This window comes from Dama dama, chromosome 20 (assembly GCF_033118175.1).
Source record: "Dama dama isolate Ldn47 chromosome 20, ASM3311817v1, whole genome shotgun sequence".
Lineage (NCBI taxonomy): Eukaryota > Metazoa > Chordata > Mammalia > Artiodactyla > Cervidae > Dama > Dama dama.
Window position 1 is genome coordinate 24618916 of NC_083700.1, and position 72089 is coordinate 24691004.

General features: G+C 41.9%; 2 protein-coding genes and 1 pseudogene across 2 annotated transcripts in view; 2 read left to right on the plus strand and 1 right to left on the minus strand.

The window, feature by feature from the left end:
• The first annotated feature begins 1660 nt into the window (after nt 1–1660).
• Nucleotides 1661–22758, plus strand: REG4 (regenerating family member 4). Its single transcript, XM_061121028.1, has 6 exons — nt 1661–1767; nt 5863–6022; nt 10931–11028; nt 14543–14680; nt 16208–16313; nt 22583–22758. Exons 2-6 carry the CDS (start codon nt 5956–5958, stop codon nt 22648–22650), a joined length of 477 nt encoding a protein of 158 aa, XP_060977011.1. The 5' UTR covers nt 1661–1767; nt 5863–5955; the 3' UTR covers nt 22651–22758.
• Nucleotides 22759–29899: 7141 nt separating this feature from the next.
• Nucleotides 29900–30068, minus strand: LOC133041901 (U2 spliceosomal RNA; annotated as a pseudogene).
• Nucleotides 30069–48694: 18626 nt separating this feature from the next.
• Nucleotides 48695–72089, plus strand: part of HMGCS2 (3-hydroxy-3-methylglutaryl-CoA synthase 2) — a 25301-nt gene continuing 1906 nt past the window's right edge. The window contains exons 1-9 of the mRNA XM_061119925.1: nt 48695–48826; nt 55999–56453; nt 59909–60034; nt 60617–60781; nt 62537–62702; nt 65162–65332; nt 66537–66643; nt 67262–67387; nt 68634–68745. Of these exons, the coding sequence (XP_060975908.1) occupies nt 48723–48826; nt 55999–56453; nt 59909–60034; nt 60617–60781; nt 62537–62702; nt 65162–65332; nt 66537–66643; nt 67262–67387; nt 68634–68740 (1527 nt within the window). The 5' untranslated portion in view covers nt 48695–48722 and the 3' untranslated portion in view covers nt 68741–68745. The remainder of the gene's footprint in view (nt 48827–55998; nt 56454–59908; nt 60035–60616; nt 60782–62536; nt 62703–65161; nt 65333–66536; nt 66644–67261; nt 67388–68633; nt 68746–72089) is intronic.

A 72089-nucleotide genomic window follows, 5' to 3' on the forward strand; every position in this document is an offset into this window, starting at 1 on the left:
ATTTTACCACTGCAAGTTATTCTGACATGGCTGCCCTGTGTTAGAACGAAATTTTAGTGACTTGTTCCTCAGGAACAAGGAGGAGCTCCAGGAGGTAGTGGGGGAACCAGGGACACACCGAGGGTGATTTGTACTTTAGAGAGTAAAGTACTCCTTAAGCAGAGCACAGGGAACATAACCTATGTCCAGCCCCGATGACAAATCCTTCCAGCAAGGACAGAAACATCATGATTCTCCAGAGTAGAAGCAAGCCATCTTTATAGAAAAAAGGAAAACTAAAAGAAACCAACAATCTGAAGAGATAAAAAGAGAGATAAGAAAAGAAAAGGAAAGGAAGATGGGCTTATAACAGGTATCAATGGAAATAATCAATAAACAATCTATAATAAGAGTAGAAAGAGTTTTGTTTGAGCCACAGTGAGGGCTATAGCCCAGGAGACACAGATTCAGGAAGCCCTTGAACTGTATTCTGCTAGATCACAAATGGGGGGAGGTTTATAAAGGCAAAAATTGCAAAATTACGTAAGTTGTTTGTCAAGAATTGTAATAGGAGCTGGCAAGACGTAAGGGTGTTTGTTAAGCAAGGATTGGTTGGGGCACTAAATAGTTGCACAGTTACAAGGGGAGATCTTGAGGTCACGAGGTTGCAGTGGCAGCTGCCAGCAGATATTTTGAAAGCAGCTAGTGGTGTCCTTGGTTCTGCTACAGTTCAGAAAATTCAAGTTCTTAGGGACACAGGAACATGTCTGAAACCACATTCACAATGCCCCCCCCCCACCCCGCCCCCAGCTCCATTTTGGATGCCTGAACCACAGTTTTTCCATTTTGATTATTAAATGCATTCTTTCTTTAATGGTTAAGGCAGATGTACATTTGCAGGTTTAATAGGCCACAAACAGGCTGGATTTTTTTAATTTTCAGAAAAAAAAATTTATTAGAGTATAGTTGATTTACAATGTTATGTTAGCTTCAGGTGTAACAGCAAAGTGAATTAGTTATACACATACATATACCCACCCTGGGTTGCAAAGACCCGCCAGAGAAGGGAATGACAACCCACTCCAGTATTCCTGCCTAGAGAATTCCAAGGACAGAGGAGCCTAGCAGGTTACAGTCACAAAGAGTCAGATACAACTGAACCACTAACACTTTCCCTTCTTTCACTCCTTTTTAGATTCTATTCCCATATAGGTCATGACAGAGTATTGAATAGAGTTCCTGTAGAACATCTTATATGGTAAGACCTTATTAGTTTATTTCACATATAATAGTGTGTCTATGTCAATCCCAGTCTCCCAATTAATCCCTTCCCGGCTTATCCCCTGGTATCTGTGTTTGTTTTCTACATCTGTAACTCTATTTCTACAAATAAGCTATTCTAGTTAGCATACATTTCAAGTTAAATCATAATATAAGCCAAAATTACTTTCCTATCCTTCAATACGTATAATTTTCTTCCATCACAAATTACAGGATATTGCTAAGATGGGTTGTAAAGAAAAGACTCTATTTGCAATTAGGGAGAGGTTCTCTTAAATAATTAAAACACAACTTGGATATGTTCTCAATTCATATCTCATACAGTTCACTTTGACTGTAGATAAGACTTTTATGGATGGCTATTATTTGTAAACATCACTGCTGTATGATTAAAGCAAACGTCATATAATTCCTGAGGCAAGAAGATATAAAAACTTCAGAAACTGCCGGGGATCTCTAAGGACACTGAAGAAGGCAAGGGTCCTCAGAGCTTTGAATGCCAACCAGGTAATTAATCCTCCATGCCGTTGAGGGCACAGGGCTTCCTTTGAGTATCTGTTTTTCTTTGCCAGCTTTTAACTGGGCCAGAAAGGACAAGGTATAGTTCAAACCATGTTAATCGTGCTTGTGTTGCTGTTTTGTTTAATTTAAATGACTTATTTCCTTTTTTGTCTTATAGAGTGTTGCCTTTGGTCTCAAATAGTGTTGGTCTCAAATAGTGTTGAGTTAAATCCTGGCTCAGCCATCTAGAAGCTGTGAAACTGTAGGATAGATACTTAATCTAATAGTAATCTAGATACTAATACTAATCTAGATACTTAATTTAGATACTAACCTAGATATTAATCTTAATCTAGATACTTAAACCTCAGGGTCTTCATGTGCAAAATAAGCTAATGATATCTGGAAGGCAGCCTAGTTATGGTGATTAAACTGGATGATATGGGAGCAGTCAATGAATGTCAATTTGTTAAAATTCAGTTATAGGTAACAGTAGTGCCCCTGCCTTATCTTGGTGGCACTCTCCGAAGTTTGCTATCCTCAGTCAGCTGGGGTCAGAAAATATTAAATGGTAAACTCCAAAAATAAAAAAGTCATAAATTATAGATTGTGCTATGCTCTGTTCTGAGCAGCCTGATGAAATCTAGCATGATCCTGCTTATTCCCACTCAGGAGGTGGGTCATCCCTTTGTCCAGCGTACTGCTTCCCTTCATCCCCACCCCCCACCCCGATTAGCATAGGAAAAACAGTATATATAGGGTTCTGTAATATCTGTGGTTTCAGGGGGTCTTAGAATGTATTCCCTGCAGATAAGTGGTGAGGACCATATTTAAAAAGATGCTGAATCTCCTTTCCCCAGATTGCTGACCTGAGAGTGAAGATTTTGCCATTTGTGTCTTGAAGAGGGTACTGGACAGCCAAAATACCTCTGTCACTTTGGGAATGGAGGCTCCTCAGAGGAATTAATTGCAGGGTTAATACCATAGTTAGAGAGAGAGAGGTCATCACAGCCACACACTCTTCACTCTTCTGTTTCCCTCCTTATCAACGCTGTGTCAAAGTGTTCATATGGACCTTAATATGGACCTCATCTTTGGATTTTCTGGGAAAGTTTCCAATTCAAATACTCTGTTCCACCATTTCGCTTAAGCCATCTATTATTTGAGAGTTAGAATATGTATGCTGATTTGGGGATCATAAAGTATGCTCAAATTAAAATGCAATGAATTACTCACGTTAATAATGATTTGGGGGGAAAATCTTTTTCCCAACCCCATGCTTACACTAAAGTGGTTGCCTAATGGATAAAAATAGAATAGAGGTTGATATTTTAATCTTACGTGGATGGCAATGGCCAGTTTTTCAAATATAAATTCCAAAAGTTATAAGGGAGATGATAACTAGGACAATTTTTGAAATTTTCAGTAGGCAAAAAAAATATATTGTAAACAAGAGAAAATACAAACTGGGAAATATTTTTGGTAAGATACAAAAGACAATAAATATACAAAGAAAGCCCTCCAAATTCCTGAGGAGAAAGAGAAAAAATCCCACAATAAGCTGTGCAAAGCTGTAAACCAAAAATTCATAAAAGAAATTTTAAAAGCTAATCATTATATAAAAAGACATTCAAGTTTATCAGTATTTTTAAAATGAAGTTTTTCTTTAATATACCAAAATTAGCAAGAAAAAAAAATGGACAAATCAGCTGTTCATTAAGGGCTGGGGAAAGCAGCATTCCTGCCCACTAGTGTTAGAATGAACACACAGTGCAGCCCATTCAGAGGGCATTTTAAAAATTCTTTGAAATTTATTTTTTAATTGGATTATAATTGCTTTACAATGTTGTCTTGGCTTTCTGCTGTACAACAACCTGAATTAGCTATAAGTGTGTGTATATCCCCTCCTTCTTGAGCCTCCCTCCTACTCCTCTAGGTTCAGAGGGTGTTTTAGCCAAGAATATCAATGTGACACTTTGTGTGTTCTGTGAAGTTACAGCCCTGTGTATGTGAATTCGGACGCCCCAGGTGGCGCTAGTGGTAAAGAACCCACCTGCTAATGCAGGAGACATAAGAGACAAGAGTTCGATTCCTGGATCCAACAGATCCCCTGGAGGAGGGCATGGCAGCCTACTCCGGTATTCTTGCCTAGAGAATCCCATGGACAGAGAATCCTATAGACAGATTAGCCTAGCAGGCTTCGGTCCATAGGGTTGCAGAGTCAGACTCAACTGAAGCAACTTAACAGGCTCTCACATATGTGAATTTATACTAAAGAGAGAAGCAAAACTTCATAAAAGTTATGTGAGTGGAAGGTTTATTACAATCTGTTTCTGAGAGAGAAAACCAGGTTACAGAATTATATGACTATACAAAATTATATAAACAACACATGTTGCTATATAATGTCGAGAAAATGTTAATAAGCTCTTCACTCAATTGTTTCTCTGGAAGATTACTTCGTATTCTCTAGTTTTTCAATGATCTTTTAATAATTTGTGTACTATTTTGTCACAGGAAAAGATAAAATTATTTTCTTTAAAGTGTGGTATCATGTAAACGCAAGAAAGTTGAACTAAAGACAGGAATTCTTGTAACTGTGTGACAATGAGAAAATGACTTCATACCTCAGGTTTTCTAAACTGTAAAGTGGAGATATTAGATAACATATTCAGTTTTAATTCTAACATTAAAAACTCACGGTTGGGATTGACTTGATTGACTTAAACTGCTGCTGCTGCTAAGTCGCTTCATTGGTGTCCGACTCTCTATTAAAGCGCAAATACTAGGGAAAAAAGAAAAAAAAAAAATAAAAAATAAATAAAGCGCAAATACTGCCTCATCTGAGAGAAAGCTTGCTTTGGACGCCCTCTCTTGGTTCTCCTGAGAATAGCAAGGGCGGGCTCTCCAGACTATACCAAATGCTTTCAGACTTGAAACCATTCAGCCCAGCAGAGTTAGATCTTTGGCATTGGCTCAGAGGTCTGGCATAAGATAAATTTTCCTAATCTTTATATTTAGCTTGAGGTTCCTATTTATTATTGAAGTATGTTGTTGTTCAGTTGCTCAGTCGTGTCCGACTCTTGGCCACCCCATGGACTGCAGCATACCAGGCTTCCCTGTCCATCTCCTGGAGCTTGCTCAAACTCATGTCAGTTGAGTCTGTGATGCCATCCAACCATCTCGTCCTCTGTCGTCCCCTTCCCCTCTGCCTTCAGTCTTTCCCAGCAGCAGGGTATAGTTGATTTATAATGCTGTTAGTTTCTGGTGTACAACAAAGTGATTCAGTTATACATACATATGTACGTTCTTTTTCAAATTCTTTTCCCATTTGGGTTATTACAGAAAAGCAGAGTTATTATTAGTAGTAAAGTGGAGTTCCCTGTGCTATACAGTAGATGCTTGTTGATTATCTATTTTAAAGATACTCTGTATATATCAATCCCAAACTCTCAATTTACCCTTTCCCTATACCTTGCCCCTTTGGTAACCATAAGTTTCTTTCCTAAGTCTGTGAATCTGTTCCTGTTTTGTAAGTTCCTTTGTTTCCTATTTTAGATTCCACCTAAGTGATATCAGATGGCATTTGTCTTTCTCTTTCTGACTCACTTCACTTAGTATGATAATCTCTAGGTCCATCACATCTTCTTTATCCATTCATCTGTTGATGGACATTTAGGTTGCTTCTATGTCTTGTCTATTGTAAACAGTGCTGAAACGAACATTGGGGTGCATATATCTTTTCAAATTCCCTTTGTTGTATAATTTGGGTTTAGCCAGAGAGATATTTTTTCCTTCATTTATGATTTGGGCTTCCTACGTGGCACAGAGGTAAAGAATCTGTCTGCCAATGCAGGCAATGCAGGAGACACATATTTGATCCCTGGGTTGGGAACATCCCCTGGAGGAGGAAACGGCAGTCCACTCCACTGTTCTTACCTGAAAAATCCCATGGACAGTGGAGCCTGGCAGGCTACAGTCCATGGAATCACAAAGAATTGGGCACAACTGAGTGACGGAGAAGAATGCATTTACTAATATGATTTGGCTTTTATAAACTCCTGGGTCCACTTCACTAGTGCAAATGTGTTGAAATTTCAGATCTGGGTGAATCCAGGAGTATCAAGGAAAAACTAACAAGGACTCTGAGATCCGTGCTTCCTGAAGCACTTCTGTCCCTGGAGGAAGAGGAAGATGGCTCCGAAAAGCATGTGGCTGGTTTTTCTGATGAGCTGTGTAGCCAGCACTCAAGTCCTGGATGGTGAGTATCAGTCACTAAGCTGGAATTGAGCCCGCAGTCAACGTTCTTTGTATGGATGTGAGCCATAGTGAAGCCATCATCAATCAAATGTAGATTATAATAATTATTTTGCAAGTTTATTGTGAAGGGTGGAGATAATGTATTTAAAGTACCTGTCACCTGGCAGTCAAGAAATGATAACCATAATTAGAACTACCCAATGTTTTGTGCACTGTTTTCCTACTTGAACATATTGGGGAATTCCAGTTTGCAACGAACATAAGACTAGTTGGAGAGATGGCTCCAACACACACGTAGGCCCAACATCAAGTATAAAGTCACACGTCAGGATTTCCCTTGTGGTCTAGTGGCTAAGAATCTGTGCTCCCAATGCAGGCGGCCAGGTTCAATCCCTGGTCAGGGAACTAAGATCCCACATACTGCAACTAAGACCTGGCACAGACAAATAAATAAATAAACAAAAATGGGGCTTCCCTGATAGCTCGGTTGGTAAAGAATCCACCTGCAATGCAGGATACCCTGGTTCAATTTTTGGGTTGGGAAGATCTGCTGAAGAAGGGATAGGTTACCCACTCTAGTGTTCTTGGGATTCCTGTGTGGCTCAGCTGGTAAAGAATCTGCCTGCAATACGAGAAACCTGGGTTCAATCCCTAGGGAGCATCAAGTATAAAGTCCCATGTCAGGACTTCCCTGCTGGCCCAATGGCTAAGACTGCGCTCCCAGTGCAGGCGGCTGGCTTCAATCCCTGGTCAGGGAACTAAGATCCCACATGCTGCAACTAAGACCAGGCACAGACAAATACACAAATAAACAAAAATAAAATATTTTATAAATAAAATATTGAAGTAACACATCTGTGAGGTAGTAAGCAATATCCTAGAATCTACCAGTGGAGAAAGCAGGGGAAGAAAGCTGCATATATGGGCTAAGAATAAGTATCCAGGCTGCTTTGACAGTCTGCAGAGGCCCTGCTGGTGTCGTGTGTGGTACGGGGAGTGAAGAAACTCGCCTGAGCAGCACTTCTATTGAGAAGAGGCCTCTTGAGAGGGCCCAGGGCTGCACATGACCCAGCACTTCAGCCAGCGGGGATGCCCAGGCCTGGGGAGAGAGTGACTGGAAGGAGATACAAAGAGAAGCAGGGTTCTTAGGGCCTCATGTTGGTGCTTGTGGCTGAAGTCTGTGGGTCCAGCTACCAGCTCTCTTGACCACCTACGGCCATTCAGGACCTGGGAACTCAACCACTTTCTCTGGAACGTGCTAGCGTGTGAAAGACCGGGAGAGGCTGCCCTCAAGCTCCCCCAGCGGGCCACATTCCATGGCCATTTCTAATCAACAGCCTGGGTAGTTAGTGCCTTGCTGCTCTGGTCCTGGCTTCCCTGAGGGGGCTTGAAATTTGCCCAAACTGTGCTGTGGAGAGTGAGCTGTCCAAGAAGCCGGGGTGGGGGGAGGAGAGACAGTGAGGGAGCTGGGGATGGACATGTACACACTGCTACACTGAAAATGGATTTGCAACAAGGACCTACTGTATAGCACAGGGAACTCTGTGTCAGCCTGGACGAGAGGGGAGTTTGGGGGAGAATGGATACACACACACACACACACACACACACACACATGTGGCTGAATTCCTTTACTGCTCACCTGAAACTATCACAATATTGTTAATCGGCTATACTCCAATAGAACATAAAAAGTTAGAAAAACAAAACAAAAAACATCCTAACTAGTTACTATTTTCACAACATATTACATGGGTTATAATGATAATGTGATTATTTTGATAGCTACAATTTATTAAGTAGTTACTATTTTTTTTAACAATTACTGATACATTTGAGGTACCCCTTTGTTACCCAATTTGACTGCTTGTTACTTAGAAAGGAAAGGTGCTTGACTCAGAAAAGCTGGAAATCTAGGGAGAAGGTGAACTTGTGTCCAGAGACCAACTCCAAAGATTCTTCTCAGCCTTGATGATTTTTAAAGGGGAGAAAGAGAGAGGACTCTTAATGAATTATTGATGCAGGAAATTGGATTCTGCATTATTCCCCAGTGTGTGCAGACTGGTTGACCATTCCAATGTCATCTTGCCTGCATGATCTGCCTGCAGGATTGAGAAGGGGACTATTAAGGATAGAGCCTCTTGATGACTGTGAAAGAGGAGAGTGAAAAAACTGGCTTAAAACTCAACATTGAAAAAACTAAGATCATGGCATCCAGTCCCATCGCTTCATGACAAATAGATGCGGAAAAAAGTGGAAACAGTGGCAGATTTTATTTTCTTGGGCTCCAAAATCACTGCAGACGGTGACTGTAGCCATGAAATTAAAATATTCTTGCTCCTTAGAAGAAAAGCTAAGAAAACCTAGACAGCGTATGAAAAAGCAGGTACATCACTTTGTCGACAAAGGTCTATATGGTCTAAGCTATGGTTTTTCCAGTAATCACATATGAATGTGAGGGTTGGACCATAAGGAAGGCTAAGCACTGAAGAACTGATGCTTTCGAACTGTGGTGCTGGAGAAGACTCTAGAGTCTCTTGGGCTGCAAGGAGATCAAACCAGTTAATCTCAAAGGAAATCAACCCTGAATACTCATTGAAATGACTGATGCTGAAGCTGAAGCTCCAATACTTTTCATCCTCATTGAAAAGACCCTGATGCTGGGAAAGATTGAAGGCAAGAGGAGAAGGGGACGACAGAGGATGAGATGGTTGGATGGCATCAGCGATTCGATGGACATAAGTATGAGCAAGCTCCAGGAGATGGTGAAGGACAGGGAAGCCTGGTGTGGTGCAGTCCATGGGGTCACAAAGAGTCAGACATGAGTTAGTGACTAAACAACAACAACATTTTTTAACTGCCGAATTCTTCATTTTTACTTCTATTTATCTAGGAAAACAATCAGCATTTTAGATAAGGCATAGTATGCATTCAGGAGAGCATAATTCAGGAGTTAGGTTAAATTGCCTAGTGATTTCATGCCTATAATTAGGCTCTTTCAAGATTAAACAGAGGGCTTCCCAGGTGGTGTTAGTGGTAAAAAAGCTGCCTGCCAATGCAGGAGACATAAGAGATGTGGGTTCGGTCCCTGGGTTGGGAAGATCCACTGCAGGAGGGCATGGTAATCCACTCCAGTGTTCTTGCCTGGAGAATCCCATGGACAGAGGAGCCTGATGGACTACAGTTCATAGGGTCACTGGAGAATCCCATGGACAGAGGAGCCTGGTGGACTACAGTCCATAGGGTCCCAAAGAGAGTCAGACACGACTGAAGTGACTTAGCACACAGGCAAGGTTAAAGGCAAACAAAATGGGAAAACAGGAAAGGGCAAAGAGATGCTTTGACATTGAAACTTGTCTTGCTGTGCCTCCACTAGTTAGTCATTGTCCATCATTCACAGGTACAAAGCAGAGCACAAACAAAGAATTTATGTCAACAATGAGCGTCATGTTCCAGGATGGAGCTGGGGCTGCTGCACTGGAAGCTGGGTTTCACTAGGGCCATGTGACCAGGCTCTGAACACCCTTGAATGCCCAACTGAGTGGAGAGCTTATCTGAAAGCAACAGGAGATTTGTAGGAGAGGAGATTTGTAGGCAACGAATGAAGTAGATCAGGGCTTCCCTGGTGGCTCAGAAGTAAAGAATCTGCCTGCAATGCAGGATACAGGGGTTCGATCCATGGACTGGGAAGATCCCTTGGATCAGGGAATGGCAACCCACCCCAGTATTCTTGCCTGGAGAATCCCATGGACAGAGGAGCCTGGCAGACTTCAGTCGATAGGGTCTCAAAGAGTTGGACACGACTGTGGGGCTAACACACACAATGAAGTGGAACAGAAGCGTCAGGCAAGCAAGTGATGGCTGTGTCATCTGCCTGAGGAGAGAGGGGATGCTATGTGACCACAACAGTCCATGGACATTCACTGGGGGTGGAAAGACTCCTGCACCCATCTACAGCATTACCACGTGGCCACACTGGCACAAAGTCCAAACTTACTAGCTCAGCATCCCGTTCATTATCTGGGTCCTCTGCATTTCCAGCAGTTTCAGTGACATGGCCCATTCATCAGTCCACTAGCTGGAAGAGTTTTCTCTCTGAGTCATGGTTTCCCTGGCTTCTGGGCCCTGGCTCTCTCCTTCTGTTTTCTGTAGTGGTTGCCTGACAGATCCTCTACACGTAAGGCAAACCTAAGTGCTTGCTCTTCCTGCTGCCATTTCTCTGCTCACCCACCCCCTTAGCCTAAAATGTTCCCCTCCCCTGGCTACTGACTTACAGCCCCCCATTTTCAAGTTCCTGCCAAGTTGCCATCTAACCGGTCATGTATTCCCCTAGATAAAAAAAGGAAAAACCCATTTGTCCCCTATGATGCCTAAAACTCCCAATTTATGCCCCTCATCCACTCTTGTGATCTCTTGAATTACATCTGTTTGATTTTGCTACCAGCGTGGGGATTCTGCCAGTTGCTGAGGATATTTATTCCAATTACATAATCCTTAAGGAGATTAGCACGGGGATGGGCTTGGGGGACCACTGGGTCCATGGAAAATAGTCCTGAGCTAAAACATCATTGATCGCTTGACCTCTATAAACCCTACTTGACTGGCAGACCTCAGTGATGTTTGGGGTCTCCTGGAATCGGTGTCAGTTCAGAGCCAGTGTCCAGTAGCCTCAAAGATCTGATTATCTCCTTTTCCCCAATGCTGAAGTACTCTGGTAAGAGACCACAGCCCCCTCCGGAGATGCCAGGAGAAAGGTGAACAGTATAAAGATGTGGCAGCAGAGCGCGATCCTGCCTCCAGGACGCTCAGCCTCTCCTCCTTCAAGGGGACCTAGGTCTTAAACTAGCTAGGGTGTTGAATTGCTTTTTCTTTCCTTTGTAACTTGTATTTGCCTTTTGTTTGTGCACAGCCTTTATCCTGAGACCTAGCTGTCCTACTGGGTGGTTTTACCACATGTCATATTGCTATGGATACTTCCGGAAGCTGAGGAACTGGTCTGAGGCTGAGGTAAGAAATCTGGCTCATGCTCAGAGAGGTGTCTCTAGAGCAAGGGAACACCCAAAGCTCCAGGTATCATTCAACTCAGAGCCAAGGGTCCTTCCCTGGAGTTCTGAGAAGTCACCTGGCAGGTGAAGTGGAGAGAAGAGGGTTACCCCTTCAACCCCTTTAATGTTGTAAGCATCAATGCAGCACATAGAGGGGGAAAGGTGGAAAGTGACATATTTCCTCTCTGGGGCTCTGATATCACTGCAGTGGTGACTGTAGCCATGAAATCAGAAGACATTTGCTTCTTGGCAGGAAAACTATGACAAACTTAGTGCGTTGAAAAGCAGAGACATTACTCTGCCAATAAAGGTCCATATAATCAAGGCTATGTTCTTCCCAGTGGTCATGTACAGTTGTGATTGTCAGAGTTGGACCATAAAGAAGGTGAAGCACCAAAGAATTGATGCCTTCGACCTGTGATGCTGGAGAAGACTCCTGAGAGTCCCCTGGACAGCAGAGAGATCAAACCAGTCAATCTTAAGGGAAATCAGCCCTGAGTACTCATTGGAAAGACTGATGCTGAAACTCCAGTATTTTGGTCATCTGATGCTAACAGCTGACTCATTGAAAAAGTCCCTGATGCTGGGAAAGATTGAAGTCAGGAGAAGAGGGCATCAGAGGATGAAATGGCTGGATGGCATCACTGATGCAGTGGACATGAACTTGGGAAAACTTTGGGAGATGGTGAGGGACAGGGAGGCCTGGCGTGCTGCAGTCCATGGGGTCACAAAGAATTGGACATGACTGGGCAACTGAACAACAACAAAGCAATGGAGTGTGTACTACAGGCCCAGACACTGGAGGGGCTGCAAAGGCATGAGAATGAACCAGAGACAGCCTCCCCTCGGGGAGTCCATTATCAGGGAGAAAGACAGAAGCACATTAAGCCAAAGAGGATGAGATGAGGAACTTACAGAAAGAACAACTTGAATTTCTGTACAAGATTTACCTGCCTCAGAGCCACCTGACAGATAGTGAAGCATTCTGAACACATGGAAGGCCTTAGTGTCCCCATAACTCAACAAATGCATTGGTTTTATTTCACTGAGGCTTTCCTAAGAGATACCCATGTAGCCAGTCAGAGTAAGTTACCTCGGAATATGAGGAGTCAGGGCTGCTGTGTCTCTGAATTATGGTAGTTTTACTGGAGTGACCAACTGTGGAGACCAGTGGGGATGTGGGGTACAATCTGGGCCCACAGTGGCCTCAGACATTTGTATTGCCTGTCCCCGGAGAGCCCAATGCTAATTCTACCAAAGCAAAGAGGAAGATATCCGGGGAGCTTTGGAATAATACGTTTGCTCAGTCGCTTCAGAAATGTCTGACTCTTTGCAACCCCATGGACTGTAACCGGCAGGCTCCTTTGTCCGTGGGATTCTCCAGGCAAGAATACTAGAGTGGGTTGCCCTGCCCTTCTCCAGGGTGTCTTCCCAACCCGGGGACTGAACCTTCGTCTCCTGTGTCTCCTGCATTGCAGGCAGATTCTTTACCCACTGAGCCACCCGGAAAGCCCACCTGTGAAGTGCAAGTCTATTCTGGAATAAAATAGGTGTGCATTTAAATTATGTTTTGCCAGGCATTAGTTAGAGCTATACCTCACTTTACCAGCTTTCTTCTATAACATGGGGACAATACTTTCATCCCATGGGGTTGTTGGGGTTGTTGCAAAAAAACCTCTGGTGCGTGGTAGATGCTCAATTCAGATTTTTAAGGCAAAAACATTCCATAAAATTGCTACCAAACCTTAGCAGAGTTAACCACTCCTGAACCAGAGTGCAGAGAAGGTGTCAGGAAGGACTGGAGAAATTGACCTCACAGCGCTGTGCTTCTTGATTCCTAGCTGCTATCTTAGTTCACAAAACTCCTGGAGGCAATGGGGCTGGCATGAAAACGACAGGTAAACCCAATCTCAGACTGAAGAAGCAGAGCTCTGGGTTCTAGCCACGTGAATTTACAGGGAAAATATCACTTAAACCAACGAGCCTGTTTGCTCTTCTGTCCCAGGAATCTTTGTGATTGGTACACTCCCTAAACGTGGACTGGTAATCCAGCTTCCACACCTCACAAATTTGAAAGGCAAATGAAATTATGGATGTAAAAACATTTGGGTTTTGTAAAGTGGCTGGCACTTAGTGTGAGGACTGCTAAGTCGCTTCAGTCGTGTCCACCTCTTTGTGACCCTATGGGCTATAGCCCACCAGGCTCCTCTGTCCATGGGATTCTCCAGGCAAGAATACTAGAGTGAGCTGCCATGCCCTCCTCCAGGACAAGATTATCATCAAACAGTAACCACATCTAATACTGAGCAAGTTCAAAGGCAAGCATTAGGGTAGCAACCACAGTCAAACCATGCTTTTATTAAATTAAGTTTTATCATGTAGGCAGATCCTATAACAAAGCCCAGGAGAGCTTAAAGTATGTATCTCTGTCTGTCTGTAAAGTGTGTGTATATACAATGATTTTTTCAATTGGGCAGTAAGTTTCTAGTTAGAGAATTGCACATTTTACAATCAGTGGGCTTTGATTTGTTGAAGTGTATTACTATAACGCATCATTACGGCAGTTCCATGCTCGTAACTGCTCCCTTGTGTAGCCATAATTATGTCTTGCATTTTACAGACGAGGAAGAGAGGTACAGAGACTTGTCAGGGTCACAGACACAAATGAAAGGCAAGTCCAGGACCCCAGGCACTTCCACTGGCCCTAAAGCGTGTGACCGGGCCTCGAGGAGGCCTGACACCTGTGTGTTATGCTTTCTCCCATGATGACAGGAAGTCTTCTGTGGGGTTTAGATCCTCAGAGGAGGTGGGGGCTGTGTGTGCGCATGCTGCTTGGTGAGCTAGGGTTCTGAGGTGATGGCTGTGCTTTTCTTTCTTTTTTTTCTAATTTTTCTTGAAATACAGTTGATTTACAATATCCTATTAGTTTCAGGTGTACAAGTGATTCAGTTATACACATACCTCTACCAATATATTCTTCTTTAGATTCTTTTCCCTTGTAGGTCTTTACAAGATATTGAGTAGAATCCCCTGTGCCATACAGTAGATCCTTGTTTACCTGTTTCATATATTGTAGTATGTATATTTTAACCCCAACCTTCTAATTTACCCCTCCACCTCTGACCGCTTTGGTAAGCAGAAGTTTGTTTTTTATGACTGTGAGTCTGTTTCTGTTTTGTAAATAAGTTCATTTGCATCATTTTTTAGATTCCACATATAAGTGATATCATATGGTATTTGTCTTTGTCTGACTTACTATACTTAGTATGATAGTCTCTAGGTCCTTCCACATTGCCACAAATGTTATTATTTCATTCTTTTTTGTGACTGAGTAATAGTCACAATAGTCAGCCCATAATGGACTATTACTCAGCCATCAAAGAGATATACCGTATCGTCTTCATCCGTTTGTCTGTAGATGGACATTTAGGTTGTGGGCCATGTTTTTAAACCTCATATCTCCTCCTTGCCCTCAGCTCGAGTGTCAGTCATATGGAAACGGAGCCCATTTGGCATCTGTCCTGAGTTCGAAGGAAGCCAGCACCATAGCAAAGTACATAGGTGCCTACCAAAGAAACAAGCCGGTGTGGATTGGCCTGCAGGACCCGCAGAAGGTAACCTCAGACCTGGCCCACTGATGGCCCCTTGGGAGAAGCAGATAGAAGGCGCCTGTCTGGGAAACGGCCCCAGGCCCACTGACAAGGGCACACACAACAGATCTTCAGTCACCTGCCTCCAGCTGATGGAGGCCAAGGCTTCCAGGTTAGGGACAAAGCCATGTCCTCCGCTTACAGACCTATCCATTTAGAGCCCTCCCAAGTCTTTTTAAACACAAAATTACTAGCTCCTCAGAGCCTTTCAAAAAAAAGTTTCTGTAAGTATATAGGGGCATATACATATACAAATAAACACAGACACACACAGAGAGCCTCATTATGGGATCCCGCTTAATTAAATTCCAGTTAGATCTTGAGTTAAAGTGGAAAGCTTTCAGTTAAGCTTTTCACTAGATGCCATCACGTGTTTTATGCCATCCTTAACTTTCTTCACTGGCCTTTCATTTTACCCCTCTCAGTATCTCTTTGTAAGAAATGACATGTGAGGTTGCTGAAGTCTCTGTGTGGGACCTGCAATTTATAGATTCTTTGTGGGGCTTCTACATTAACCAAAAAGCACAAAGAATACAAGGAGAAAAATCCTAGACTTTGTGTTTCTTAATAAACTTTGCTATAGATGTTACAAATAATTTATACTGTTAATTCTACATTGTTAGTATTCACACTACTATCAACCAGAGCCCTCTCATTCAAAGATAGGATAAATATTTACATCTATTTCTGAGTTTTAAGTTTTTATTTATTTTTTTAATTGAAGGAATTTCTCCCAGGTTTTTTAAATTTAATTTTTTACCTTCATGACTGAGGCTAATAAACAGCCTAACGAATTGTGCAATGAATGTATCAAAGAAATACAAATTAGAATAACAATATAATTTGACTCAGATTACTAGATGTTTGTTTTGTCTTAATGAATAATATTTTTAAGATAAGGAGAAATTTCCCAGTAAATGACGGTATAAATTCCTACAACTGAACTGTTTTTGAAAAGCAGTTTGGGAATGCATTTTAATATCCTTAAAATATTCATGCCCCTTGGTCATTAATTTTACTTCTGGGATTCTAGTTTTAAAAAATAATTTTAAGTACAGAAACAGCTTTACAAATAAAGTTGTTTATAGTGGTATTCTTTGCAATAATTGTAAATTGGAAACAACATAAACATCAATCAATAGGAGAATCAGTAAGGTAAATTGTGGTACATTCTTACCATTAAAAAATGTTTGGAAAGCAAAATACTACAAAATTGAATATATATGTTTTAAAGGCTACCACATTTTTCAGTACATAAAAATGTTGTGATAGATAAAAATGGTTACACCACAAGTAAATATGGTAAAATATTAGTAATGTTGTCTTCCTGAAGGTTAAATGGAGTGACTTTTCTATTTTCCCTTCACACATTTCTGTGCCTTCCCAAGTTTTACAGTGAAAGCTGTATTTAAGGGGGCTGCAGTGACCATCTGGGCTGTGAGCAGGTGGGCAGGCTGATGTGTACGTGTCTCCCATCTCCTGTCATTGCAGAAGCATCAGTGGCAGTGGGTCGATGGAGCCGTGTATGTTTACAGATCCTTGTCTGACAAGTCCGTGGGTGAGAACAAGTACTGTGCTGCGATGAATGCCAAGACCAGTAAGTTCTACCACATCTCTTCCTGAATCCCAGCTCCTTCTCTTTCCTGTTAAGAGCGAAGCTGGACTTTGACTCCTCTTTGCACCATTTCACACCAACAACTCTACAGGACAGTGGCCTTGTCCCAGACTTTACTCACTGACCATTTGTGACCATGTCACAATCTTTGCCATATCAGTGTACCAACCATTCAGTTATCAATATTTTCTTTTGCTCCAATCACTTTTTTCTTTTTTTTATTTTTCAATAACTCATTTTAACTGAAATATAGTTGATTAACCATGTTGCATTAATTACTGCTATGTAGCAAATGATTACACTCGCTTTTTTTATGTTCACTTTTTAATGTTTTTTTTATCATAGTAAAAGTCACATAATATAAAACACACTATTTTAACCATGTTTAACTGTATAGCTCAGTAGCACTAAGGACATACACACTGTTGTGCAACTCTCACCATTCTCCATCTCCCAAATTTTTCACCTCTTTAAACTGAAACTCTGTCCCCATTAAACACTAAATCCCTCTTCCCTCTCCCCACACCCCTCTCCCCACCCCCATCCCTGGCATCTACCAATGACCTTTCTGACTCTATGAGTTTGACTATTCTAGGTATCTCATATAAGTGGAATCAAATAGTATTTGTCTGCACCTACTGTATATTGGAATGCATTTTTAAGATTAACTTAATATATGGCCTTTGAGCAGATTGAACCCTCTTTTTCCCACTGAACTACACAGTAGGTTCCCATTAGTTATCTATTTTATACATAGTAGTATATATGTGTCAGTCCCCATCTCCCAGCCCATCCCCTCCCCTTTTCCCTCTAGGTGTCCATACATTTGTTCTCTACATCTGTGTCTCTGTTTATCTTAAAATTCTGTCCTATACCACGAGGGAGAAATATGTCACATTTGGGGAAATCCAGGCAACAGGGAGCAAATATGCGTGACTGCTTTCAGGCTTCTTTACAGTCAGGGTTCCCCACGAGCCCTAGAAACCTCACTTTGCCTGCATTCTTCCCTCATATTCTCTGAGTTTCATCCCAGAAAATAGTGCCCAGAACCTCGGCTGCAGGCTGGGCACTATCACCACAGCCTCTTCAGTTCTCTTGCCTGCCTTCAAGCTTTGCTTTTCATGCTAATATGTTAGGGTTTTCAGCCTTGCTACAAAAGCCATTTGGGGTGGGTAATGCTTTGTTGTGGGAGCTGCCCTGTGCATTGTAGGGTTAGCATTCCCTAGTCACTAACCGGCAGATACAAGCAGCATACACACACACACACATACACCATTTGTAACAACCAAAAATGTCTGCCGACTTTGCTAAATGTCCCCTGAAAGTGTTAGTTGCTCAGTCCTGTCCAATTCTTTGCAACCCCATAAACTGTAGCCTGACAGACTCCTCTGTCCTTGGAATTTGCCAGACAAGAGTACTGGAGCGGGTAGCCATTTCCTTCTCCAGGGGATCTTCCTGACCCAGGGATCGAACCTACATCTCCTGCATTGGCAGGCAGATTCTTTACCGTCTGAGCCACCAGGAAAGCCCTAAATGTCCCCTGGGGGGACAAAATCACTCCTATAGGAGAACCACGGCTAATAAGTGACATGAAAAGGAAACAGAATGTCAAAGATGCAAAAGATGCTTGATCTGAAAGAGAACATCCCAGTGTGTTTAAAAGGCCTTCGTAGCGTCACCAGGATTCCCCCACTAGCCAGGGCGTGAGCCTGGGCAGGGCCAGGACTGAGAACTCAGGTACTGGGGCTCAGGTGGAAAGGGACGTAGAACAGGTTTACTATTATCTGAAGAATAAAGGTTATATGCACACAAGAATGAGAAAACTTTCTGACAGCAAAGTGATGAACATGTGGAGACAAACTCTGAGGTGAGTTCTAAGCAAACCTTCGGAGGTAAGTGGGTCATATCACAGACCAAGGAAGGATTTCCCACAGTCTGGAAGGGACTACAGCTGCTGTTTAAGGAATAAGTCATCTCTGATGGAAGGAATACACCGAGACCAATATGCAGAAGCTACCAAAATGTATATTTCTATCCAAGATAAGGAAAATATTCTGAACAATCAGTACTGTCCAAAATTATAATGAGCTACCCTAGAAAGTAGTAAGAAACCTATCAGTAGAGTTAACCAAGCAAAAGTGGACACTGTGGTTGTTACTGGGGCTTCCCTGGTGGTTTAATGGTAAAGGACCTGCCTGCCAATGCAGGAGACATGGGTTCGATCCCTGCGTTGTGAAAAATCCCCAAGAGGAGGAAATGGCAACCCACTCCAGTATTATTGCCTGGGAAATCCCATGGACAGAAGGAGCCTGGCAAGTTAAGTCGGCCACGACTTAGCAACTGAGCACACATGCATGTGGTTGTTATTGCAGCTGCAGCATTAAAAAAGAGAAAGACAAATACTGCATATTAATGCATATACGTGAACTCTAGAAAGATGTACTGATGATTCTATGTGCAGGGCGGCAAAGGAGACACAGACACAAAGAATAGACTTTGGGACTCAGTGGGAGAAGGAGAGGGTGTGATGATTTGAGAGACTAGCATTGAACCAACCATGTGCATTACCATATGTAAAATAGATAAACAGTGCGAGTTTGATGCATGAAGCAAGGCACTCAAAGCCGGTGCTCTGGGACAACCTAGAAGGATAGGGTGTGGAGATAGGTGGAAGAAGGGTTCGGGATGGGACTGCTGTATGTATGCCTATGGCCGGTTCATATTGATATATAGCAGAAACCATCACCATATTATAAAGTAATTATCCTCCAATTAAAATAAATAAATTAAAATTTTAAAAAGCATTAAAAGAGTCTCAGTGGCACTTGAGAGTCAGCTCAGGAACATTTTAAAAATATGAATTTCAGGAATCGCTTCAGACTGACAACATCAGAATCCCTAGAGCTGGATGCCAGACCAAGCTCCAGGGGAGCAGTGAACCAGTGGCCTCCCAAGGTCCCTCCCATGATTCTAAGGTTTCAATCAGATAGAGTTCTCAAACAAAAATCCTCACACTGTCAGTCTGTGTCCACATCAGCAAAGTTCCCAACAATGAAGTATCCTGTATGGGAACCAGAAGCCAGTTGTCCACCTGAGAACACCAGGCCACAGGATGCTTCTCTTCCCATTCACTCAGCCCAGCTCTCCACTCTCAGCACACAGGCTCTCGAGGCAGAAAAGCTCAAGGAAGGAAGCAAGGATTAGAAACTGGTGAGGGTAGAATTTAAGAGTATTGCCCTCAGCCCTGTCAATGTCACTTTATGTTTATACAACAGATTTAGCTTCACCAACTCAGGGACTATATAGTTTGTTTAAGACTCATAACGTATAATATTAGTATCCCCAGTTACAGCCATACACATTCCATATGTGTGTTTCTCTGTGACTGGACTTGTTCCTTTTTTCTATCTGTTTAGAAAGACCGGGACCTTTTGGAAAATTGTATTTCACTGTGCTTCCTAAGTTACCTACTGGTTCACCGTGAGATATTGAGTAATGATAACTAGGGTTCTATAACCAAAAAATAAATTTCATATTTAATATAGTTTAGGTTAAGGCCCTGGGCTCTGCATTCTGAATGCCTAGGGTAGGAGTCTAGTTCCTTCACTTAGCTGGGTGACCTTGACCAATTTCCTTACTTCTCTGTGCCTCAGATGCCACTCTGTACAGAGGGAAAAATAATACTAATCATCGTGGTGGTGGTGGTGGTTTAGTCTTTAACTCTGGCTCTTGTGATCCCAAGGACTATATCCCACCGGGCTCCTCTGTCCATGGAATTCTCCAGGCAAGAATGCTGGAGTGGGTTGCCATTTCCTTCTTCAGGGGATCTTCCCTAGCCAAGGATCAAACCCAGGGTCTCCTGCATTGCAGGCAGATTCTTTACCAGCTGAGCCACCAGGGAAGCCCAATATATGTCAGATGCTTATCACTGTGCAGACTGGGCTCGTGGCTTTCATGGCCTGGAAGGGAGGCGAGTATGGTCTCCCACACCCTTCCCTGAATCTGCCCCTCTTTCATGGAGGAACAAGGGAGGAGAGACACTTTCCTAAGTCAGTGCCCCCTGGGGAGCCTGCTGTGTTCCCCATGGTTGTTTGAAGCTCGTGCCATGCTCTCTTTGCCCCATACTTTGGCAGTGCCCAGAATGTTTGCGTCTCCATCTCATTTCCACTCTGTGGCCCCAGTTCTGGGCCCTGTGGCTAAGGGAGTGGTCAGGACCTATCTCCTCTTCCTCCTGAGAACCAGCCACCTCACCTTGGTTTGACTGGCTGTACCTCCATGCCCTCCTTCCCAGGCTCTTATCCCATCAACCTGACATACCCTGGTACCAGTGCCAGGGCCAGATCTACAAGTCAGAGCCAGGCAGACAGCCAACTGGGGAGCCACTCATCACTCAGTGGTAGACACCCCAGATCGACAAGCCATTCTGTGGAGCTTACTTTCTGGAAGAGAAAAAATTGAACCTCTGCTCAAAAATACTTCAGTCCTTCCAAAGTCCTTTCTCTCTGTCCTCCTTTATACATAAGTGGCCTGTTGGGACATGGCTGGCTTTAGCAGCTTCCAATTCTGTGAACTTCAAGTGGGAGCTTCATAGAGCCTCAGCTGTGTTCCTTAGAGCATCCTGTTTCAAACAAGATAGGACTCCTCCCCACATCCTCATTTTCAATTGATGTATATCAAGCTCCATGGGGCTCGTCAAGCTCTCGTCTGCCAATACAGGAGATACAGGTTTGATCCCTGGGTCAGAAAGATCCCCTGGAGAAGGAAATGGCAACCCACTCCAGTATTTTTGCCTGGGGATCCTGCGGACAGAGGAGCCTGATGGGCTACAGTCCATGGGGTTGCAAAAGAGTTGGACACAACTTAGTGACTAAACAACAACAACAAAATGTCAAGTCCTGCCTTCCTCAAAAGCAATGCTGGTATGGAGCTTTTGCAATTGTGTATGATGCTTAAATTATTTTTCTTTTAGCCTGTCTTAGAGTTCTCCAGAGAAACAGAAGAAAGAGAAGGTGGAGTGAGACAGACAGACAGAGCATGTGGGATAGAGAAATTTATTTTAAGGAATCAGCTCATGGAGTTGTGAAAGTGAAAGTCACTCAGTCATGTCTCACTCTTTGTGACCCCATGGATTATACAGTCCATGGAATTCTCCAGGCCAGAATACTAGAGTACATAGCTGTTCCCTTCCAGGGGATCTTCTCAACCCAGGGTTCGAACCCAGGTCTCTCACATTGCAGGTGGATTCTTTACCAGCTGAGCCACCAGGGAAGCCCTCATGCAATTGTGGGGGCTGGCAAATCTGAGGTTCACAGCACAGGTCAGCAGGCTGGATATTCCTGCAAGTTGATGTTGCAGGCTTGAGGCTGAGTAGTTGGAATTCCTTCCTCTTCTGGGGACCTCAGTCTTTTCTCTTAAGGCCTTCATTGATTACGTGATTACCAAGTTATGGAGGGTAATCTGCTCTATGCAAAGTCCACTGATTTAAATGCAAGTGAAAGTTGCTCAGTCATGTCCAGCTCTTGCGACCCCACGGACTGTACAGTCCATGGAATTCTCCAGGCCACAATACTGGAGTGGGTAGCCTCTAAATCACTTCTAAATAGAAGAATACCGTCACAGCAAAATGTAGACTGGTGTTTGGCCTAACAACTGGGCACCATATCCTAGTCAGTTCAGTTCAGTTCAGTCGCTCAGTCGTGTCCGACTCTTTGTGACCCCATGGACTGCAGCACGCCAGGCTTCCCTGTCCATCACCAACTCCCGGAGTTTACTCAAACTCATGTCTATTAAGTCGGTGATGCCATCCAACCATCTCATCCCCTGTCGTCCCCTTCTCTCACCTTCAATCTTTCCCAGCATCAAGGTCGTTTCAAACGAGTCAGCTCTTCGCATTAGGTGGCCAAAGTACTGGAGTTTCAGCTTCAGCATCAGTCCTTCCAATGAATATTCAGGACTGATTTCCTTTAGGATGGACTGGTTGGATCTCCTTGCAGTCTAAGGGACTGTCAAGAGTCTTCTCCAACACCACAGTTCAAAAGCATCATTTCTTCGGTGCTCAGCTCTCTTTATAGTCCAACTCTCACATCCATACATGACTACTGGAAAAACCATAGCTTTGACTATTGACATCCTAGTCAAGCTGACACAAACTTTTGTACCCCATCCATGGGTCCAAGCAAAACACCTAGATAATGCTGATAAACTCAACACAGCAGTTGGGTGGATTTAAATATCTGTTTATTTTCTTACAGATTTTTTGATTTGGAGCAGCAAAGAATGCGACAAGCGCCAGCACTTCCTATGCAAGTATCGACCCTAGAGCAAGAATCCAGATCCTTCCAACCCTGGCTCAAGGCCCTTTCTTCTTCCTTCTCTGCCATGCTGCCTATCTGATCATTGTCTCGAAGAGTAAACATAGCAACTAAGACTGATGAAGCCCTTATTCCACTGACATTTTAAGCTCGGAGGCAGGGATGTCAACATTGGTATGACAGCGTCTTCTAGCTCTAAATATTCACCCCACAATCCCTTTCCATAGTACTCTCCTTTCATCCTCCCCACTTCCACTATCTTTAGCAGATGAGGGGTGCCTCTCCCATTGATGAAAGAGCCAGGTCCTTGGTCATCAGGGATAAAGGTTTGATGGCGAGAGAAGAAATTCAGGAAAAAGCCTGTTGCCCTCTTCAGCTTCTGCATTCCTCCACCCTCTCTCTATTGCCCTCACCCACCTTCTCAGCCACCTGCTTATTTTTCCGTTTGTTGTGGGAACATTTACCAGGAAAGGCTCTGCTAGGCAGATATAGACTATAAAATTTCAGGGCCATTTTTAAATGAATGGTTGTGTGCAGAGAAGTTTGTTCTGTTCCAGTTCAGTAGCGATGAGAGTGAGAAGGTGAAATAAGACTCAGAAAACACACCCAAGTGTTTCTTCATTTCCTTCCTTGCAGTATTTGCTTTCTACCTCCTTAGCATAACTCCTCCCCAGCTGCAGCCATGATTAGATAGAGGAGAGATGGAGGTGGCACGCTTGGCCAACCTCTAAGCATGAGTGAGTGGGTGGGAGGTTGTTTCATTGTCAGCCCTGCAGCTTGTGAGGAGAGGTGACAGTGCAAGCAGGTGCAGGGGAGCTGATCTGGCCTTGGGTGCTCTTGTCTTTCTGGGTGCTGACAACTCATGTCTTGCTCAAATCTCGTTGCCTTGTGAGGTTTGGGGTGGTAGCTCCAATGCCGAGGAGGTCATTTTTTCCCTCCCTAGGTCAGGAATCTACTTGGCAATGTAAAAACAAAACAATACAGACTTGACAGTTACAGAAAAGGTGAATTTGGTGTGATCCCATGCCTGTTTCTTAGCAACAAACACGACCAGAGAGGAAAGGACATGTGGCTTGGCCATGCAGTCAGGCTGTGTGGCCACTTGCTTCATCCACACGGCACTGCCGACCAGTGAACACAAAATCTTACATCCCAACCTGAGGATGCTGTCTATCACCTAAACAGGCTAAGTCCAGCTGCCAAGCGTGGACTGAAAGAAGAGAGGGGAAATGAAACAGGGCATCAGCCCAACCCACCTCTCCCTGCTCTCCTTCCTTTCTTCGCCCTTCCGTCCGTTGCAACCTTGTCACTATTTTGGTTGTCAAAGAAAAACATCAGAAATGATGTATTGCTCCCCAGAAGCATTAAATAGCTTGTTCACACAAAGGATAAAATTTTTAATAGAGTTCAGACAAATGACAGGCAGATGGGAAAAGGTCATTTTTACAAAACGTATAGTTAGCTTCAGCAAAAAGAAACCACCAACTCCCAGGAGGGTTCTGGGGCAAGTCACTGTCAGGAAATCAAATCAGAGTATCAGATTCCATGATGGAGATGGTAAATAAACAGAGATTACCAGACAGATAGGAGTCATGTAAGAACCTTATTAGATTAAGTACCAGAAGTGAAATAATTTAAATGAAAAGTGGATAACAATCCTCCCAAAAGGTAGAGGTTCTTAGTTTTTTTCTGACTGTGGCACATATGAGAGATAAAAGACACCATGGTTCACCTGTGTGTGTTAGTTGCTCAGTTGTGTCACACTTTTTGTGACCCTGTGGACTGTAGCCCACCAGGCTCCTCTGTCCATGCATTTCTCCAAGCAAGAATACTGGAGTGAGTTACTGTTCCCTTCTCCAGGGGATCTTCCCGACCCAGAGATTGAACCCAGGTCTCCTGCATTGCAGGCAGATTCTTTACCATCTGAGCCACCAGAAACCCATGGTTTACGTACCTCCTCTAATTCAGTTACACGCTCCAAAGAAAAATAATACAGCATGATAGCAAAGAAGTAGACATGAACAAAATAAAAATCCAAAGAGTGAAAACCAGCAGGTACAGCAATGAGAGCAAAGTAAAACCTAACAGTCATTCTATAAATATACGAAAAGTATTTAAAATGCATTTAGAAAGAGTTCCAATGGAAAAGCATCACCAACTTAAAACATCTTGGTGATATAACAATAACTAAGCCCCCTACCTGAAATTGGGCTTCCCTAGTAGCTTAGACGGTAGTTTCCGCCAGCAATGCAAGAGACCCAGGATCAATGCCTGGGTTGGGAAGATCTCCTGGAGAAGGAAATGGCAATCCACTCCAGTATTATTGCCTGGAGAATTCCATGGGCAGAGGAGCCTGGCAGGCTACAGTCCATTGAGTTGCGAAGAATCAGACACAAGAACGACTAATATACACACAGACTCCCTAAAATCACTGAAATGCCAACAATCTGCCTGTATAGGTGCACAGTGCAAGCTTCATTGCCTTCCCACTATCTTATTAGAAGGCTGATATGGTCCTCAGTCAACTCTAGAACTATGTGATTTTCTTATGCATGTGGAATTTTAATAATCCGTAATAATTCACTGAGTAGGTATATTGTTCAACAAACTCTGATTAAATGCATGTTATGTGCTATGAACTCAAATCAAGAACTGATAATCCATCAGTGAGAAAAGCAGATAAAGTTCTTTGCCATCTAGAGCATACCCTTCAGTGGGGATGAGGAACAGAGGTAGGAAAGTATTAGTCGAGGGCTTCCCTGGTAGTTGAGATGGTAAAGAATCTGCCTGCAGTGCAGGAGACCTGGGTTCGATTCCTGGGTCAGAAAGATCCCCTGGAGAAGGGAAAGGCTGCCCACTCCAGTGTTCTGGCCTGGAGAATTCCGCGGACTATACAGTCCATGCAGTGGCAAAGAGTCGAACACTTTCAGCCTCTCCCAACAGGAAGCTTCTATCAGCCTCTTATCTTTATCTGTCAGAGGGCAGACAGAATGAAAACCACAATCACAGAGAATGAATCAAACTGATCTCATGGACCACAGCCTTGTCTAACTCAATGAAACTATGAGCCATACTGTGTAGGGCCACCGAAGATGGATGGGTCATGGTGGAGATTTCTATCAAGACGTGGTCCACTGGAGAAGGGAATGGCAAACCACTTCAGTATTCTTGCCTTGAGAACCCCATGAACAGTATGAAAAGGCAAAAAAGATAGGACACTGAAAGATGAACTCCCCAGGTGGGTAGGTGCTCAATATGCTACTGGAGATCAGTGGAGAAATAACTCCAGGAAGAATGAAGAGATGGAGCCAAAGTGAAAACAGTGCCCAGTTGTGGATGTGACTGGTGATGGAGGTAAAGTCCGATGCTGTAAAGAACAATATTGCATAGGAACCTGGAATGTTAGATCCATGAATCAAGGTAAATTAGAAGTGAAATTACATGGAAAGAGTGAACATTTACACTAAATAACATTTTACTCATATAAATGTAACTTTGGAAGGCTAAGCATCTCTTCTGATTTGACAACCCTTCCCATGCAACTCATTTAATAATGTATTAAATAAACCTAATTATTTCTAACAGCTGTCTTTTTATAAGATGAAAAAACAAATCTGTGTGACTTACCAGGAGCTTTTTGGGAAAACTGGGAAATCCTGAAGGTAATTTTAGATGTAAAAGATACATCAAAGTACTATTTTTAAATTTTATTTTGAATGTAAAATTTGATTTTAGGAAGGCAGAAATCAAGCTGGCAGGAGATTCAATACTTACAATGGGAAAAAGATCATGGTGACTAAGAAGCAATATTCAATAAAACAATAAAACATTGAGAGAGAGAGAAGGTAACATGATTATAAAGAAATTTAGTTCTTTCTTAAATGACAAACCTTTATTTTCTTAAATAATCAAAGACATAATAAATTCAACACAAACCATAGAAGGTTATTCTGGTAGACATACATAGAATCTTTGTGGTTCTAGGCAGGTTATAGCAGAAAAAAAACAATAACCCTTTATATTTGTAGCTTGAAGCAATAAACAATAAATTAGGAAACTAGCACATTGAAATTAAGCCCACTTTATAAGATTTTAAATACTTCATAATTTTCAAAGTCAAGAATTATAAACCATACCAAATAAAATTGATTTAAAAATTTTGTTCTTCATTGGAGTCTTTTATATTCTGGAACAAACTGATGTTTTACTTTATGACCATCTCAGAGGGGTTCGTGAGGTTAAAACTAAGTTTATAATATTGCTAAAATATTATTAACATGCCATGCATTCATTGTCACTATCTTCAAATGGATCAGTAAGTAAGCATGGTAAAATTTCTGTTTCTGTTTCAATTTTCAATAAAGCTGACTCAGTGGAAAAGATCCTGATCATAGAAAAGACTGAAGGCAAAAAGAGAAGGAAGCAGCAGAGGATGAGATGGTTAGATCGAATATCAAGTTCACTGACTCAGTGGACATGAAGTTGAGCCAACTCCAGGGGACAGTGGAAGACAGAAAAGCCTGGAGTGCTGCAGTCCATGAGGCTGCAAAGATTCGGGCATGACTTAGCGACTGAACAACGATAACAACAAAGCATTTATAGTTACAACCCACAAACAAAGCTCCCTGCTATCCTCAATAAGCATGAAGAGTACAAATGGGTTCAGAGACCAACAAAAAAGTACTTTAGGACAAGACTAACCTTTTCCTTAACAAATATGTTCAGAGTTGTATTTCTCTGAAATTATTGTTCCCAAATAGAGTCTCATCCACATTTATCAATCATAACTTTAAACCAAAGTAATTTCGTTTTCACAGAAAAAAAACTTGGGGGAGACAACTGGGGTTACATACCAGCATCTTTGCAAGTCTTGAAGAGCTCAAATAGAACACAACTTTCTATAGCCATACTTTATACAACTTCTCAAAATGGCAAAAATGAACATGTTCCTTAATAGACCCAAAGATATATAAGTCTCTCTGTAGCATATGAGAAGAAGCAAAAACAGAAAGTTAAAATTATGCTTAGTCATTAATGTTTCAGTGTTCTATCTTACTTAGAAATTATGCGGGTATCCAATGAATATTCATTAATTCAACTTAATGCTGATTTAAAGTTTTAACTTACCTAAACATTTTGAAAGTTATCTTCAAGTTGACTTACTACAAAACATAATTGTTGTTAAAATAAAATTTTATCAGAATAATAAATCAATTTGATAAAACATATTTTTCATTTTTTTACATAATGATAACTTTAAATAGAATAATAGCTTATTTGATCAGTAAATCTTCATTAATTTATAGCTACTTACAGAGTAAAAATCTACACATATTCATTTCTGATAAGTCAGTGAATACTTATTTGTTTTTATTAACTAAGATTATTAAACTAGCCTCATTTGCCAAATGTTTACATAATGGACATGAATTTGAGCAAATTCTGGGAGACAGTGGAGGACATAGGAGTCTGGCATACTACAGACCATGGGGTTGCAAAGGGTTGGACACACCCCTGATGCTGGGAGGATTTGGGGGCAGGAGGAGAAGGGGACAATAGAGGATGAGATGGCTGGATGACATCACCGACTTGATGAGCATGAGTTTGAGTAAACTCCGGGAGTTGGTGATGGACAGGGAGGCCTGACGTGCTGCGATTCATGGGGTCGCAAAGAGTCAGACACGACTGAGTGACTGAACTGAACTGAACTGAACTGAAAGATTCTTTTTTAGGATCATTGAGTAGATTTAACGAAACTGTTTGTCAAGGAAGGTAACATGTGTCCCTATACTTCTGTAGCAAATCTTCTAGCCGAAGAAAGAACATTGTTGGATGGCTTCACTCTCAGTATTTAACTGTATATTGCCTCAGGCCGTCATTGTCCATGGATAAGAGTTCAGCAGAAAGTTTTGGCATTCAGTTAAAGTTTCTGAGATTCACGGTGAGCACAGTTGTCACAGGGAACGAGGTGGATCATCTGCATGAGCAGTTCTAGAACAGGGGGAACACACTGTGTTCTGAATAACGAGAGGGTGGCCCAGCTTGTGACGGACTTGAAGCAGCTTTTCTAAAGTAGTGGTGGTTCTTTGAGGAACACTGGTTGAGTACAAGAGGGGGACCCAAGACGGTGGTGAGCTTAGAGCCCAAGCACTGACCAACACCTGGACCAGAAATGCTTTTCCTGTGGCAGAGGACAAACACACCAACTGAACGTGTCTGACCACTCTCTGTCCCCTCTCAGGGCACTCAGACGACCAAGAGCTGTAGCAGCAGACCAGTATCTGAGACAGCCATCTGCTCCTGTGAAGGATGCATGCATTATACACGGGTGGCCTGGCTGCTCACAACCACTGCAGATTTTCTGAACAGCAGTGGCCTGAGACTGAGTTTGAACGGGAGCAAATACATAGTGGCTTGCAAAAGTTTTCGTAAGAGTTGTTGTTCAGTCACTCAGTTGGGTCCAACTCTTTGCAATCCCATGGACTGCAGCACACCAGGCTTCCCTCTCTTTTGCTATCTCCTGCAGTTTGCTCAAACTCATATCTATTGAGTTGATGATGTCACCCAACCATCTCATCCTCTGTCGTCCCCTTCTCCTCCTGCCTTCAATCTCTCCCAGCATCAGGGGCTTTTCCAATAAGTCAGCTCTTTCCATCAGGTGGCCAAAGTATTGGAGCTTCAGCTTCAGCATCAGTCCTTCCAATGAATGTTCTGGGTTGATTCCTTTAGGATTGATTGCTTTGATCTCCTTGCTGTCCAAGGGACAGCAAGAGTCTTCTCAATACCACAGCTCAAAAGCATCAATTCTTCAGCATTCAGCCTTCTTTATGGTCCAACTCTCACATCCATACATGACTACTGGGAAAACCATAGCTTTGACTACACGTATTTTTCACTGGAGGAGAGAGAGTAAATACAGCTTTATTGGAATATTAAAAATTTCTGACTTCCAGTTGATAATAGAGCAGGGAAATACACTTAAAGTTATTTTTTTAAGATTCTGAATTTCTCAAAAGACTCTTCTTAAGACATAAGTGAGCACAATAGAGCCTGGGTTACCAAAGCATGCCTACTGTCCATGCTGGGGCCAACCAACAGAGACAAGGGCTGACATATGGAGCAGCCAGTGGAAAACTCCATTTGGCTGCATTGAAATGTGAGATGCTACAGACATAGATAACAGACTTCTGTGGGATTAGCAGATACAAATTATTATGTATAGAATGGATAAACAACAAAGTCACACTGTATAGCATAGGGAACTATATTCAATATCCTATGATAAGCCATAATGGAGAAGAATATGAAAAAGAATATATATAAACATATAGTTGAATCACTTTGTTGTATAGAAAAAATTAACACAGTATTATAAATAAATTATACTTCACTACACTTGATCTTAGCCAAAAGGCCAAGAAGCGGTCAAATATACTTCGATAAAATAAAATAAAGAAATGTCTGACTTCCCAGGTGGTTCAGTGATACAGAATTCACCTGCCATTGCAGGAGCCATAGGAGATGTGGATTCAGTCCCTGGGTCAGGAAGATCCCTGGAGGAGGAAATGGCAACCCACTCCCCTACTCTTGCCTGAAAAATCCCATGGACAGAGGAGCCTTGTGGGCTACAGTTCATGAGGTTGCTAAGAATTGGACACAAATGAATTGACTGGGCGTGCATGCATGTAAAGAAATATGAGATGCTAAAAGAATCTTCCCCATAACTCCCACTTGCATACCATCTCCTGAGAAGAAATATTTAAATGTTGACTGGAAACAGTATTAAATTACTAGATAAAGCAGGTATCAGAAAGAGGTATCACAGGTATCACAGGCCTAAAGCAGGAATCACAAGAGGAGGCTAAACTGGTTCTGCTCCGTGGCTGTATGGAAGTTCTTGGAAGCTCGTAAAACAGTGCTTAAAAATAAAGAGAACTCTCAAATTTTATTGTTAAATTTCTTGTAACATCTCAGAGAACAGAAGAGAGAGCCTCAGCCTTGCAGCAATTTAAAGGATTACCCTAATCTTAAGTGAAGTTGCTGACATACACAGGAAGAAGAAAAGAATTTTAAGTACCATGTTACAACACAAGACTTTTGAAATGAGCCATGGAACAAGGCCCTGCAAGCCTGGACCTGGTCCTGGTCTTGGAAAGATCAGGCTTTCCTGGATCAAGCTCTCCAGAAGGAACTCCTAGAGAAACATTATGGGAGAAACTTGCATTAACCAGAGAATTGGTAGGCCATCCAAATAGTCACTTCTAGTGAAAACAACTCAGTGGAAACAAGAAAAGATGATGATTTTGGCTGTTCTCAGATAACGAATCAAAGAGTAAAGTTGAACTGAGGCACTCGAGGTTGAATTTCTGCCAGCAAGATCTTAAGGAATGGGAGAAACCTATCCCAACTCCAGGTCAAAAGTTTATACCAAGAATGCAGTCGTTTTCTATTGATTAGCAATTTATCACAAACTTAGTGGCTTTAAAACATTGCATTTGTTGTCTCAGAATGTCCATGGGTCAAGAGCCTCTGTATAGCTTAGCTGGGTCCTTTTGCTTTTCCAGAGGCAAGACCCAGATCTTAAAGGCCATCACAGCTCTCTGCCATCTCGTTCCCACAGGTTCAAACATGGTGGTCTATGTCTTCAAAACTGACTACAGAAGGTCTCTCTTAAAAGGTACCATAAGCACAGGAGTTACTACTCACACACTACCCATTCTATTTGACTGGGTAGAAGTAAGTCCCAGGTTCCATCTACACTCAAAAGAAAAAAATAACACAAGGGATGTGACCCAGAGGTCACCTCAGAGTGTGTCTGCCATACACTAGTACAGTACACTTCATTATTTGTATGTTTGTGTACACGTGCACATGGACAGGTGTGTCAGGTACATCATCACCTTGGTCTGTGTTCCTCTGGATTCAGATGTTGAAATAAGGGTTCACACAGAATTGAGAGATGATCCTAGGAAATATGCAGGGGATTGAGGAACTGAAATAGGAAAGAGGGACAGCTAATAAAGGGTGTGTGAAGGAATTATGAGCTATTGACAACTTGAGCCTTTATCCCTCTAAAGAATTCTGGAAGCCCATCTACTTCACATGCCTCAGAGTCATCATACACTGGGGCAAGGAAGCTGAGATATTTATACACCGACAGCAGGCACTGAAAATGGTGAGGCCTGAGAGGATATGGGCAGAGCCAGGCTGCAACTTCACAATCCCAAATATCACAAAGATGATCACTAGACTCCCACCCTTGATACTTAGCATCTAACTACCCTGAGAAAAGGAAAACAGAGGAGAAGAAGATGAATAAACATTCTATATATGAACTGTTAAGTTAGTGAAATACCAGGTCTCACTTCAAATTTATCCCTTGGGGAGAGAATTTGTGAATCCCAGACTGTAAATATTTGCAAGTACTTTTCTCAGGTGAAAATATAATGGAATGAGAACATTTATTCACAAGAACTTCCAGAAGAACTCTTGAAGACCAGAAGTCCAGACAGGGCCATTCTCTGAGAAGGAAGCAGATAGAGAGAAAAAAAAAACCTATCCCTTCCAGGGAGCTGTCCCAAACAGGGAAGGGCACTTGATTGGAGCAGGAACTGAAAAGATCCCTGAGCATGAGGGTTACAGCAGAGATACAGTGGAGAGAGGAGAGAGACAGGACCCTTGGTTGGCCAGTCAGGCAAGGAGGACCTTTGAGAAGAATAGGAATGTCTGGTAAGATTTCTTTAACTCCTTGATGAGGTATATAATGTACACAAAAAAGCCAGCATATCAAAAGTACACACCTTAGTGAATTTTCACAAACAGAACACACCCATGGAACCAACACCCAGATCAAGAAACAAAGCATGACCATTACCCTAGAAGCCGCGCTTGCTCTCCATTCTAATCATGACCTCTTCCCCAGTGGAGGCCGCCAGCCTGACCTTAAACAATATGATTAGCTTTGCCTGTTTCATGCTTTAAATGGAATCACACAATCTCTACTCATTTTTGTCTGACTTCTTCCACTCAGCATCAGGTATGCGAGGCCATTCGTGTCACTACGTAGCTGTAGGTCACTCATTCTCATGCTATATAGTAGTCCATTCTGCAAATATGCCACATTTTATGTGTCCATTCTACTGATGATGGGCACTAGGGTAGTTTGTGAAAGGATTTAGTTAGTATTTTTGTGGTGTACAAAACAACCTTCTTCTCTGTCTCAACACAAAATCTTTCATCAACAATGTATGATATGAAGGGATTGTTTAAAGTGAATGCAAGGAACTTCCAGGTCCAGAGTATCAGAGACAGTGTGGGGTAGAGCAGGAGGTACATGAGAACCAGTCACATCAGGTTGATTTTTTTTTTTTAATTCGATATCATGAATTACTCACTTAGGATTCATTCAACAAAAGTGCACTCAAGTCACCTACTCACAGTGACTAGAACCAGGCAGATCTAGAGAGAGGTCTCTAGAAACCTGTTTCATTTTTCTTCTTTCTTCCCTTCCTGAGAAATTCCTTATTGCTTGGAACTGTTGATTATAAAATTCCACTTAAGTGTCAAGGAAACTTGTGGCAAGGAAACTTGAACATGTGACCCAAGATAACAATTTAAAGTTTATATCTCTGGAATTTGAATCTTGAGAATTAAACTTTGTTTGGAACTGAGTTACCTAATTTACACTCTAATAGAAAGTGTGTGAAATGACACTTCTGCAGTTCTCAAAGGGTCCCTGGTTCCTCCCTTCTCAAGATCACACATAGCCCTTCTTTCCCATCTGTTCAGGGTTCTTTTGTTTGCCACCAAAGAACCTGAACTGTTAAAGCTCCTCTGACCAAAAATCTCTCCCCTATATGCCTACCTAAAATGTTTCACTAATTTTCAAGTTAGTAATTCCTTGAGGGTGAAAACAGGTGCAATACTACAGCTGTTGTATGAAAGTATTGGGGAGGGAATCTTCAGTAAGCTAAAATTAATTAGTGGTAAAGAATCCACTTGTCAATATGGGGGCCACAAAAGACTCAGATTCTATCCCTAGGTCGGGAAGTTTCCCTGGAGAAGGAAATGGAAACTCACTGCAGTATTCTAGCCTGGAGAATTCCATGGACAGAAGAGCCTAGCTGGCTACAGTCTGTAGGGTCACAAAGAGTCAGACACGACTTAGCGACTAAACAACCACAACAACAAAAGTTGTCATAGACTTTTCAGCTCTCATTTATCATTCTTTCATGAAAGGATAGAATATAGAATGGATAGTTTTGGGGTGAGAATGAGGCAGTTTGGCACACAACACCCTTTCACCCAGAGGTGAAAATCTCTGGGGAACTGGGAGAAAAGTATGAGGGTGTAGGTAGTTGTCAGCTGAGTAGAAGCAAACAGTGGAGACAACTACTGATAATCCTCCATATCCACAGCTCTACAGACACAAATTCAACCAAACTTGAATCGGAAATATTCCAGAAAAATTCCAGAAAGTTCCAAAAATCAAAACTTGAATTTCCCAAGCTCTGGCAAACTTATATGTAGCATTTACATTGTATTTACAGCTACTGACATAGCATTTAAATTTTATTAGGTATTATAAGTAATCCATAGATGATTTAAAGTATGTAAGAGGATTGCATAGGTTATATATAAACACTATGCCATTTTATGGGTTTCTCTGGTGGCTCAGACAGTAAAGAATCTACTTGCAATGCAAGAGACCCAGGTTTGATCTCTGGCTTGGGAAGATCCCCTGGAGAAGGAAATTATTCTTGCCTGGAGAATTCCACGGACAGAGAAGCCTGGCAAGCTACAGTCCATGGAGTCCAAAGAGTCGGACATGACTAACACACACACACATGCCATTTTATGTAAGGGATCTGCCATTTTGTATATAAGATTTTGGTATTCATGGGGTTCTTGGAATCAATCTGTAAGGATATTGAGGAACCACTGTGTTGTGAACATCACTGATTAGGCCAGCCTAACTTGTTGTAGGTAGTCAGGAGTGTGCCCTTCTATCCAGAACAAATGGCCCAGAAAGAATGTTTTCTGGTTTTTTGTTTTCTTTCCCACAGTGATTCTCTTCACACGACCATGTGCAGCAGGGTTGGGAATCATGGAGTTAAATGACTTCTTATGGTAACTTTGCATTAGATTTTACCTCAATATGTGTCTTTTGCTCATATTTATGTGACATTGTTTTCCTGAATTTCTAAAAGATAGTGTGGCTCAGGGCAGATTTTCCAACTTTACGGAGCTCCCTCTTGTTTTGTTTTCCTGCCATGTTCAGAAGTATAGCAGCTGGCTCCCTGGGATTTCCTGGCTCTGTTCCACTCCCCAGTGTTTACCTCAGCCTCCTCTTTCCTTTATGGCTGTTGCTCTTCTCCTACTCAATTTTGATTCCACTCCCAGCAGTTTCTACTCAATGTCCTTTAAATCCTGGAAAAGAGCTCTGGTTCTTCCCAGAGTTCACATCCAGCCCTCACTTTGCAAGAATCAACTGCGCTCATCTCTTCCTAACTTTATGCACATGTTAGTAGCGTGCAGTTGGCCATGGCGGAAGTATCTATACTGTGCGCGCGCTAAGTCATGCGCTAACTCTTTGCAGCCCTGTGGGCTGTAGCCCGCCACTCTCCACTGTCCATGGGATTTTCCAGGCAAGAATACTGGAGTGGGGTGCTGTTTCCTACTTGAGGTGCTCTTCTTGATCCAGGCATTGAACCTGAGTCTCCTGCATTGGCAAGTGGGTTCTTTACCACTGGGCTGCCTGGGAAGCCCATTTATACCATGGAAATCAGCAAACACCACAAAGTAGGCTGTTAAACAGTTCCCAGCACACTGCTGGCTATGCTGGTCTGGCTCCTGGGATCTTACTGGGGAGCTGGGAATTGGAGCTTGCACTCACTGGCATTGGGGTGGACAGAACCACTCCCATTTGAGCAAGGGCTCCTGGATTGGTCTGCCTGCTCTCTGGCAGTTTCTCATTGGCTGTTCTGAGGTTCTCTTGTTCTCAGATTCCTCAGACACACATTGCAGACCACTGCTTTCTCCCTCACAGATGCAACTGCAGGTTTTATGACTGTTGGTCTATCCTCATCCACTTGAATTTGGGGTCACAGCGATTTGCTGTCACTTAGCTTTATTGCAAATATTTATCAGATTTTGGTTTTTCCCTACCTGTTTTTGTGCAGGGATTCAGAAATTCAAAGACAATGCTACCACTATATTCTCAGAATCTGCAAGTTAGATGTAGATTTGCTCTAGTTTTTAAATTGTCTGTGTTCAAATCACTGAAAACTACTTTGTGAAACAGTGAATGGGACCCAGATCTGTCACTCTCCTTCCATGAAACCCCTAAAGGCCTCCTTGGGGCATGAGCTGGAGGGCTGTTGATCAGCCTCAGCAAAAGCTTTCATAGAAGATCCTTCTTCTCTGCTACTAAGCCAAGCTTCCCTCTTTGAGTCTGATGACCTTTTACCTGCTTGTCACAGACTCTGAAGTTCCTCCAGCTTCCTGATCATGTTTAACTCATTAGATGCCAAAGTAATAAAATAAAACAAATGTTTGAAACCTTTCATCTTCTCAGCTAAGCTTGAAACCTTTAATCTTCTCATGGACAGCTAGTTTTCTGGAACTTCCTCATCAAGTAAAGAAGATTCCAGGACTCATGGTCAGAAAATATCCTCTCAGGTTTAACATCAGTTCCTCACTTGGTAAATAACATAATTTCCCACAAGACTGAACCAGAGAAAGGCATGTGAGACGTAACCTTTAAAATATAGTATTACTTATTCTATTAGTCACAATTCTCCAGAAAATAGAACCTATAGGAGATTTTATATATATATATTATTCTACTCAGATTTTCAGCTGATTGAATGAGTCACATTCACATTAGGGAGAGCAATCTGTGTTACTCAGTCTATCAATTTATATGTTAAACTCATTCAAAAATACACTCACCAAAACATTCAGAATAACGTTTAGCCAAATATCTATGTATGTTGTGGGGCAGCCAAGTTGACACATAAAATTAACCATCACAATTACTAAAATCTATTGAGTACTTTCCAAGTATTAAATACTTACAAGTTATTTAATCCTCACAACAAGCCATAAAGTATTTAAAATTATTATTCCAATTTCATATATAAGAAAATTAAAAGTTGGGATGTTAAATATATTGACTGAGGTCTCTTAGTGAGTAAATAGCATATGAGGATCCAAATCCAGGATTTGATACCTTCCTGTCCTTTTTCCTTTTCTTCACTCCTTCATTCCTTCTTTCTTTCCTCCCTTCCCTCTTTCTTTATTTTCTTTCTTTCTTCCATCACAAATTATTTCCTCAAGAAATTAGCAGATCTTACTTCACATTAGGAAAGAGTTCTTTGTATATTGATTTTGACATAGCAGCATTTGATTTGTAACTGTTAACCCAGTTAACAGTTGCATTAAAGGATTAAATTAATCCTTTCATTAAAGGATGAATGAAAGTTTCTGATATGGTAAGAAGTGAGAGAGTTTTTAATCATCCTTCCATTCCATACTGTGTCAGCAGCTCCACAGGAGGCCTGAGCAAAATGGTACTGTTTGGGCTTCCCTGGTGGCTCAGTGGTAGGGAATCCACCTGCCAATGCAGCAGACACGGGTTTGATCCCTAGTCCAGGAAGATCCACATGCTGAGGAGCAGCCAAGCCCATGCACTACGGCTATTGAGCCTGTGCTTTAGAGCCTGGGAGTGGCAACCACTGCGCCCACATGCTGCAACCATGAAGCCTGCAAGCCCTAGAGCCCTTGCTCCACAACAAGAGAAGCCACTGAAATGAGAAGGCTGCTCACTGCAACTAGAGAAAAGCCTGTGAAGCAGTGAAGGCCTAGCACAGCCAAAAATAAAAGTAATAAAATTAATTAATTAAAACAGTAGATGCTTTCAGAGGTGATGAGGATGTTAAACAAACAAAAAAAGATGGTACTCTTTGAAGAGCTGTGGAGTCTGAAATCAATCCCCTGGGTCTAGGGGGTACCAAGGAATGTGGTTCTGCCTAGAGTAGACAATTCTAGAAGTTGAGGAGAGAGGCCACCATTAGCTGTGATGAATGGTGTGGGTGGTGTTTGGTGTGGGTGAGTCAGTCTCTGGGAGGATCGGGGACCTTGTGTAGATGAGACGGATGGGAAAGAAAATATGAGAACATTTCTTCGGGGAGTACATCATAAACAACATAATAGTGTATAAACAAAGTGAAGGGGGAAAGTGACTTTTAAATTAGAATAAAAGAAAACCAGTATGGGAATGGGGGAGAGGGGGACATTTGAAATGTATTCACTCACCCATTACCAATTGGAGGTGCTTAGAGTTTTCTCTATTGATGCTATATTTTTTCACCTATAATATATTTGTTCAGAAACCATCCATAAGGATACACATGAAGGCATTAACCATGGTTTTGATGGAATATATTTTGTTTGCTTACTAGTATTTTTCAGAAATGAGTTTTGTCTTCGTATTAAGAGAGAATAATCAAAGAAACTTCCCTTGTGGGGAAAAAAAATTCATATTTGCTGTCTAGATATTTATACTAAGAATTCCAGATATTTGACAATTTTCAGGCATCAGACTTTTCACAGGAGTAGGAGTCCTTGGCTCTACCACATGAGCAAAACTTTTTGTTTTTCTGAGCCATTTGCTCTGTTGAATGGCTTAACTACCTGACCTTCCATCTAGATCCTATCTCCTCATGACCAAACATGAACTGATTTCAAAATGAAGGGAGGACATTTCCAATGGGCATGAGAAGAAATTTATTTTGCCCTCTTATCCTGGGCTTGCAGGTCAGCCAAAAGCCAGACTAACTCAATCACTATGCAGAGAAAATCCTTTCTATGGTAAAAAAAATGACCTGCAGGTATAATTATCCTAGTTTGATGTTCTCCATCTTGGACCCAACAATGCTGCAGGTTGCCAAGTTCCTTCTTTAAACTTTTTTGCCAAATTCCTTCTAGTCATTCTTCCTTTCCTCTCTTGAAAGGTTAATAGCATTCACCCAGCAGAAATTCCCTTGATTTTTCAAGGTCCAGTCAGAATGCACCAAATGAAATGCATGGGTTCTTTGGTAGGAAGAAATGTGGTAGTGGGCAATGAGAGGAAGCCCAGCAATATTTATAGATCCTTTTCAGCCTATAGATACTGGTTCATTTTCTCACCCTTTTCCCAACACATAAGGAAAATAATAACAATATTCATTTATTAAACAACTACTGTGTTCAGTGCCTTATATGCATTTAACTATCACCACAAACCAATGATGCAGAAACTACTATTGTCCACCCCTAACAAGTGAAGAAATTCATAAGAAAATGATTCTAAGAAAGGTTAAATGACTATTTCAGGTTGCTCAAGTAGGATACAGAAAAGTTAAGATTCAAATCCAGATCGGCCTGGCTCCAAAGTCTATGTGAATACCTCTGTACTATAAGATCTGGTAGCCATAGATATGGAATTTGTGGTTTTACCATTATTCCACTCTCAGCTCTCTCACCCATCCTGCCTTCGCAGCCATTTCTCTTTGTATCTGTTTTTATTAAAAAGGTATTTTTGTTTTGTGAGTAGTTTAAACTTACATAAATGCTACTTGGCTTGACTTTAGCATTGCATTTAAGATGCATCTATCTTGCTATTTGTGGTGTTTCTAACCATTTTATAACACTCTGAGTTATAATTTCAACCACATTTTACCTGTTCTCTCTCAAATGATGGATATCCAAATTACCTCCAACTCTCATATGAATTCAGTTTTACCTTTTTCCACATGTACATTAACCATTAAATAATCTAGCCTCTCCCAATTTGTTAAATATTAACATTGCTACCTCAGCTTTCTCTTGATTTGTATTTGTATAGTATGTTTTATTCCAACCATTCATTTTCAACTTTTGTGTGCCATTGTGACTAGCAGGTATCTTTTGTAGGTGGTGTAATGTCAAATCATTTTTTATTCCCATCAGACACTTTATGGTTTTTAATTGCTTAACCCATTTGAATTTTGTTGTATTCTTTGCTCTAAGACAGATCTCTTGTTCCTTCCATCTTTTGCACCCCACTCCCCTGTCATGTAGATATAACTAGGCTTTTTTATTAAGGTTGTTATAGATTTGCTTTCTCATTTTATCTTGAGCTTGTCCATAAACAATGATACATTTGCCAAATTATTAGATCAATGCCACCTTTTTCTGTAGTTCGTACTACATCCTCCTGAGTTTATTTCTCTTTTCATTTGCTGCTTCCTCCAACTTTGTTATGGGTCTCTGAGTACCTGAAAACATACTTGTCATGCCCTACATTTGAATGACAACTTGTGTCACTTCCGTAATTATTTAAACATATTACTTCACTATCTTTAGTCCAGTGTTGCTATTAAGAAGTGCAATGCCACTTGAGTTTTGTTCTTTTGCAGGTAATCTTCCTTTCTAGAAGTTTTTAGAATGTCCCCTTTGTCTATATGTACTCTGGATCCATTTTCTCAATGACTCTTTTGTTTGTTCCTCAATAAGTTTTTTTCAGACTGAGATGTGTCTTCTTTTTTTAAAAGTGGAAAATGTATCTTTACTATTTCTTCTAATGTTTTTCCTTTGGGTGTCAGGAATCCTCTGGCCCTTATTTATTCCTGAATATTTAGGAATTAAGAGGAAAGGCACGCCTTTCCCGGGGCTGAGGAATCCAGGCATTTCCTTTGTTAGTTTCTCATTATGGTGCTAAGTACCCTCTTCTCTCTTTAATAGGGATCGCCTTGTGTTTTTTAAGTCTGGAATTTTAATCTTTATCTTTGCTGAGAATAACTACCTTGTAAGACAGTATATATGCCCACTCCATGTTGATTAAAACATCTTTGCTCCATCAGAGCTTTGGTCCCTGTGTCTTTCTTTCATTCTTTCTTTCTTTCTCTTCCTCTCTTTCTCTTTATCTCTCTATTTCTGGCTGATTCCCTGGAATGCGAAAGCTGGCTGCGTAACCCAGGGAATATTAGCTTCTTTCCTTCTTTCACTTTCCCATCTTCGACTCTGGACCACCAGGTTCCAGTCCATTAAAGGACCAACATTTGGGTATTCCCCTTATTCAAATATTGATGCTTTTACGTCTATTCTTCCGATCTCTTAGCTTTTTTAAAAGCAATATTTTCTCTTTTTGCTCTTTCTTATTGGCCCTTTTTGAGAGTTTCTCAATTGACTATTCTTACTCACTATTTTTAAAAATCTATTCTGTAATATTTCTCATCTATATAGTCTTTATTTCAGCATTATGTAGAATTAGTTATATATGAACTCTTCATTATGATCTTATCAGTGACCTATAGAACAAAATCTTCCTTCCCCTTCTCAAGGGCACATAGGATGATCATTTTAAATTCTTGGTCTGTTTCTTTTGAACATTCTGTTCAGTGCACTAGCTTTCTTTTATAGACCTCAAGGCATCTTTAATTTGGCATATGAGGTCATGCTCCCGGGGATGATGGGTACTCTCCAGCACTCTGTGTCGGGGAAACAGTGAAAATCTGGCCTCACTCTGTGTTCCTCAGGGCACATCTCAAGTGAGCCCCAGACACTGGAGAAACATTGTTGACAATCCTGTTTGCTGCTACTTCACCAGGAGACTCTTCTGCCCAAGCCTGGACAATTAAACTGCTAGGAAACTACAGCACCTGGAGAAAATACTGCTGGGTCACCAGTTAGCAGTTTGAGAATTAAGGTTTGTTAGAGTAGTTGTCAGTGTATGATTGGTCAGTCTGCAGCTCTTTTCATGAACAAGGCACCAGGTAAAGGGTTTTCAGTCTCCCTCCTCCCCTTGCAGCTTTCAGCCATCCTTCCCGTCCAAGCTCCAGGCCTCATCCAACTTCATCCCACCTCTCTCCCACATCCCTTGATCCAGGGCATCCTTCAGACTCCTCAGGGATTTCTCACAGCTTTCATTCCAAATTGTTCTTCAAATTTATGCTTTACCCATTTTTTCCTAGTGTTTTCCAAGTAGATTTAGGAAAAGGCATTCAACAGCCTATGACAGTTTGCCATGTGGCCAAGCAGAAAAAGTTTGGGTTTGAGAAAATGTTATGCAAATATAAATTATGATAATTAAGACAAATACATGATAATTATCTAAAAACAAAATTTTGAGAGCTCAAAGAAAAAGGAAAGGATATTACTTATGCAAATTAGTTATTTTGTGACATATTCATTATTGGCACAAAATGGTCATGGAAATGTAGTTTGCCTTTTTTCCAGGCTGTTTAAATGTCTGAGATAATGAAGGCTGGACAATAAAGGGCAAAGAAGGGATGACCGATGATGCCGGGGTTTGCTCATTGAGACTCATGGGAAACTCTACCATCACTACTCTGTGCCTTTCCTGTGCAAATATTGAATCCCTCTTAGACTGTACATCATCTTGCTAGTTTGCTCCCTAGATGATACTGCAAACACAAGGTAACTCCTGGAACGCTGTAACTCGGGGTAAACAACAAACACCAGTGCTCAATGCTTTTCTTCTGAGAAATATCATCAGACTCCAAGTCCTTTCCCTTACTTTTCTCAGGACCTTTCACCTAATTAGATAGATAGGAATAAATCTATGACACTTACTAGTCTCCCTCACAAAACTCTGAAAGCTTTAGAATCAAAGGTCTGAATGTTACCCCAGGTAATCACAGAAGGCAAGACCTGGCAAAGAGAGGCTAGTTAACCAGTAATAAAATCATAAGCAACACTGATACTCCTTCCCTTTCATAGCAGAATCCACGTGGAGATGTGATGAAAGAGTCCCCAATCTGGAGATACAGCAAAAATAGTGCTCCCAGACATTGCCATGAACTAGTCACACACCCACAAGCAAGGTCACTTCATCTCTGGAAGCTCCATGCCCAAATCAACTTACTAGAACTGGTGTAAGTACAGATTGCCTATGAGAACGTTTCAAAAGTGATGAAGTATCAGATATGCTTGGGTTGAAATAGTATTATTATTAAATAAACAAAGTTTATCTCCCTAAACATAAGGCTTGTGCCTAGATCTACACTTTCTGTAGAAATAACTCTTACATACTTTCAGATGCCTGGAAATCTGAAAACTCCTTTCCTTTTTCCTTTTCTTTCTTTCTTTTTTTTTTTTAGGTCAAATCTTTCTATCACTTTTTTCTTTTTTTTAATTCTTTTTTATTTTTTTAACACCAAAAACATTTTGTATTAGGGTATAGCCGACTAACAATGTTGTGATAGTTTCAGGTGAACAATGAAGGGACTCAGCCGTACATATACATGTATTCATCCTCCGCCAAACCCCCTCCCATCCAGGCTGGCACATAACATTGAGAGAGTTCCATGTGCTATACAATAGGTTTTGCTGGTTATCCGTTTTAAATATAGCAATGTGCACATGACCTTCACAAAGTCCTCTACCCTGCACCCTGCCACACCCCCAGCAACCGTGAGTTAGTTTCCTAAATCTGTGGGTCTCTCTCTGCGAAAACTTCTTTCCTTTACATTGAGATATAAAGTACAAAGTGTAAATCTGTGTGACTGAGGCTCCACTTCAATTTATCAGCCATAGGAATCTTGGCTAAACGCATTTTCTGTGCATTTGTTGAAATAAGGACGATGAGTTTTTGAGGTAGTAGAGGCAAGTGTAGCTAAAGATGGTAAATCTAGATGCCCAGGAATCTTGTTTATAGTTTTTCTCTCCTAAATCAGCTTTCTTGGCAGAATTGTTTTAAAAACAAACATTTTTTATGCAAGATTCACCCTAGATGTCTAAACTTTTTAATCCATAATAATCAATGTTTCTGACTCTTAATGCTTATCTAGCACCTGACACATTTTTGATTAATCAACTCTCTTTCATCAACCATCCAGCTAAAGAGCTGCATTCTGGGAGTTGAAGGATCTCAAAGTCTGAAAGCAAGAATTAAAATATCCTCATTTAGAAAATATCAAAATGTGAGTTTATGTAAGTGTTTGAGAAGTGACTTCTTTAACAGCCAGATGTGGTACTCTCTTTCCTTCAGCACTTTGGATAATTCATAGAAAAACCATTTTCTTTATTGAGTTTGACTACAGTTACTTGGTCAACAAAATTCTATCCACTATGAAAAACTATCACCTAATGGTGTTATGATATTTTTTCCTCCAATTTACACGTTACATAATGTATTCCTCAATGTATTCCTTGTTGGTACTTCTTCAACCAACAATTTTCCCTCTTTCCAAAGAAACAACTTAATATTAGATTTAATTTTGCAGCATTGTTGTTGCCATTTTTCAGGTCAAAAATGGTTGAAGATTGGTGCAAATCATGCATAGATCCAGAGAGCCTACATTCAAAGCTGATTTCAGTCACTGGCAAGGTCTTGAGCCACAGATGGCTATATCATTTAATTTAGAATTATATAATAATTTTATTTATTATAGGTAGGTTTATATATTATAATTTTGTTATATATAATTTATACATTTTAATTTTATAACAATTGTATAATAATTTAGAAAACCTCAGTTTGCTTATCTGTAAAATGGGTGGAATAATAGTACCCATCTCAGTTGCAAGAATTAAAAGAGAAAACATGCAAAAGGTGCTTAACATACTACCTGGCACAGAGTAATTGCTTATATGTGCTCAGTCATTCAGTCATGTCCAGCTTTTTCTGACCCCATGGACTGTAGCCCACCAAGCTCCTCTGTCCAGGGGATTCACCAGACAGGACTACTGAAATGGGTTTCCATTTCTTCCTGCAGGAGAGCAATTGCCTCAGTTCAATTCAGTCGTGTCTGACTCTTTGTGACCCCATGAACCGCAGCACGCCATACCTCCCTGTCCATCACCAACTCCCGGAGTCCACTGAAACCCATGTCCATTGTGTCGGTGATGCCATCCAACCGTGGCAATCCTCTGTCATCCCCTTCTCCTGCCCTCAATCTTTCCCAGCATTAGGGTCTTTTCAAATGAGTCAGTTCTTTGCATCAGATGGCCAAAGTATTGGAGTTTCAGCTTCAACATTAGTCCTTCTGGTGAACACCCAGGACTGATCTCCTTTAGGATGAGCTGGTTGGTTGGATCTCCTTGCAGCCCAAGAGACTCTCAAGAGTCTTCTCCAACACCATAATTCAAAAGCATCAATTCTTTGGCACTCAACTTTCTTTATATTCCAACTCTCACATCCATACACGACTACTGCAAAAAACCATAGCTTTGACTAGATGGACCTTTGTTGGCAAAGTAATGTCTCTGCTTTTTAATACGCTGTCTAGGTTGGTCATAACTTTCCTTCCAAGGAGCAAGCCTGTTTTAATTTCATGGCTGTAATCACCATCTGCAGTGCTTTTGGAGCCCCAAAATATAAAATCTGCCACTGTTTCCACTGTTCCCCCATCTATCTGCCATGAAGTGATGGGACCAGATGCCATGATCTTAGTTTTCTGAATGTTGAGTTTTAAGCCAATTTTTTCACTCTCCTCTTTCACTTTCATCAAGAGGCTCTTTAGTTCTTCACTTTCTGCCATAAGGGTGGTGTCATCTGCATATCTGAGTAATTGCTTAGTACTTGCCAATTTAAAAGAGAGAGAGAAACAAAGCTGATCCATCCACCTATATTGCCAGGGCTTAATCTCTTATATATACTAAATAAAATTTTACTGGATTAACTAGCTTGTTTTGGTCTTAAATTTCTATCAGAATGATCTATTATATATCCATAATTTATGTGAATATTTGGGTGTTTTGGCCTGAGCCCCTAATGTTCTTAGTCAGTTCCATCTATTTTCTCAGTGAATTTAGGAGTGTGTGACAGCAACATGGAGCACTCTACATTTCAGAAAGAGGAGGGGCAGTTATGAGGAGTGGCCAATGATTTGGAGGAAAACCCTGGGATTGTCAGGTTCTATAAGCCAAATGAAAAAAAGTATTTCAAGAAAGATGACGTGAGAAGACATGCCATGTGCTCCTAAGAGATCTAGTAAGCTTAAGGTACAGGACCAACCATTGGTTTGCCAAGAAAGAAGTCACTAATGACCCTGACAAAAGGAATTTCAATGGAACACATCAGGCAAAAGCCTAAATGGATCAGTTAAGGACTGAGTGAGAAGCAAGGATGTGAAACACAGAACAGACAATATTTTAATGGCTTTTTCTATAGAGGGGAGCATAGATGTGATGGCACATTTGGTAAGATATATAAGGTCAAAAGGGAGTTTTTAAAGATGGGATTGTGCACTGATAAGAGCAGTCAAGTAGAAAGGAGAAATAATCAGAAAGAAGAGAGGACGACTGTAGGACCACCATTCGCGTAGAGCAGAGTGAGTACCATCAGTGAACAAGTGGTGACATCGGATTTAAATTAGAGCAGGGATACTTCCTCTAGATAGGAACTGCAGGAAGGTAGAGTCTGGGGTTTAAAGGCAGGCAGTTTGCTGAATTTGCTAGTAAAAGATGGAGTGCTTCTCTTCTGATTGTCTCTATTGTCTCAGTCAAATGAAAATGCTGACCAAGTTTCATGTAGTCAAAGCTATGCTTTTTCCAGTAGTCGTGTATGGATGTAAGAGTTGGACCATAAAGAAGACTGAGCACCAAAGAATTGATGTTTTTGAACTGTGGTGTTAGAGAAGACTCTTGAGAATCCCTTGGACTTCAAGGAGATCAAACAAGTCAGTCCTAAAGGAAATCAACCCTGAGTATTCATTGGATCTCTTCAAGAAAATTAGAGATATCAAGGGAACATTTCAAGCAAAGATGGGCACAATAAAGGACAGAAACAGTATGGACCTAACCAAAGCAGAAGATATTAAGAAGAGGTGGCAAGAATACACAAAAAAACTATACAGAAAAGTTCTTCAAGACCCAGATAATCATGATGGTGTGATCACTCACCTAGAGCCAGACATCCTTGAATGTGAAGTCAAATGGGCCTTAGGAAACATCACTACGAACAAAGCTAGTGGAGGTGATGAAATTCCGGTTGAGCTATTTCAAAGCCTAAAACATGATGCAGTGAAAGTGCTGCACTCAATATGTCAGCAAATTTGGAAAAGTCAGCAGTGGCTACAGGACTGCAAAAGGTCAGTTTTCATTCCAATTCCAAAGAAAGGCAATGCAAAAGAATGCTCAAACTACCGCACAATTGCACTCATCTCACATGTTAGTAAAGTAATGCTCAAAATTCTCCAAGCCAGGCTTCAGCAATACGTGAACCGTGAACTTCCAGATGTTCAAGCTGGTTTTAGAAAAGGCAAAGGAACCAGAGATCAAATTGCCAACATCCGCTGGATCATTGAAAAAGCAAGAGGGTTCCAGAAAAACATCTATTTATGCTTTGTTGACTATGCCAAAGCCTTTAACTGTGTGGATCACAATAAACTGTGGAAAATTCTGAAAGAGATGGGAATACCAGACCACCTGACCCGCCTCTTGAGAAACCTATATGTAGATCAGGAAGCAACAGTTAGAACTGGACATGGAACAACAGACTGGTTCCAAATAGGAAAAGGAGTACGTCAAGGCTGTGTATCATCACCCTGCTTATTTAACTTATATGCAGAGTACATCATGAGAAATGCTAGGCTGGAAGAAGCACAAGCTGGGATCAAGATTGCTGGGAGAAATATCAATAACCTCAGATAGGCAGATGACACCACCCTTATGGCAGAAAGTGAAGAGGAACTAAAAAGCCTCTTGATGAAAGTGAAAGACGAGAGTGAAAAAGTTGGCTTAAAGCTCAACATTCAGAAAACTAAGATCATGGCATCTGGTCCCATTACTTCATGGGAAATAGATGGGGAAACAGTGGAAACAGTGTCAGACTTTATTTTGGGGGGCTCCAAAATCACTGCAGATGGTGATTGCAGCTATGAAATTAAAAGATGCTTACTCCTTGGAAGGAAAGTTATGACCAACCTAGATAGCATATTAAAAAGCAGAGACATTACTTTGCCATCAAAGGTCCATCTGGTCAAGGCTATGGTTTTTCCAGTAGTCATGTATGGATGTGAGAGTTGGACTGTGAAGAAAGCTGAGCGCCGAAAAATTGATGCTTTTGAACTGTGGTGTTGGAGAAGACTCTTGAGAGTCCCTTGGACTGCAAGGAGATCCAACCAGTCCATCCTGAAGGAGATAAGTCCTGGGTGTTCATTGGAAGGACTGATGCTGAGGCTGAGACTCCAGTACTTTGGCCACCTCATGCAAAGAGTTGACTCATTGGAAAAGACCCTGATGCTGGGAGGGATTGGGGGCAGGAGGAGAAGGAGACAACAGAGGATGAGATAGCTGGATGGCATCACTGATTTGATAGACATGAGTTTGAGTAAACTCAGGGAGTTCGTGATGGACAGGGAGGCCTGGAGTGCTGCGATTCATGGGGTCGCAAAGAGTCGGACACGACTAAGTGACTGAACTGACTGAACTGATGTAACAAGAGAAGCCACGGTAATGAGAAGCCCATGAGCTGCAACAAAGAGTAGCCCCTGTTCAGCACAACTAGAGAAAGCCCACGGGCGCAATGAACACCTAGTGCCACCAAAAAATAAATATATGAGTGAATTTGTTTACTTTTAAAAATTCGGTTGACCAAAAAGTCCACTTGGAGTTTCCATAACATCTTACAGAAAAACCTGAAAAAAATATTTGGCCAACACAATAATAACAGGTAACTAGACAGAGAGCTTCCTGGACTGCCAAGTGAGAGTAATTCAGACAAGGGTTCAAAGCAGACTATGTGGGAGTACCCTAGGATCTGTTACAAGGAGCACCATGGCCTCCTGAGGTGGCTGAACATAAACAAGGCTGCCACAAGAGCCCAAGAAAAGGAGGTATCAGCGCCACCCTTTCCCACACATGCCCAGGAGCAGGGCAGCTATGTACATGTTAGAGAGATGATGTTTTTCTTTGACTCGCCCATATTCTAAATGAGACCTTTTACCCAGTTCTAGAAGCCACAGAGCCTCGATAAGCAGGGGCAGGGCTTCCGGAGGCAGGAGTCTCCGGGATCTATAAAGCCCGAACCAACACCACTGGGCATCTCCCCCAAGGACTGTGAATCGCTGGCTTTCTGCTCACTCCTCCAAAAATGCAGCGGCTGTTGACTCCAGTGAGGCAGGTGTTGCAAGTGAAGAGAGTGATGCAGGAAGCTTCCCTCCTGCCTGCCCGCCTTCTCCCAGCAGCCCACCCCAGGTGAGTCTCGCTGGTCCCCAGGACTGCACGGGTTACTCTTTGAGAAGCAGCGAGGAACCAGTAAAAGAGAGGCATGAGGGCTCATTAGAATCCCAGTCAAAAGTTGACAAGTCTTGGGCACAGCCTTAGGTAACCCCAAGTTAACCTCTCAAGGTCTCAGTTACCTCATCTCTAAACAGACAGCCCAGGTATGTTTACAGAATTCCGGGATATCAAACCTCTGCCCCTGCTGATGTCAGCAAGACACATTTTACTCCCCTAGAGTCACAAAGCAGTAGAAATATCAGTACCAGGGCCCCCCAGCACTGTTTTCACCTTTCACCCAAGCCCTGCTGAGACTTTCAGGATGCTGTTTCAACTGCAGTGTTAGTAAAACCAGCTGCTGCAAGTCACTGCAGCCAGATTCAGAATGGACTGAGGATAAGGAGGCGTCTCTCCGCTCTCTGATTTCAGGAAAGGGGAACATGAGTGTAAAAGATAAGCGTTTGCCTGTGTGTGTGCAATGTGCTTGTGCACAGAAGCACACACACACTCCTTTCCTTTGTAAACATTCTCCCAGTTTGGCCCAAGTATTAGCAGTCTCCCAGCATTGATGTAACGCAGCAACCACTAGCAGCCTAGGATCCCTAAACTATCCACTGTACTTTAGGACTAGCCTTTTCTTACCTCCCATCTCTACATCAAGTTCCTTGGATAGGTTTTTAATATTTATTTATTCATTTATTTATTGCTTCATTGGGTCTTTTTCTTTTTGACTACACTGGGTCTTCATTGCTGGGTGTGGGCTTTCTCCAGTTGTGGTGAGCGGAGTCTACTTTAGTTTCAGTATGCGGGCTTTTCATTGCAGTGGCTTCTCTTCTAGTGGAGCATGGGCTTTAGGTGCACAGGCTTCAGTAGTTGCCGCACGTAGGTTCAGTAGTTGTGGCACATGGGCTTATTTGCTCCATGGCATGTGGAATCCTCCTGGACCACATGTGTCCCCTGAATTGGGAGGCAGATTCTTAACCACTGGACAACCAGGGCAGTTCCCGAGTGTGCGTGCTAAGTAGCTTCAGTCATGTCTGACTCTTTATGACCCTGTGGACTAAAGCCCACCAGGCTCCTCTGTCCATGGGATTCTCCAGGCAAGAAAACTGCAGTAGGTTGCCAAGCCCTCCTCCAGAGGATCTTCCCAACCCAGGGATCGAACCTGTGTCTCTTACATCTCTTGCATTGGCAGATGGACTCTTTACCACTAGTTCCACATGAGAAGCCCTCCATGAATGTTTAGAAAAACAACTTTGGTCCAGGGTCTTCCCTCTCTGGGTACAAAGGGAACCTGGATATGTGGATGTGTTGGGTAGGAGGTGACACTCCCTAGCCTTTTTATTTTCTTCATGACTCCCCACCTTCCTCCACACTCTCCTCCACCCTCTGCATACAGGCCAAATGTCCCAGAATTTAACCTGGTTTTGTGTTTGTGAGGAAGGGATTGACGTATATTTGCCTGTTTGAATAAGCAATCATTGGCTGCCCACCAGGAGATAGACCTCGGTCCTCACCAGCCTGTACCACTTCTGACGTCCTGGGTTCAAACACTTGGAATCAGGGTTCACAATTCCTTTTTAGTGTCCGCACGGTTCATCCCGTTTTCGATGACCAGGTGGGTATTGAGAGCTCTCCTCGTGACTGTCCTTGTCTCTGTGCGTCTGTTCCCTCTAACCCACCCTGCATCAGCTCTAAATCTACCAGAAGGACTGCTCCCGCCCCGTGTGCTTCACCACCTTTAAAATTAAGGGAGAACTGTGCCCTCCACTTCACGGTTCCCCACCTGCTTTTCTCATGTGTTATCCCCCTGCTCCCCTTCGCTTTCTGCTCCAGGTATCCTTACCTGTTCAATCACCACCTGCTAATGGCAGTGCCTCTGTAGCCCCCCTGCCAAATTCTTCATCAGCAGAAACTCCACTCATGCATAAAGGTTGACTTCAAATCTAGTCCCTTCCATGAAACCATTCCTGGTCCTCCCCCACACAGATCTCTGCTTCCTTTGAACTCCTGTGGGCTTTTTTGTGACCTTTAGCACATTCTGACTCTCCGTTGGGTTACATAGTATGTATGTGCTCCTCTCATTCCTCTCACTGGCTCCCAAAAACCTTGAGCTCCTTTCTTCCCAATCCCTTCACCCCCACAGCCCTCCAGGGCACTGTGCCTAGCATGTAATAACTAATTTTGAAACACAAAAGAGGCGAGAGGGAATAAAGAAATAAAAGTCTGATGCATGTTCTTGAACCAAGCAACACCAGAACAAAACCAGTTTTAAACTAACCAAAGCTATTATTTGCTTTGTAATTAACCTATTTATTTAAAAAAAAAATTTGTACTGGAGTATAGGTGTTATGTTGTGTTGGTTTTTGCTGTAGAGAAAAGTGAATTGGCTATACATATACTTGTATACCTTCTTTTTTGGATTTCCTTCCGATTTATGTCACCACAGAGTATTGAGTAGAGTTTCCTGTGGTATACAGTAGGTTCTCATTAGTTATCTATTTTATACATGGTTTCAGTGGTGTCAGTCCCAATCTCCCAGCTCATCCCATGCCTCCTTTCCTCCTTGGTATCCATACATTTGTTCTGTATGTTTGGGTCTTTATAGTATTCTTTGTTATTGGAGTATAATTGCTTTACAATGTTGAGTAAGTTTCTGCTGTACAATGCAGTGAATCAGCTATATGTATACATATATCCCCTCTCTCTTGAGCCTCTTTCTCACCACGCTCCTTCCCACCCCTCTAGGTCATCACAGAGCGCAGAGCTGAGCTCCTGTGCTAAACGGTACATTCCCACTAGCTAGCTATTATACACATGGTAGTGAATGTCATTCCTAATCTCCCAGTGCGTCTCAGCCTTCCCTCCCCCGACCCTCAGCTGTGTCCACAAGTCCGTTCTCTACAAATATTCAGTTCAGTTCAGTTGCTCAGTTGTGTCCGACTCTTTGCAAGCCCAGGAACTGCAGCATGCCAGGCCTCCCTGTCCATCACCAACTCCCAGAGCCTACCCAACTCATGTCCACTGAGTCGGTGATGCCATCCAATCATCTCATCCTCTGTCATCCCCTTCTCTTCCTGCCCTTAATCTTTCCCAGCATCAGGGTCTTTACTCAGCAACTAAAAGGAGTGAATTAAGGTCATTTGTAGAGATGTGGATGGACCTGTTATACAGAGTGAATTAAATCAGAAAAAGAACAACAAATATTGTATATTAATGCATATATATATATGTATTATCATTTAGAGAAAGTACACAATTATATGGATACTCTTAACTCCTGTAGTCTTATGTTTCTGGAAACGTCTACATCTTTTCTTCAAGGCTCTGGAATCTATTTCCAAGTAATAACCTCCTGCAAAGACAGTTACAAAAGTTACCAAGAAATTTATTCTTGGAACCTTTCCATGATACTTGAGATTTCTCACTGGGGAGAGGAATGGAGTGAGCTTAGAGAAGACAGAGAGAGAATGCTGCTGCTGCTACTAAGTCACGTCAGTCGTGCCCGACTCTGTGTGACCCCATAGACAGCAGCCCACCAGGCTCCCGTCCCTGGGATTCTCCAGGCAACAACACTGGAGTGGGTTGCCATTTCCTTCTCCAGTGCATGAAAGTGAAAAGTGAAAAAGTGAAGTCGCTTAGTCGTGTCTGACTCTTCACGACCCCATGGACTGCAGCCTACCAGGCTCCTCCATCCATGGGATTTTCCAGGCAAGGGTACTGGAGTGGGGTGCCATTGACTTCTCCGGAGAGAGAGTGAGGATGAGGGCAAGCCCATTCAAGCACAGGACTGAGATCTGGCTAGGTATTAGTTCCTAGTACTGGGGGCTCTTCCACAAACGTTTGAGAGTACAGACTCCAGAGTGGCACCAAATAAATAGGGCAGAGAACTAAATTTGGATCCTCCCTTGTGCAATAGGAATAAACATTTATCACTTAGACTCACTATCCTGTGGTCACATGATCCACTTTTTGCCTCCCAGCAGTCCTTCAAAATTGCCTCTGTTATAGAAAAACTGGCGTTAAGAGAAGTCCTGAGTCCTAAGGATGATGGGTGGATACATTCCATCTGAACTACAATTTCTGCTGCAAAGAGCTAAATTGATAAGCCTACAGAGCCATCTTATCACTTCCACCATCAGGAATTCTGTAGCCAGATGCAAGTCAAAGGAATCTGGCAGCACTCAGGACTGAAAGGACAGAATATTTTTTTTTTTTTTTAAAGATTTATGCATTTATTGGCTACACTGGGTCTTCGTTGCTGCTCTCAGGTTTTCATCAGTTGTGAGTGGGGTCTCTTCTTTGCTGTGTTGAGCAGGTTCTGATTGCAGCGGTCTCTCTTGTGGAGCACAAGCTCTAGGGCACTAGAGCTTCAATAGTCGCAGCCTGTGGGCTCAGTAACTTCCATTCCTGGGCTCTAGAGCACAAGCTCAGTAGTTGTAGTTCACTGGCTTAGTTGTTGGGTAGCTCCTGGAGCAAGGATGGAACCCGTGTTCCCTGCATTGGCAGGTGGATTCTTACCCACTGAGCCACAGGGGAAGCCCCAGGGCAGAATATTTCTAACACATGAGAAACTAAGAAGTTACCCTGGGCATAACACTTCACCAATGTTTGCCTTGCTTTCAACATCTGGAAAATTAAGAATATTTCTAAAGTAACCGGCTTTCAGGTACTTTTATACGGAACAAATGGAAGATGTGCTTGGTGAGTTCTTTACTGCTAGCTAGAAAGAGAAATTCCAGATCTCCAGGGGGATTAGGTATCCGGATTGAAAAGAGGTGGTGGCCTCCCAGAATATTGGAAATAAAAGCAAAAATAAACAAATGGGATCTAATGAAACTTAAAAGCTTTTGCACAACAAAGGAAACTATAAGCAAGGTGAAAAGATAGCCTTCAGAATGGGAGAAAATAATAGCAAACAAAGAAACAGACAAAGGATTAATCTCAAAAATATACAAGGAACTCCTGAAGCTCAATTCCAGAAAAATAAATGACCCAATCAAAAAATGGCCAAAGATCTAAATAGACATTTCTCCAAAGAAGACATACAGATGGCTAACAAACACATGAAAAGATGCTCAACATCACTCATTATCAGAGAAATGCAAATCAAAACCACAATGAGGTACCATTACACGCCAGTCAGAATGGCTGCTATCCAAAAGTCTACAAGCAATAAATGCTGGAGAGGGTGTGGAGAAAAGGGAACCCTCTTACACTGTTGGTGGGAATGCAAACTAGTACAGTTACTATGGAGAACAGTGTGGAGATTCCTTAAAAAACTGGAAATAGAATTGCCATATGACCCAGCAATCCCACTCCTGGGCATACACACTGAGGAAACCAGAACTGAAAGAGACACGTGTACCCCAAACATCGCAGCACTGTTTATAATAACCAGGACATGGAAGCAACCTAGATGCCCATCAGCAGATGAATGGATAAGAAACCTATGGTACATATACACAATGGAATATTACTCAGCCATTAAAAAGAATACATTTGAATCAGTTCTAATGAGGTGGATGAACCTGGAGCCCATTATACAGAGCGAAGTAAGCCAGAAAGATAAACACCAATACAGTAAACTAACACATATATATGGAATTTAGAAAGATGGTAATGATAACCCTATATGCAAGACAGAAAAAGAGACACAGATATACAGAACAGACTTTTGGACTCTGTGGGAGAAGGCGAGGGTGGGATGATCTGAGAGAACAGCATCGAAACATGTATATTATCAAGTGTGAAACAGATCACCAGCCCAAGTTGGATGCATGAGACAAGTGCTCGGGGCTGGTGCACTGGGGTGACCCAGAGGGATGGGATGGGGAGGGAGGTGGGAGGGGGGTTCAGAATGGGGAACACATGTAAATCCATGACTGATTCATGTCAATGTATGGCAAAAACCACTACAATATTGTAAAGTAATTCAGTTCAGTTGCTCAGTCGTGTCCGACTCTTTGCGACCCCATGAATCACAGCATGCCAGGCCTCCCTGTCTATCACAAACTCCCGGAGTTTACTCAAACTCATGCCCATCAAGTCAGTGATGCCATCCAGCTATCTCATCCTCTGTCGTCCCCTTCTCCTCCTGCCCCCAATCCCTCCCAGCATCAGGGTCTTTTCCAATGAGTCAACTCTTCGCATGAGGTGGCCAAAGTACTGGAGTCTCAGCCTCAGCATCAGTCCTTCCAATGAACACCCAGGACTTATCTCCTTCAGGATGGACTGGTTGGATCTCCTTGCAGTCCAAGGGACTCTCAAGAGTCTTCTCCAACACCACAGTTCAAAAGCATCAATTTTTCGGCGCTCAGCTTTCTTCACAGTCCAACTCTCACATCCATACATGACTACTGGAAAAACCATAGCCTTGACCAGATGGACCTTTGATGGCAAAGTAATGTCTCTGCTTTTTAATATGCTATCTAGGTTGGTCATAACTTTCCTTCCAAGGAGTAAGCATCTTTTAATTTCATGGCTGCAGTCACCATCTGCAGTGATTTCGGAGCCCCCCAAAATAAAGTCTGACACTGTTTCCACTGTCTCCCCATCTATTTCCCATGAGGTGATGGGACTCCAGCTAATAAAAATAAATGAAAAAAATAAATAAATAAAAAATAAAAAAAAGAAAAGAGGTGGTGGGTCCAGGAAAGAAAGTTTATCTCTTCCCTCTTTACTGACCCTTTCTCCACTTTTTCTCTCCTTCCATTTAGAATTGCCCTTGGAACTTCCTTGTAGTTTCAGTGGTTAAGACTCTGCCTTCCAAGGCAGAGGGCATGAGTTTGATTCCTGGTCGGGGCACTGAGGTCCCACATGCCACAGGTTACAGGCAAAAATTAAAAAGAAAAAATAAAATTTCCCTTTCAGCCTTCTATATTCCCACAGCCCTTGCTAGTTCCACACATATTTAGCCATAAAAATACCAAAGGGACCATTACCAAGGATAAAAGGATAAATTAAACAGAAAAATACAGTGGTTTTAAATTTGTATTCATTGATAAAAATAGAAGAATCCTAAATTTGTATCTATCTGATATCTTCAAAATGTATTTTCAAAAATGAATGAAATGATTGCTGTATTGTCTTTTAAGGAAACTAGCTAGGGACCACTCACGGAATTTTGATTGTTTTCTCTGTTACAGTTTTTCTACAGTTCCGGCTGTCCCCTTGGCCAAAACAGATACTTGGCCCAAGGATGTGGGTATTCTTGCCATGGAGGTCTACTTTCCAGCCCAGTACGTGGACCAGACAGAGCTGGAGAAGTTTAACAAGGTGGAGGCAGGGAGGTACACAGTGGGCTTGGGCCAGACCCAGATGGGCTTCTGCTCGGTCCAGGAGGACGTCAACTCCCTCTGCCTGACGGTGGTTCAACAGCTGATGGAGCGCACGCAGCTCCCCTGGGACTCCGTGGGCCGCCTGGAAGTGGGCACTGAGACCATCATTGATAAGTCCAAGGCTGTCAAAACAGTGCTCATGGAGCTCTTCCAGGATTCAGGCAACACTGACATTGAGGGCATCGATACCACCAATGCCTGCTACGGTGGCACTGCCTCCCTCTTCAATGCTGCCAACTGGATGGAATCCAGCTCCTGGGATGGTATGTGCTGCCAGAGGCCTTATGTAAGAAGGGAGCTGGGGTAGATGCTGAAGCCTCGGTTTTGCTTCTCCGTTCCCCGAGTAGGTTCATCCACGGAAGAAAGGACACATTACACACACAGCTGTTGTGATCATCCAACGACCACAGGGGCAGCAACCCCTCAGACTTGGATGGTTTCATACAGTTATTCAGGGAGCATGTTCACATAGCTATTCACTGAGTCCTCCTCACACCCTAGGAAGTGGATGTCAGACCTGTTTTATGGGTGAAAAAAATGGAGAATCTAATAATTTACATGTCGTGTGTGGCGGGAGCCGGAAACCAAACCAAATTCAGTATATTTCCCACTTCAGTGTTCCTGTTTCTCTAAGGTTTCTCTTAAGTCTCTAAGGGACAAAGAGATTTGTGATGTTAAAAGGTTTAAACAAGTGTAGGTGTTAAGGAGAAAGCACCCTGATAAAAATAGACCCAAAGAATCACAGGACAGACTACAACACAGGGTATTTCTACTCTCTCTCCCTTGCCTGGTTCCTAGGAGAATTAGAAACCTAGCTTTATCAATAACTAATGACAAGTCCCTTAACCTCTGAGAGACTAGGAGTTTTTATTTGCCTACCTGCTTTCCAGGGCTGATAGGACTAAACATGGTATCAGTGAAGATGTAACAAAACAGTTCCTGAACAGACAAGGCCCTCCATTTACTAAGTTGGAAATTAGAACTTAAAACTTTAGAAAGCATAATAAGCATTAATTTTAAAATTAATTATGAAAACTTGATGTTGGTGGGACCTTAGAGATTATCTAATCCAGTACTCCTCATAGAGGCCAAGAAGAGTTTAAGGGCTTTTCTCTGTTCATGCAGCAAGGCAGTACAATTTCATACACCCATTCAGTGTTTTTCCAATTGCCCTGCATGGCCTCACCATTAATAGTTCCATTGATTTGTGATGTTCCAGACTCTACATCCTCAAATCTGTCCTTACAGTGCTCTTGCTTGGTATTTGTATTATTACCTCTCCAGTAGCCCCTATTACCAACACCACCAATCTGTCAAACCAAGCCTTTAGTTAGAGAGTACAAATTAAAGACAAGGGACACTTGCCAGCTTTTAGTGAAGAATCAGAGCCTATATTTGGGGGCATTATCAGCTTTAAGCATGTCATTTCAAATGAGTAGATTCTGCTGAATGGTTGGGTATTCCACAGGAGAGGGCTGCGAATGCATCCTTCTTTACTGTGTTGTCTTCTTGGGAAAAATATTAAACAAACGTTATGAAGTGAATTGTTAGTCTGTACTTTCACAAAAAGCATATTTAAGTTTGAGCCTAATGGCAACCTCCAAGACCAGACAAGGCCAGTGTAGATGTGATTTCTGCTTCTGAACTGGCCAACCATCCACCTAGGACCTTTAGAAGGAAGGAGGTGGTTCTGGAGCTCACCAAGAAGTTTTGAACCACTCCAGAGAGACAGCAGGGTATGGGGGAAGGAAAGAGTGGTACTGGCTTGTACTGCCTGAGAGACCTCATTTTTCCTTGCCTTTTATTATGAAGGTAAATGAAACCTACAGTGTATATGTATATATGTGTGTGTGTACATAGATAGATAAAAAGGTTCAAAGTAAAGAAAAAATTCCTTTTGACACCCCATTACCAATTCCCAGAATTTAATCCTCATAGTTTCCATGGATTCTTTCAGAAATTTTCTATGTATATCCCTGTAAGCATATACTTATATATTCACTTTTTAATATTGCACGTTATTCCTCATATTTACTATGTCTTAGAGGTTATCTATAGATATCTCTAGATAACGTATAGGGTCTACTCATTCTTTTAAAAGACGTTATAAATTCTATTGATGGGTACACCAAACCTCAGTCCCATATAGATGGATATTTAGATTATTGTATATTTTTTGCAATTATTATAAAAACTGTTAATATTTAAGACAGTAGCTTTGCATGCTCATAACTATATGTTGTAAGAATAGATTCCTAGAAGTGAAATGGCAGGATCATTTAATTAAAAAGTTTGATAGAATGTGCCAAAGTGCTCTTCAAAATGTACTAACATATTGTTGGAATGTACTTTCTAACTTCAAACTTTCTAATCTTTGTCAGTTTAATAAGTAAAGTATAGTATCATTGATTTTCCTTTGTTATTATAAGAGAATTTTGATATTTTTATGATTTTTATTGGCCATTTTCCTATTATATACCTTTCTGATGAGACATTTATCTATAAAGGAAAATAATTTTTTGTTGGCTGTAAGTATTATAAATACATCCCCAGTTTGTCTTTTGTATTTCTCATAGAAGGTTTTCATTTTTAGGTAATCAAATTTACTGATCTCTTCTTTAATGGCTTGTATTAATAAATACTCTTCTATAGTTTCCAAACTTTATATAACATATAAATTTTGCTTATATATGTTATGTTTATTTATTATATATTTATCTTATACTTCTATATATTATTTTTATATTCATATATATAAAATTAGGGAGAAAAAAATACTGTTTTGTTGGAGTGGTTAAACAATCTTACCAGAAAATTCTTGGGTTTCAATGAATTTGGGTTGGAATTCTGATTAAATCCTTATCCCATCATCTATTAGTTGTGTGACTTTAGGCAAGTGACTTAAGTTCTCTGGGCCCCAATTCCTTTATCTATAAAGAGGAGATAACTGTTTCCGACAGGTTAGGTAGAATACCAAAAGTTCGGCCATGTCTTTCCACATACCCACGTTTAGGAGCAAGCAGTACTAGATGAAGAAGTAACAAATAATATTCAAGACAACAATTATTTATTGAATAATCATCTGCCTATTATAGAAGTAGCTTCATAGATCATCTACATTAAATGTGATTACTGAACATTAATTCTTTTCACAAAGAAAGTGGTACTAGATTTTTCAAAGCACCTTGTTTAGGATCCAGTCAGAACTGAGTTTGAATACAAAATTCCATATTCACTAAATAGGTGACCTTAGACAAATTACCTGAATTCTCTGGAAGGCAATGTCCTCCTCTACAAATGTGGACATTACCTGACTCAATGGATCGTTTAAAGGATGGTTTGAGGATAACTGGTGTCTAGAATTTCAAATATTAGTTTCCTTCCCATCCTTTGGCCTTCTGTGATTTGGAAAGAATTTCCACTATAGCACTACAAAGAGTACAAACCTAAATTGTTTTCAAAAGTGCTAATTTATGAATTTTTTGTTGAATAAATGAGGAATTTTTATAGCCTGAGTCAGAGAACACAGAGTTTTGACATTGCATTTCTAAAGCAATGTCATTTATATTTCACTAGAGTGTAAGTTTCATGGGGGCAGGAATTTTTATTTTGGTTCAGTGATCTATTGCCAGTACCTAAAATTGTGCCTGGCATAGAGGAGGCTTTCACTTTACTGGAGATTTGGCAGTAATAATAATAATTTTTTTTCTTTTTACAGGTCGCTATGCACTGGTGGTCTGTGGGGACATTGCAGTCTACCCCAGTGGTAACGCTCGCCCCACAGGCGGGGCTGGAGCTGTGGCCATGCTGGTTGGGCCCGAGGCCCCTCTGGTCCTCGAGAGAGGTTTGTAGTAAACGGTGCAATAAACGCGATACGAGGGGACTGCATGGCATGGCCAAATGCGTAGCTCTTAATTCCAAACTGGCATATTCAGGGCTGAAGGATGGACTTGAGGATGAAACTGCTTGCCTTCAAAAGACTAGACTGGGGAGCAGAGGGCAGGGAGAAAGGAAAGAGAAGGATCAGCAAGGTGGCTTCATCTACACCGTCACACATCAGGATAATGGTGTTTGGATTGAACGGCATTTGTGCTGCTGACAAGGACCCTTTGGGAGCTAAACTGACCATTGAAAATGAAAGGAAATAATTGGATATAAAGTAAGAGCTGTCCTTTGAGACTTTTGGAGTCTGTTCCAGATTTCTTTAAGCCCATATGGGTGTGGAAATAGAAATATACATCTCACTTATAAAAAGGCATTCATCTAATTAACTCCCTTTGAACACCTGAGGGGTAATCAGTGGGCTTTGGGCTTGGGCATGAGACAGATAAAGACCAGGGGGCTGCTTGTACATGGGTCTCCCACCCTCTCTGCTCAATGTGGGTTTCACTGTGCAGTTTCTGAATCCCTCTGTGTGCCTCACCAGGGCTTAGAGGAACCCACATGGAGAACGTGTACGACTTCTACAAACCAGATGTGACTTCAGAGTACCCACTGGTGGATGGGAAGCTCTCCATCCAGTGCTACTTACGGGCCCTGGACAAATGTTACGCATTCTACCGTCGAAAGATCGAGAAACAGTGGAAGCAAGGTATGGGGCTCAGAGGGCTGAAGTCACGGACTCTACTTACATGAGGCTGAGAGCGTGTCCTAAACTGTTAAGACAAGGACTCATTTCACCTCTGCAAATGATCTCAAGAGAATTATTTCACATCTTCTTCTTACATGCTTCCCTGGGTCTAGGCTGAAGTCCCGTTGGAAGTCATCCAAAGTCAAGTATGAAATTGCCTTTAACTTGAACTGAGTGAAAGAAAGTAAACAACCCTAACCTGCCTGAAGCCTGTAGGTGTCAACCACCTGGGGAGGTAGTGTGTGAGTCAGAGTGACCATGTCTTGTGGATGACAGGATTCATTTCTGTTGAAGTCAGGAGTGATTTGACTCAATTTATAGTTTGCCACCTTTTAAAGTCTGATTGATGTTGAAAACTCTTACCTATATTTTCAATATACTTAAGTGTTATCAGTAATTTTCCTTCTCTGCATGGTAGCTTTGCAAGTTAATTTTATTTTCACCTTTGGTTTCTGAAGTTTTCTGCTAAAAAATATGTGCTGATTTCATAATCAGATAAGAAATAAATCTTATTTTAAAAATACAGAGAAACTTACCTACCTTAAAAAAAAATAAAAAGGCTCTTATCTGTTTGGCTATGCCTAGCTGGGTGTCTGAAAAGGGCAGATTTCAGCGTGGGAAAAGGCATGTCCTGAAGCATCAGAGCACAGAAGCTCTAGGGGTGGCCTAAAGCATCTTGGCCCTTTCCACTGCACTGGGTGGGATGCAGTTTGCCCCCATGAGAAAGGAGTCAACTTAAACCTCTCAGCCTCCGCCCACCCATTGTAAAATTGCTACTGGCTAATTGGTAGCTCAGATGGTGAAAAGTCCACCTGCAATGCAGGAGACTTAACCCGTGGGTCGGGAAGATTCCCTGGAAAATGAAATGGCAACCCACTCCAGTATTCTGGCCTGGGAAATCCCATGGACAGAGGAGCCTGGCGGGCTACAGTCCATGGGGTCCCAAAGAGTTGGACACAACTTAGCCATTAAACAACAATTGCTCTGGCACCCTCTGAACTCATGATATTTTAATTTTACCCCTCATTCTCATATGGAATTTGATCAATGCTGCTTTGAATCTCAGCACCAAACTGTAAACATCCTAAAGGCAGAGGGTGCATTGCTCTTCTCTTTGGAGTGAAAGAGGGTCTGGAGTGTAGAGTCAGAGACACTGGAACCTGAAGCCAAAATCAGTTGTTTTCAAGCTGAGTGACCTCAAATATGTAACTTAGCTTCGTATTTTGGAGACCCTGTTTTCTCCTCTGGAAGATAGAGAAAATAATACAACATGAGGCTGATTTGAGGAATTATCTGTCACAGAAGTTGGCAATGGCAGAAAGGAAGAAAACATTTATTTCTTTTCCTTTTTTATGAGTTGTGTGCATGCAAAGTCACTTCAGTCCTGTCCGAATCTTTGCAACCCTATGGACTGTAGTCTGCCAGATTCCTCTGTCCATGGGGATTCTCCAGGCAAGAATACTGGAGTGGGTTGCTGTGCCCTCCTCCAGGGGATCTTCCCGACCCAGGGATTGAACCCACGTCTCTTACATCTCTGTGTTAGCAGGCAGGTTCTTTACCACTAGCACCACCTGGGAAAGCGCTTACTAAAATGCTTGTAAAATGAACAAGCTGTGTGTTCACTGTAGGTAGGAGCTCGTTCTCTGGGAGGCCTTAGAACAGGTAGATCTCGGAAAGGGTCACACTGCATCCTTGCTTTCACACTTCTTCTTCCAGCTGGCATCGATCGGCCTTTCACTCTCGATGATTTGCAGTATGTGATTTTTCACACGCCTTTCTGCAAGTTAGTCCAGAAATCCCTGGCCCGCCTGATGTTCAATGACTTCCTATTGGCCAGCGGTGACTCACAGCCTGGCATCTACAAGGGGTTGGAGGCCTTCAGGTGAGTCCTCTTCAGGAGGAGCCTAGAGGCTCAGGAGGGGTGAGAAGGAAGGGGCTTCCTCATGCCTTGAATCTGGATGACTAGCCACTCCTGTGGGGTAAAAACAACAATCCTCTAACAAAGTAGAAATGACATCAAGTCCTCGTGTGGGTTACTGGGTTATTGTCTACATAAGAACCTCACCTTGTATCTCAGGGAGCAGAGGGACCCTGCTGGCACCTGTCAATCAGGTGACTTGAGGAAGTTTCAGAGAATAAGAAAAAGGGAAAGGGAGTGTGCCTAATTCATTTGGGCAATAAACATGTTATGAATGTCAACTGTGTGTCAGGCATCATATGAAACTCTAGGGACATAAAAGTGGGTGTGACTCCATGCTCCCTGCCTAGAAGATCTCACAGTCTGTATGGGAACACCTAGAAGCAAATAATCACAGTGCAGGATGGCAACTTGGGGAAGGTCTGGTCTCATTCTCACTTGCCATTGCCTTAAAGAATGTCTAACTTGTTGCCTCCACCCCCTCATCTATGAAAAAGGGATAGTCCAACATATTCCCCTTCCTTGGATGTCAATAAAGCAGGGAGAATGCTGTTTATTGATGCAATACTCCAAGGCATTTAGAAAAAAAGAAACTTTGACACAAAGAGATCTCATTGGGAAGGGACTCTTTCCCTTTCTTCTTGGTATCTTCTCATTTCAAGTTTTAGAGTTTTCTACCAACATCTGTCCCCATTTCTAACTACTACCGCTAACCCTGCTATTAACTAACCAAAACAGCAAAGTTAGCACAAACACTACTTCTAAGACTTGCCCCATGGAAAAAAATTTAACATATACCAAAAATAATAGGCTAATATTTTTAATATATGAAAGTTTCATCAGTAATAAGATAAACCCACTAAATAGAAGATATGGACAAGAAATTTCCTCAGGGAAGAAATGCACATATGCATATTTTTAAATGTGTATGCCCGTTAGTAATGTATATAAACAAGTTAATGTTTTCTTTATGTGTGTGCTTAGTCACTCAGTCCTGTCTGACTCTTTGCAACCCCATGGACTGTAGCCCACCAGGCACCTCTGTCTCTGGGTATTCTCCAGGCAAGACTACTGGAGTGGGTTGCTGTACCCTCCTCCAGGGGATTTTTCCAACCCAGGGATTGAACCCAGGTCTCTTGCATTTCAGGCAGATTCTTTACCAACTGAGCTAGGACGGAAGCCTAATATTTTCTTTACATAGCCTTTAAAATTTTTGAATACCCAGACTTAAGGCTATGAGAAAATGAGCAATAGTGGACTGATTTGGGGGAGTAATAAGGAAACATGAATCAAAAGCCTTAAAGATGTGCATAACTTTTGGCTCAGTAATTTCACCTGTTTAAAAGAACATTCAGTTATTTCTCAAAAAAGCGGAAAAAAAAACCCCAAAAACCTACCACATGACCCAGCAATTTCACCCCTGGGTATACATTTGGAAAACAAAAAACAAACCAAAAAAAAACATTAATTTTAAAAGACACCTGTACTCTGATGTTCAGATCAGTATTATTGACAATGGCCAAGATGTGGAAGCAACCTAAGTGTCCATCAATAGATGAACAATGGAAGAAGATGTGGTTTAGATATACAGTGGACTACCACTCCATTAGACAGATATTGGGCTTTCCTGGTGGTTCAGCAGTAAAGAATCTGCCTGAAATGCAGGAGACACCAGAGACGCAGGTTCCATCCCTGGGTCAGGAAGATCCCCTGGAGGAGGGCATGGCAGCCCATTCCAGTGTTCTTGCCTGGAGAATCCCCAGGGACAGAGGAGCCTGGTGGGCTACAGTCCATGGGGTCACTGAGTGAGCACAGACAGATATCAGTGGTACACGCCAACAGATATACAATGGTATAAAACAGGCTACGAGGATGTATTGTACAACATGGGGAATATAGCCAACATTTTGTAATAACTGTAGATGGACAATAACTTTTTTAAATTGTATAAAAAAGATTTTAATGGAAAAAAAGTGTTTGTTTCATGAAAAAAAAAAAAAAAAACATGTAGCTATTCACTGCTTCAGCTAATGAGGATAGAAAATGGGGAGTTTGTTTAAAGAGGGCTACATCCTATCATGGTCTATTTGGCAGTCTTCAAAAATAATGCTATAGGAGATGATTTCATGTTATAGAGAAAATTAGTTAAGAAAGCATGCTAAACAGAATGTATAGCATGTTTTTATTTTTCAATAAACTATAAAAGTTGGAGTGGATTCCGTAAGAAAACTATGACTGATGCTCTCTCTCTGAGCGGTAAGACTATTAGTGACACTTCCTCTATATTTTCTGTATTTCCAAACATTCTATAATAAAAACATGTGTTCCAAAGTCTTCTCTCCAGTAGCTATTATACTCTCTGCTTGCTGCCTTCTTCCTTCATGTGGCTTCTCATATGGCCTGTTCCTTTGACTGCCTCACAGGGGGCTAAAGCTGGAAGACACCTACACCAATAAGGATGTAGATAAAGCATTTCTAAAAGCCTCTCTGGACATGTTCAATAAGAAAACCAAGAACTCCCTCTACCTCTCCACGTACAACGGGAATATGTACACCTCATCCCTATATGGATGCCTGGCCTCACTTCTGGCCCAGTGAGTACTGCATCTGTCCCTACCTCCTCTTACTCTCGCCTCTGGTCTGAAGGGTCAACCGAGTTTCATTCCTTTTCTCGTACAGAATTTTTTCAAAAAGGAAAGAAGGAAGGAAGGAAAATGAAAGAAATGTATTTCAAAGGTGTATGTGTAGGTAGATTGACCATCAGTATTAAACAGTGGTTCCCTGGTGGCTCAAAAGGTAAAGAATCTGCCTGCAATGCAGGAGACCCAGGTGTGATCCTTGGGTAGGGAAGATTCCCCTGGAGAAGGGGATGTCTACTCACTCCAGTATTTTTGCCTGGAGAACGCCATGGACAGAGGAGCCTGGTGGACATGACTAACACTTTTTCCAAACTGAAATGCATGTATCATGCCAGCAGATGTGCAAGATCTATTGGGATACATCAAGAAAATAGGAGAACTTTTATGCATATTTTTATCTCATCCATTTAAAATGTCTGTACTCAGTAAAGCATTGTGATTAAGAAAGTCTAGCTTTTGAATCCACAATTTATGTTCAAATTTCTTTACCACTTACGAACTTTGACCTTGGAAAAATGACTATTATGGTCCTCATTTTTCCCAACTATAAAACTTGTATAATAACAATACCTACCATCTAAAATTTTGATGAATGTTAAATATCAAAAGCAATTAAAACAGTAAAAGCTTGGCAGGTGCCCCAGTGTTAGTTTTTATTTTTATAGATATTCAATTTTGTGGAGTTTATAAGAAAATACTTATAGTACATGTATATAACATAAGACAAAATATATACAAGTATGATTGGACTTGTTCAGATTTTTACTAACGAGGAGATAATTTAAAAATTTACAACTGCTGAAGCATTGCCAATCAACATGGGAGGCTTGAGGCGAATCCAGTGGTCTGATCCCCACTTGGAGGTAACTTCAGAGTTCACTGAATTCATCTTGTCTTCATGGATAGGGAGAAGTTCCTTTTATATCCCAGAAATTCTGTTGTGCTCACTGTGACTTCTGTATCTTGAATTTTAGCTGTTCTCCTCTTGGCAAGTTTTCATCCTTTTGGGCCTACTCCCAGGATTTTCCAAAACTCCCTCTTTGTGTAGAGTGTCCAGAGCCCATTTCTAGTTGCAAGAGATTGACTAGTTGGTGGTTTATTTGCAGAGCAGAATATGACGCTGATGTGTTTTCCTGGGCTTTGATTTCTCTCCTTATAGTCACTCTGCCCAAGACTTGGCTGGCTCCAGGATTGGTGCCTTCTCTTATGGCTCTGGTTTGGCAGCAAGTTTCTTTTCTTTCCGGGTGTCCCAGGATGCTTCTCCAGGTGAGTCTAGTCTTTTGATCAGGCACCTCTGGCCAGTTTTGTCTGGTAAAAGAAACCATTTTCTGCTTCACCACTACTAACAGATTACTAACATAATTCCATCTTGACAGAATTATGTTGTGACTAAGAACAAAGGAAAGCCCTGAAGGGATTTAAGCAATAGAATGAGTTTGTCTATTTTATGTATTCAAAGCACTTCCCTGGCTACTGATTAGAGACTAGATTGTTGAGGAACAGAGGTGTATATGGGGAAACCAGTTAGTTAGTTTCAACAAATAGTCTAGGCAAGAGGTGGTCATGGTTTGATTACAACTGATTAAAGAAAAGTTGATGGGTTTGAGATATCCAGTAAACGTGTGCTGATTATTTTATGACGGATGTAATAAAGGGCGTACATCAAAGCACTAAATGGGATACACCTTGGTTAAATGAAGGTCTGCCTTAGTTTTTGCTAACGCTATGTTTGATGATCTTGATCATTTCTTGACATTCTAAGGCATACACTGAGCACTTTTCCTTGGAGCAGCAGCTTCCACAGAGCTGACTCTATTTTGGACTCGTGATTGGTAGCAGTGATGACAATGATGTAAGTTTATGGGTCTTGCTTTTGCTTCCCAGGCTCCCCGCTGGAGAAGCTGGTAACCAGTGCATCAGACCTGCAGAAACGTCTTGCCTCCCGGAAGCGTGTGTCTCCTGAGGAGTTCACAGAAATAATGAACCAGAGAGAAGAATACTACCACAAGAGTAAGAAAAGAAAGGTGGAAGGAGAGGAGAGGGCAATTTTTCTCAGCTTCTATGCCAGTAGCTGAGTGGCAGGAATTCATCAGAAGTCTAGAATATAGCAAGTGAGAGTGATGATTTCTATGACATATGATTGGGAAAAAGGTTTGTTTGGTGCAAAGGGGGACAAACTGGGGAAGCAGAAGGCAGACTTGGGAAGAGGTAGGAGGCAGCATGTGGCTTCCCAATACAAAACATAGATAGCCACCCAAAACAGGATACATGCTGGATAATGAAGTCCTATGGAAGCCAGATGTATGGTCTTTGAAAATATTGATAGTAGCTAAGCAATGGTTGAAAATGCCCAGACTTTGGAGCCAGAAATCCAAGTCAAAACTGACCTATGACACTTGCCCTCTATTTTTGAGAAAATTATTGAACTTTTCTATGTTGCTTCCTTTCTAAAACTATACCAACTTTGCAGGATTGCCAGAGATTAATGAATTAATTAATGAATGATGTTATTGGCAAATTCTACCGTTTCCTTCCAATCGCCCCCTTTCCTTACCAAATATAAAACAAACTACTGCCGCCAAAAAGCAACAAAGGAAAAGTAAACCAAAACTAAATTTAAGACTGGAGAAACCAAAGGGTGATTTTTAAACCAGGGTAACCATATTTTTTTAAGCAAAACTTGGGACCCATGATTTGCACTGAAAAGAAGACTGAAGTTATGGAACTGAGAATGTTCCAAAAAAACCTAGACTTAGTAGTTAGTCAGTTTTTATCTGGAACCAGGGACAGGTTAGACCAAAAAAGAAGACATTAATATAAAAATAAGGCCTCTGAGATGAATGTTAATGGACAAAGCTTTGAAATACTACAGAGAATCAGAATTGGAAAACTTCGGGCTAGGAAGGAAGTGTCTATTAGAAAACAGGATGCTCTGAGGTACCCCTCAAGGTCAGTACCTTCAGTAGAAGGACACGAAAAAAGATTTCCATGGAGGATTTCCTGTTTACTGTAGGAAAGCGATATATCCTATAATAAAATTTCTAGTCAACAAGTCTTAGGTATTAGCCACAAAACAGCTGCTTCTGGTTCTTCTGCTATCCCAGAGCTCTGCTGGGTGCAGACAAGGAGACCTCACCACCCCTTACAGCACAACCAGGAGAGCTCCACATGAAGCTCTAGATGTCCGTGTTACCATTTTCTCTTCCTCAGCCCCATAGAGCCCTTTGTGAATACTGCCTTCCTTCTCGTTCCACAGTGAACTTCTCACCACCTGGTGACAAAAACAGCCTTTTCCCAGGCACTTGGTACCTGGAGCGAGTGGATGAGCTTTATCGCCGAAAGTATGCCCGGCGTCCTGTCTAAAGGTGGTGAGTGAAATTTTGGAGTATTAGTGGCTTAAAGTTTTTCTTCTGGGCAACAGGTGCAGTTCTTTTTTTTTTTTTTTTTTCACTTCTTTTATATTTTTATTGGGAATGTAATTGCTTTACAATGTTATGCTTGTTTCTGCTATACAACAAAATGAATCAGCTCTATGTATTCAGATATCTCCTCCCTCTTAGACCTCCCTCCCACCCGCCACCCCAGTTCCATCCATCTAGGTCACCACAGAGAACCTAGTTGAGCCCCCCTGTGTTATATAACAGATGGAATTCTGAGAGCGTAAAAGGCCAGAGAGTTTTAAAAAAAAATATTCACAACCTAAATGTTGAGAGTTATGTTTTATTTGGTGGAAATTTTTAAGACTTCAATCTGGGAGTCAGCATCTCAAGTAACAGAGAGCTGCTCCGAGGACCAGGTTATATACAAACTTTGTAATGGGAGGTAGGTAGTCTGAACTTCAAAAGATGATTGCTAACTGAAGAAAACCAAATATCCCAAGTTAAGGAACTTAGCACTTTTCCGACTTTTCTGGCTTTTCAGCATCTGGGAAGATGCAAGAGTATGGGCTCACTGAAATCATTCCTTTGATATACACCTCAGCTATCTAGGGCTAGATATCACAAGATTTCACAAGTTTCCTCAGGGCTCACATTAGAGGGCTGCAGTCTCTGACACTGTGACATCCTTTGTTTACTCATATGACAGGCAACGTTCCATTTATCAGCAGCTTTCAAAATGACCAGAGGTGGGGAGTTCGCACCATGATGACCAAGTACACATCTTGGGGCTCTTTGCCTACAAAAGGCAAAAGCTGGGGGAGGGGCATGTCCTTAAATCTTGAATCTGAAAAAAGACTCAACTTGTTCATCTGCTCTCCTCCTGATAAGAAGCTTGATAGAATTAGAAGCTTGATAGAAACAAAATTAGCATCTGTAAAGGGAGGTGGGATGTGAACCTGAGACTCTGGAACTCAGTACTCCAAAGAGGGAGTCAGTAACAAAGGTGAACAGCATCAGAGAAGGTACACACCAGTGTTGGAGACAGGTTCATAATGTAGCAGGTTCTGGGGATTCTGGGAGAGCCAGCTGGAGAGAGCCTTGGGCTAAGGGGCTGTGAGCAATCCCTCCTTCGTGCGATTTCTTCTGGGGAGCAGTGAGATTTGGGGAGTTAGTGGGGAGGGGTGTGAGGAGAGAAGAGTTTGATGGAGGAGGACTGAGTCAGAAAGAGAACTAAGAGAATTCTTCATGGTACTGTTTAAAGGAAAATCAAAGAGTGGGAATTAGAATCCTGTAGTTCACCCACCCAGGAATCTGCCTTCAGTTTATCTTCCAAACTGGTAAGATGAGCAGAATGGAAGAGCATGAAGCAATTTCTTTTGTGCCAAATGTTTTTCTGGTTTTTAAATTTTTCCCCCACTTTGGAATATGAAGGGGAAAGACTAAAAAGGCTTGCCAAGACCAGGGTAGGGAGCAGGGAAAGAGAAGGAAGTCCCAAGTAAATGAGATACCCAGATAAAAAAGGGCAACTGCAGGTAAGGTGTGTCCTCCGTTCACTCCGAATCACTGCCAGCATTCCGGCCCCTATGGGGCAGTTGAAGTGTGGCCTGAGATGTTACGGGCGAGGCAGGGTGGGCAAGGGGCAGCAGGCTCCACAACAGACTCTTCGGACTTTGGCCCTACCTGGGGGTCAACTGTTTGCTTATCTGTTGTATGTTTGTAATATGATTCTTAAGGGCAAGTCAGTGGCAAAGAGGGAGTCATTAACTATATCAAGCTAGTTCAGTCAACAAAAACAGAGTGAGAGGGGAGAAAGAGAGAGAGAACTGGGAGTTTTCAAGGGGAAGTTTCCAAATCAGGTTCCCTCTGTCTCCTGGTCCACGAGGTTGTGAAAGTCACTCAGTCGTGTCTGACTCTTTGCAACCCCATGGACTGTATAGTCCATGGAATTCTCCAGGCCAGAATACTGGAGTGGGTAGCCTTTTCTTTTTCCAGGGTATCTTCCCAAACCAGGTCTCCTGCACTGCAGGAAGATTCTTTACCAGCTGAGCCACAAGGGAAGCCCAAGAATACTGGAGTGGGTAGCCTATCCCTTCTCCAGCAGATCTTCCCAACCCAGGGATCGAACTGGGGTCTCCTGCATTGCAGGTGGATTCTTTACCAACTGAGCTCTCGGGGAAGCCCGGTCCACAAGGTTAGGCAGCACTGTTATCTACAAAGAGAAAAGCTGGAGCTCATCCTCGTCTCATAGGAACAACAAGCCTACACCATGAGATGTTAGCTGAAACAAAGATTTTATGTCAGCATGATGCTCTGTGGAGCTCTGGCTCTGCACTGCCCACTCTCCTCTCCCTTCACAGACAGGACATGTCATGGGGACCTTGCCCATCTCGCAACCTTGGCTCCTGGGGCAGTGGGCTCAGGGCACTCAGGTGTCTAGGTTTGTTGCTAGAGGGTGTTGACTTGAAAAATAGCTACAACCTAAAAGTTTAGAGTTATGTTTTATCCAGTGGGAATTTTGGGGACTTCAAGTCAAGGAGACAGCATCTCAAGTAAACGTGAGGGGACTGCTCTGAGGAGGTGAGGGAAGAAGCCAGATTATGTAGATGTGTTTTAAAACAAAGGGCAATAGCCCGAACATCAAGAGATTATTGTTAAAAGAAACCAGATATCCCAAATTAAGGAATTGAGCTCTTTTCTGTGCATTTTTGTTGTTGCTGTTCAGTCACTCAGTCGTGTCCTTCTCTTTTGCGACCCCATGGACTGCAGCACACCAGGCATCCCTGTCCTTCACCATCTCCTGGAGCTTGCTCAAATTCATGTCTATTGTGCTCATCTCATCCTCTGTTGTCACCTTCTCCTCCTGCCTTCAGTCTTTCCCAGAATCAGGGTCTTTTCTAATGAGTCAGCTCTTTGCAGCGGGTGGCCAAAGTATTGGAGCTTCAGCATCAGTCCTTCCAATGAATATTCAAGACTGATTTCCTTTAGAATTAACTGGTTTGATCTCCTTGCAGTCCAAGGGACTCTCAAGAGTCTTCTTCAACACCACAGTTCAAAAGCATCAATCCTTTGGTGCTCAGCTTTCTTTATGGTCCAATGCCCACATCCATACATGACCACTGGAAAAACCATAGCTTTGACGATGCTGATCTTTGTTAGCAAAATAATGTCTCTACTTTTTAATATGCTGTCTAAGTCGGTCATAGCTTTTCTTCCAAGGAGCGAGCGTCTTTTAATTTCATGACGGCAGTCACCATCTGCAGTGATTTTGGAACCCAAGAAAGTAAAGTCTTTTACTGTTTCCATTGTTTGCCCATCTATTTACCATGAAGTGA

Excerpts from the sequence above, each read along its gene's own strand:
- REG4 (XM_061121028.1), top strand. The coding sequence starts at position 5,956 with ATGGCTCCGAAAAGCATGTGGCTGGTTTTTCTGATGAGCTGTGTAGCC. Across the intron at positions 6,023-10,930 it reads CAGCACTCAAGTCCTGGATG|CCTTTATCCTGAGACCTAGC; the intron begins GTGAGTATCAGT and ends GTTTGTGCACAG. Across the intron at positions 14,681-16,207 it reads GCCTGCAGGACCCGCAGAAG|AAGCATCAGTGGCAGTGGGT; the intron begins GTAACCTCAGAC and ends CTGTCATTGCAG.